A 72,089-nucleotide genomic window follows, 5' to 3' on the forward strand; every position below is an offset into this window, starting at 1 on the left:
CTGCGAACACGTCTATTGGGTTCCAAGATTGCTGCTTGTTGGCCAGCGTCAGAGTCCGACGAGTTATAATTGGCAACAACTCGATCTATAATAGATGGATCGAACTCGCCAAATTTGCGAACGTGCTACAAAGAAACACGTCTTGTCCGTTGCACAGCATGCTTGCATTGATTACAAGGACATAAGACCCTCGTTGAGAGATAGGTGTTTCGGTTGGACAGTCCCACATCCTCGTCACTACTCATAATGAGGATAAAAATCTTATAACCTGGACAACAAATTTAATATTCTATTGGCATTCTTCGTCTTATCTCTCTCTCTCTCTCTCTCTCTCTCTCTCTCTCTCTCTCTCTCTCTCTCTCTCTCTCTCTCTCTAGTCATGTCCAATCCCCGCACACCTCGGTCTAGAGGTGCACGGAGATCAGAACCACCGGGTTATAATCTCGTCTTTATTGGTCAATACCTATATTTGTGGGTACAAGAAATCTACAGACCCACATCTACATGATACTGCATGTAGTGGACAAAACCCCTTTGCCTCTTTTCTAGCTGTAGCACTTCACAGCATCTTAACATCTTTTCACAGTAGATCTTTTCACTGTTTGTCTAACTCTAAACCCTAAACCGTAAGTAATTCTTGCGTGGACTCGATCTAACGTAAATAAGTGTAAATCTAAATAAACGTAAATCTAACTAAAAGTAAACCTAAATCTAATTTAACATAAGTCTACATCTAACCTAATCTTTAACGTCTTTTGGGATAGTTCCTACGACGTTAAAACTCTCTTCTTCTTGTGTGTGTGTGTGCGTGTGGGTAAACCTAAATAAACCTAAGTCTAATCTAATATAACATAAATCTAAATCTAACGTAAATTATGTTATATTAAAAACAAAGAACTAAACTAACAGGGATTATAAGAACCTTAAAACTGATTTAACACATAATTTTTCACATAACTCGGCAAGAGTTGGCATTCTCATCACTAAAGATGTGAGAGTTAACTTCCGGCGGTGACGCTGCCTCATCTCCATCCACATCTGATGACAGCAATTGGCCCTTTGGACCGTTCTTGCTCTTGTTACTAACTTTGAAGTTGCTGTTGAATGACTAGAGGTTGTCTAGATGGTCATTGTCGGGGATGTAGTGACTCTTGCCGCCCTGAAGATCCACCTTCTTCCCTATCTTCTGAAGACATTTCACCAGCACTTTTGGATCGACAGAGCCCACCATGAGTGAAGGCAGCAATACCCTATATTCCATTGAGGGCTTTCTTCACCCACTTCATGCAGGCATCGCAGTCTATGGAGACCTAAATCTAATCTAATATAACGTAAATCTAAATCTAGCGTAAATAAACGTAAATCTAACTAAAAATAAACCTAAATGTAATCTAATTTAACTTAAATAAACCTAAATCTAATTTAACGTAAGTCTACATCTAACCTAATCTTTAACGTCTTTTAGGATAGTTTCCTACGACGTTATAACTCTCTTCTTCTTGTGTGTGTGCGCGTGTGTGGATGTGTGTGCCAATAAAAAGAGATAAATGGTATAACCTTTCTATCACCCATGCCAAGTATGATAGATTGGTTATGCCATTTCCCTCTTGAATAATAGGTCTTGAGTTCAACTCCTCGTCGGCTAGATCTTTAGGTCTTTTAATTTTAATTAGTTTCCTACGACGTTAAATTAGTTTCTCTCTCAATGTGTGTGCGTTTTTTTGTTTATGCATGTTTTCTCTCTCTTTTCCTCTCTCAATGTGTGCGTTTTTTGTTTATGCATGTTCTCTCTCTCTCTCTTTTCCTCTCTCAATGTGTGCGTTTTTTGTTTATGCATGCTCTCTCTCTCTCTTTTCCTCTCTCAATGTGTGTGTGAATTCTTTGTTTATGTATGTGTGTGTGCGTTTTTGTTTATGTTTGTACTCTTTCTCTCTCTCTCTCTCTCTCTCTCTCTCTATCTATCTATCTATCTCTCTCTCTCTCTCAAAAACACTATGTGTGTATGTGTGTGTGTGAGAGAGAGAGAGAGAGAGGGAGAGAGAAAGAGGGGAAGGGAACATGAGAGTGAGGAGAGGGAAGGATCATACCTAGCTCTCCTTCCTCTCCTCGTGTGTGTGTGTGTGTGTGTGTGTGTGTGTGTGTGTGTGGAGAAGAAAGAGAGAGAGAGAGAGAGAGAGAGAGAGAGAGGGAGAGCGTTACCTACTCCTTGCTTGAGGGCGCCGAAAAACTCAGATCTGAGATCTGAGTTTTTGGGTGCTCTCTGTTATTTTTTTTAGCCCAGCCGGCGTCGCTATGAGCGTCGCAAATTTACTTGTAAATTTGCGACGCTCATAGCGACGCCGGGATTTATTTTTTTGAGCGTCGCTGTGTGAGCGTCGCTAATATGAATAGCCTCTTGTAGTGGTATGCAGGCATCAAAGTGATCATTGCTACTCATGCCACATCACAAGCTCCACTTATTGGTCCACTGCTACTACGTACATTATGTCTTGCTCAGTGCGCCATGCAAAAGATATCTTTTTCATTGAGTTCCTCAATACAATAAGAGTCAGGCTCCCCACAAAGAAAGACATCCACGATGCGCTCGGTGACCGCATCATAACGCAGGATCAAATAGAGCAACACATGGATAGGAATATGACAATCATTTACACACACAAGAGTGACGCTTGATATTATAATAACCTTCTCTTGGAACGCTTCCATCGGCATAGTCACATCATCCAAATCCGCCTCAAGACAAATGCACACAACGTCCGTGAGCTCCAAGCATGGCTTGAAGATCCCGACTTCCACGCAATTGACAGAATAGCAGAAGGAAGAAAGGCGCTGATAACAGAGAACATAGACTTAACAATTGGAGCAGCCAATGGATCACTATGTCGCGTAGACGAAATCCTTCAAGATGAAGAAGGAGGCATCAAAGCAATCAAAGTCACACTCGACACATCCAAACAGGAACTTACACTTCGATGGTCAAAGCATAGTAGACGGACATTCTATGGGCACTGGTACCATAAATCCACATTCCCACTAGCTCTCGCCTACGCTATGACTGGACACAAATCCCAAGGCACAACAATCAACTCCAACATCTTGCTCATTGTAAAAGAAGTTTTCGCCCCTGGCCTTCTATACGTGATGCTATCACGCGTCACTGAGCGAACCCGGCTACATTTACTAGAGCTACCTACACCAGAGATGTTCACACCATCTAGATTTTTGAACTTCTAGTCGGGAATGTTTCCTACACCCTCTTCAGTATCCATTCCTCTTTCTATTAAACATATGAAATCGCCTTGTGACTGCCTTCTATATAAAGCAGGAATTTTTGTTTAATTGCTTGTCTTCTCTTCTGTGGACTTCTCATGTTCAATATGTTGCACTGCTGAGACACCTTCCCTATCACCCCTTCTCACTCTGATCCACCTTTTGTAAATTTACTTCTCTTCCCTTTCTCACTTCATTCATTTGTGTTTAAACGTTTGTCGGATCTTATGCTTCAGAAATACTGCAAGAGGTCATCAAAATAAATTTTTTTACGTGCAGAAAACTAAATCAAACAATGGATCACAACATGTTACATTTTGCACGCTTCTCTGATCTTGCATCTGCCTGTGTATACACATGCAAATCAATAACTCATCTTACTGTGCAACTCTTCAAGCAATACACGAACAACAAAAAGGAAACGCAACCAGCGATACAACCTAAGAGATTTTACCTCACGACTAAGCAGATGAGATTGGCAAACTCAGCAGGTGAGAAATTCCATGCGTATATTGAGGGGTTCTATACTTTTCAAGAGCGTTGTAACTTCATGAATAAGTGCGACGCAAGATATAAAGCTCTAGACCAAACGATGGCCACACCAAGCATAGACAGAATGACAACAGGTACTATTAGAAAAGAAAAATATAACGCCTTCTATTTGTCGTGCTAACGAGCTTGCTCCTACATCCTGCAGGTCTCATGAAGCAAATACTTGAAGAGCTTGACATCCAGTACGAGGATGATGAGAGTATGTTGCGTAATGTTGAAGCACAACAACTCCTCGACACAAAAACTGAAGGAGTTACACTGTACACGATGGAGCAGCTGCAGTTTGGTTACAACATTGATTTGGCTGAACTTTCGAAAGCTACTCAAGAAAACTGTGCCGCTATCTTGACAAATTTCATGACTTCGGCAAACCACACGTACGATGCAACTAACCCACCTATCACAATCCAAAAGGTAGCATGGCACTACAGTAAACACAAGGCACTAAATTATGGACAACCAGCCTCCCCATACGAGCCAGTTGCGACACACCAAGGCAAGTATGGATAACAAGTATCACCAGCTTCCATTCATTTCTCCGTAGCACCGTCATTTTTTTATTTACCTAACCAATCTGCATGGATTGCAGATTTAGACACTCATCAACAACCAGAGACAAGCATCAACCTTCCACCCCAGAAAAAGCTGCGTCGCGGCAAGAATACATAGTCTACAGTATACGTTGCACGAAAAACGATAGGAGATATATCGGAGTTACAAATAACGTCCATAAACGCGTTGGCCAGCACAAGCGCAATCCTCCGAGGAGAATGCAAGCGGACATGCAGGCACATAGTCCTTTCGAAGACAATTTTGAAATTACCACTTTAGCAACCAGTACCAATATACATAAAGCTAGAAACTTAGAACATTTCTATATTAAACAACACAAGACAACAACTGCATTCGGTTATAACGTTTGTTCTGGACATCCACCAAGGTTGAGAAAATATTATTTTTTGAAAAAAAACAAGAAGGTATAGCTGTGAACTTCTGCCATCTTCATTTCATTGTTTTGTTCACTGTCTTTGTCACATAACGTTGGTCATTGGCTACAACAATGTTTTTTTTTTTCATTCAAACTATGGCAGACATGACAACTTATCAACTTCTTTGATTGAAATGCTTTTTCTTTTCAGTTTAGAATGGGTAGGCCGATTCCAGTTGATCTGATTAAGCAGCAGTCAGAATTTCAGACTGCAATGTACATGTTGCAATACTGTCTTTACCCACTTTTGCAAGAGCGGGTGCTCAGACACTACATGCATAAATGGAGTGAGTTCATTCCATGGCCAGTTCAACCACCTACCCCATGGCATCCACATTACATCACTTGGAATACACTTGTTGGACGGGAGAGACTCACACACCCATGAAGTGCATGCAAACACTACCTAGATCAACATAATGTCAATCGAGGACACAGATGACACGATAGGCACACGGAGGAAATCTCTTTAGCTTGTCAAGCTGAGACCATCCTACACATACAACACTCTGGAAGGCCAACTAAACCACAATCAAGAACCTCACTGCTCTCAACTACACCACCTAGCCACATACACACATACGAAAGGTAACTCACCTAATCATGCCAGATTCGTACGAAACTTAAGGAACACCATCCCCTCACTAGGATACACCTGTCCCTAGGCTTCTATACTCAAAATCCTCACTCTAAACCCGTCTGTGGAAAACACGTAGGATGACAGATCAGAATTTTGAAAGTGCCCGAAACTGAAATTTATGAATACCTATGCGTAGCTTATGTCTTCACGATTCTATAGACTACTAGCACTCAGAAAACAGACATCGTTTGATACACTTACGGCCACAAATAGCTCGTAGATGCGTCGGCGTGTGCGCTTCGTCTCACGTGGAATGCTTGGCGTTGTCGCGTAGCTCTCCTCGAGCCTACAGCAATGGTGCAGTCGGATCTCCAATGCGTTGAGCGATCCGGGCGTAGCGAGAGGATGAAGCTCACGCTCACTCTCTTTCTCTCTCACACACAGTAGACGGTAGTGCTAAAGTTTGATTATGATAAAAGTCTTCTTTACAAAATGACCTAGGTACCTTATATACTAAGGCTACCTTAGGTTTAACCAAAAATGGGGTTGAAAGGGTCAAATGGCTTTGTATTTACAATCTGGAAGTGCCATTGCACCCCGGCTTGTGAAACTAGAATAACTACTCATTACAAATGACGTTTATATCCATAATCCGGAGCATTTCATAACTCGCAAAAGATAAGACTTTGGTACAAAACTTGAGTTATGTTGTGCTGTTGACCCAGCGGTCAACAACACTCGATTGACAAATCACCATCGACATCGCCGTGCTAGCTGGTTGCTCCACAAAACACCATTGTATGTTCGTTCAGATTGCGAACGTGCTCGGCCTACTCAAGACTATAGAATTAAAATACTCTAACGTGGTCCCTAGCCACCTTCAGTTAGCTAAACAATTCGTTTCACGCTATTTTTCTGTCAACCAGTTTCCCACACGCGCAACTCTGAAGATCATCTTACCGATATAGTCCTCCTCCTCTTCTCCACAGAAGATTTGTCCATTTCATTGTAAAGAAATCATTGCATGCTACATTCAAAGTTCCGTTCTTAATTCCTCAACTTTTTGGCATACTATTTTCATCAAATCGTTTCAGTCACTTACATTCACTTGGCGTAAGAAGATTTGTGCAATACAAATAATAAGCGCTCTCTCTCTCTCTCTCTCTCTCTCTCTCTCTCTCACCTTTCATTTCGACAATCTTCTTTACGGATCTATACTCTTGTTCAGTGCTTGCTCTCTCTAATTGCAATCGCCTTGAAGGCTTGTACATGTATACCAGTTTGTTATCCACTTCCGGTTATACAGGCTCACGAAGCACTCTAGTTATTGTACCTTTGGGGTGTATGGTGTATAGTTATCAGAGACCCAATCTCTCTCTCTCTCTCTCTCTCTCTCTCTCTCTCTCTCTCTCTCTCTGCTAGCATGGTTGGTGTGGGCACGCAAGTTTGACGGTTATAAAGGCCCGGAACTTCAGAGGAACTAGTTTTTGTCATTTAAGAGAGCAAATGTAGTGGTGGCGCAGCAAGGTAGGAGAGGAGGAGATTGGTGGCATTCTGAGAACCTAGTTGTTGATGCCAATGGCCATGGAGTCTAGGTGCTACCTGGGAGATGCCTTTGCCAAACAAAAGAAGAGACGAGGCTTTATAAAATCCTGTACAATCTATCCAATTGCAAATAAGGACCAGAGCTTTGATGACAGAGATTGTGCACAACTTCCAGCTCAGAAAGCCAGGAGTTTTGCAAAATACTTACAATTAAAAAGACTTTGGCAAGGGCTCACTAATTTTGTAGTCACTTTCCTTTCCACAGAACTAGATTCTTTGTTTATGGCTTCTGTTTTTTCTCTCTTTTTTGGCGTGCCCCAAAGAGGGAAGGCCTTAGTGATGGTTTTCCTTTTTGCTAATGAAAAAGAAAAAATTATTTTTAAAAAAATATAACATTTTATTTTAGATGTTTTTGACCGTCCAAAAGACTGAGGCCATAGTGATGTTCCCTTCTTTATAAAATGAAAGTTTAGAGATTTTTTGATTGATTGCTATATATATATATATACACATATATATATAGAGAGAGAGAGAGCACACTCGTTTTAACTTTTAAGGACTCAATAGTGTGGAGTTCGATTTTTCACATTAAATAAGTGATAAAGTCGAGAAACTGACCACTATGACCATGCAACCCTATAATATTCTGTCGTATTCAACAGTCTCTCTCTCTCTCTCTCTCTCTGCATCAGACTGGCGGCTACGTGCCCATTTCTATCTCTACCTAAGCACCGATGAACCTGCAGCAAGAGTTTTTCTTAACCATATCTAATGGCTGCAAAGCTCCATGGTTGCTTTCTACAATCGAGCTCCTGCAACCAGAGAAAGTTTGCGCTCTTGCAAGGACTTTCAAGCAGCCAAAGTCACTAGACTGAGTGGGAGTAGAAGCCAGCAAGGAGAGAGAGTCGAGCCTGAGCATGGTAGTGAAGAAAGGAATTGAGCGGGAATCGGAGAAGGTGGATGGAGGCTGGAGCAAACATGGCGAAGGAGGGAATGGGGGTTGAGGCGGACGAGCCCAGATAGGTGAGAGGGAACGAATAATTTACGACCTCTCTCTTACTTTACCAAACTCCCACACAATGCGCTCTCTCTCTCTCTGCCCTGCGGGCCTGCTCTGATCATGATGCCATAGCACCAACCTCCCACCCCATGAGCCACATGCCTTGAGTCTTGCTAGATTCCTTCTCACCCTTACTGCTATTCCGTGGTCTCGCTTGTTGTCAGCTGTCACGATCTGCATGCCTCTGTCTCTCTATCCAGTCCACCTCCAGTCTTGTCTCTTGCTGCGCCCGAATTCAACCAATAGCTTTGCGACCAACAGCTGGAAGCGAACCCCTAAAGCAGACACCCACTCTATCCCATTGCGTCTTCTCTTCCACTTTCTTGTGAGAAAATCTGCAAGCACGCAGACATCTCTAGCCCTTGCATTTTTCCTTGGAACTTACGTTTTGGGCAAGTGATCATCAACCCTTGCAAGGCACTATTTGGGCGTCTCTCTCGTGTTGCATCGCGAAGCCTCGGGCAGTGTGTGTGACAAGGAGACATGAGTCGCACGACAAGACGGCTATGAAGGTACAATTTGCATAGCAGGCCATCCAGGCGGTGAAGACAGAGGTAGGCGAACTCTCCATTCGACGAACAAAAGAAAAAATCTCATTCTATGCATGTATGTGGCAGGTATTTCTCTCCTCATGCATTCCAGCCCAGGTTGAGCAGGGTGACGACGTGAGCTCAAGAGGGTGTGAGTAGAAGCTTTGGATAGTTAAATGGGAACATTCACAACACATTCTCTCTCTCTCTCTCTCTCTCTCTCTCAAACACACACACACAACTATGTTCTATAATAGTTTCATGTACTTGACCTGTTTGTGATGATGAAGTAGGTCTTGAATACATTCAGGGTACTCTGAAGCACACAACCATGTTCTATAATAGTTTCATGTACTTGACCTGTTTGTGATGATGAAGCAGGTCTTGAATACATTCAGGGTACTCTGAAGCACAGGGGATCAGTAATATTGTAGATAACCTTTCTAGTTGGTCAATTCCAACAACATAATCTTCTACGTGTAAACTTCCATGCTTTGCTTGCAGTCACGTACTTGTTTGATTTGGCTCCAATCTTTCAAGCTCTACAAGAGCCAATGGGATGGAGAGTATGAGGTTGACATGCTAGATCAAACATGGCATGCTTTGCTCTCTTGTGTGTCATCAAATGCACGAAGCCATTGATTCATCGTCAATGGAGTTGCCCAATTGGTTAAAATAAAGAAGAATGCTGAATAGTTGATTCGGAGTTATAGAAGTTGTGTGACTAGTTGAGGTTGCCAAGGACATGGAGCACTTGATTCAGCATCACTATGGTTTTATAATTGAAAATTTTGCATTGTTGGGCCAATACTACTACTGATCGTTAGGCATTGGATTTGCAAGCATTTATGTAAAATTGTCACCATGCATCCACCATCATATGTATGCAACACACATACACCCATCATCATCATCATCATCAGCTTTATGAACACCTCAACCAGGCAAATCCTTATTGTTAAAATGACCCCAAAAGCCCAATTTCACAAAAAAATGCACCGTAGTGGCTCTCCATTTACATTTATCAATTACTTAGGCTGCTTTTTTCTCTTAACACCTCCTCCATGAAAGCCTATCCGTCTCTCTATAAAACTGTGTCTTGTTGAACCTGTTTGCTGCTTGGTTCCCACCATGCACAAAGCCCATGTCCTCTGCAGCAACCCCGGGAAATGCAAAGGGCGACATCGACTCTCTGCCAGAATTTCCCATGAGTTAAACGATTGTTATCACAACAACAACGATCCAAAACTTACGTGCAGCTAAGAAACATATTCCTGAACATCTACCATCCAGGCAAAAAAGCCACCACCAACCATCAAGAATACGAATCCCTATTACTTTCACCAATTGCAGAGAAGAAATGCGGTGGATCTCTGGGAACTTTCACCTAGCAAATAAAATAGAATCTTCACAAACCGATCCTAATATTTGATAACTATCATTATCTAGGCTGTTCTTTTGGCTTGATGCCTCCATCTTGCCCACCCTTCGCCCATGCAAGCGTATTGAACTCTTTCCTGTTAAGCCTGGTTGCCGCTTGGTTACCGCCATGCACAGAACCCTTGTCTTCACCCTCATAGATGCTTTGATCATGGGAATTCTGCGCCGCAACGATCCCATGAAACAGAGCAGGTAAGGCTGGTGCTCTGCCAGAATTCACCCCAATATATATTAGCTGATCGTCATGGAGAACAAAACTAAACTTCCATGCAACCAAGAGACATCGACCTCAACATCTATTAAGAGAAGCATAAGAGGAAATTAATAGGCTGACAACTGCTTAGAAGACACCAGTGAATGCCCAATTTACTCAATAGTTAGTACCTCTATGGTGATGCAGATCATGTGATACATAGGTTTCACGAATAGAATACTGGCAGGTTATATCACAAGGAACTTTGGACGCATTTCTATATAGCAAAAAAAATATAATTACTAGGCAACTTACTAGATTGAATACACATATCTAGTAAGAGTGCAAACTAGTAATAATGAGAATACTCCTATATGGTTGTAAGCATAATATTATAGCTATATGGGAGTTTTAAGTAACCATATAGCAATATTTCTTACTAGTTTGACTCGGATTCTCCTATATGGCTGTAGCCATAATATTATAGCTATATGGGAGTTTTAACTAACCATATAGTAAGAAATTCTTCTTTCATCTACATAGTTGTAACCACACAATGCTATCTATGTAGTTGTATTATAATAATCCACATAAATAATCAATTTAACATAACATATACAAAATAGCACATACTTTTTGACTAAAAAAGATAAAGATTAAATAGAAAACTAAAAATGATCACTTTCATATAGATGTCTCTCAAAAATTCTTACAAAGTCCATCATACAACCATTAGTCTTTATCATTAGCTACTTCTACATCCTTCAAAGAAAGAGAGCCAATCTTTTCAAGTCTTACAATCATCATGCTTTCTAATAAAAGCCAAGCTACCAAATCTTCACACATAGTAGAAGAGCTAGTTTCACACGTTTTTCTACAAAAAAAGGAGTTCGTTTTTTTTAAAGCCATGTAAGTAGGCTTCACAAATGGATACACTTCTTCCACTCTTCTAACCCCAAACCATTTCATCAGAATGGTTTCTTGATCTTCTCTAGTGAGTTTGCGTGCCTACACAATAAAGAGTTAAATTAGAGAATATGGTTGCAATCTTTTCGAGAGTAAGCATAAGATATATTTGTAAGATTGAAAACAAACCTGCACTTCCAAGGTAGCCTTCTCATTAAAAACAAAAACAATCTTTCTCAACATCCTAAAAAGAGAGACAAGACACATTACTTTAGATTTATTACCATAGTATAAGTGTTTAGAGCCATCAACAAAAAACAAAACAGCTACCTTTGACTTTTGAATCCTCTTAGCTTTTGACCCTTCTTTTTTTTTTTGAAGGAGTTCAGCAAGCTTAGTTGTAGCCTAAGACATAACCCAAGCTTACTTTAATGACATTTATTTAACAAGTTTACAATTAGCATTAGTTTAATAGTATAATTTGAATACCTTCCGTTTTCGAGTACTCTTTCTAGAATGCTCTTCATCGCACCCTTTAGATGCAATTTTTTCAACTTTATTTAACTTATCCGATATCTACCAACACAAAAAACACAACTTGATATTTTTTACATCTCTAAAAATGTTACACAATGGGAAAAAAACATGAACAAAATCTCACCGGCTTATCGATTGAAGTTTCATGAGACTTATCACCAGCAGACAAAGACATTGAATCCACATCTCCTAGTGCACTAGAAAAGATATTTTCTTTCATAAAATTTTGATACTCCTAAGCCAACATTTTCACATAAATAAATCATCATGTAAATATGAAATGAGAGAGAGCAAAAGAAGTAGCATGATCTTCATATACCTCATATGCAGCCATATGATTTTCATCATTGTCCCAAGATATTTCTGGAATGTATACATCAGGTTCTTTCTGAATACATAAGACATACACAAAACTTTAAAAAATCTTAAAAGATCGGCATTACACTTGTATAAAGAATAGTATATATCAATTACCAGTGTGGATTCTGAGATGTCTTTATCGCCCTCTACCACATCTACAAAGTTCTCATCATAACTTTGCTTGGAAGCATCCTCGTTCTAATAAAAATTACTCAATAAGAAACTTAATATCAAAACTCTTAAAAATCATTCTATACTATTACCTTTGATGATAATTCTGTCTCTTTCTCTACACCATCATTGTCAAGCTCTTGAACATCATGAGTATCCTTAAAAATGTAACATAACTCAAGAATAAGATAAACATCTACATAGCATATGATTTGAAAGCAAAATAAAAAGATAATACAAAAACTTATACCATTATAGCGCCTTTGCAAGCCTTTTGTTTGGTCCACTTTCTTTTGGACGCCAATGACTTTATACACCAATTGTAAATGTCGGACTCTTTCCACAAATATTCCACACCATATACTTTCACTGGCTTTAGCTCACCCATCTTCTCTCGGATGATACTCAAAACCATATCTTTACCCTTGCTATTATGTCTCAAATCTGCAATTGGCCCTACCTTTGCAAACCACCCTCGCACCATCCCATAATTTGCACACAACACTCTATACTGACCATGATTCTCTTTTTTAAGAAATTCTCTACCATACAACTTATTGTGCTCTCTATGTTTAGGAGGAGGAGCTCTAAAGACTTGATCATATATGATCGGATCATATGGAAGAGAACTAGTTGAGTTACCAACAACCCTTTTGTTACCCAAAGAGTGATGTTCCCTCCAAGCGTCGAGTAGTTTCACAGTCTCCTCATGAGGAAGTGAAACTAGTTGCTGAAAAATTGACTGTGGAAGATCCATGCGAGCCCTACAAGAGTAGTCGACATATGCAGATAAGATAGACTCCAAAAAGTTTCAATTTGTGCCACTTGAGATATAACTCGAACAATACAAAAAGTTAAGATGAAAATAAATCATAGAGAGAACAATGCTCAACCATATAATAAAATTCAAACCACAAAATCATTTAATTCTCTAATAGAAAAAGCCTTATGTGATCAAGTACTTTATGAATGTCTTTTTCTCATGTCCTTGACTTATGGACATCTCCATAAAATAGGGATCCATCGATCACTTTCTCCAAGATTTCTAACTTTTTTACGTTTTAGTACAATCCAATCTTTGATTAAAAGAACACAAGAATCCCAATCTCTCCATGTGTTTTCCTCCTCATGAACTTTCCATATATGAGGATCACTTGCATCAGATTTCAAAATAGCAAGCTTTGTGATTTTGCTGTCACATTGTACACATCTTACAACAGCATGCTTGAATTGTATTGTACCATTGTTTTCTAAACGGACTTTGACAATGTCATCATGCTCCAACCACAAGGGTACATTCCCACAATTGCCTTCCATTAGTAGCTTAGCCCTCTGCTTTAGGTCCTTAACTTCATATGCAATCAATCTTTGGCTCCTCGGTAATGGCAATGGGATAAATTTATGAAGCAAAGAATAGATAGGCCGCACACTATCCCAAGTAAATGGAAGCGGTGTTTTCTGAAGAATGCTCATTCCAGTCATTGTATCTATGACTAGTTCCTCTGAATAATTGTCTCCTGTAATACATTGTTTGTAGTAAGTTGCACCAAAAAACATCATTGCTTTCCCATCAAGCTGCATGGAGAAGAAAGAGGTTATGCAAGCTTTCCAATGACCTCTCTCCTCAAACAAGGTGTCTAACGCGTCCACCTTTACAACTACATCATTGCCAATCTTGAAAATTTCTCCTTTATAGAAGACTTTGTCATATGTTTGCACATCACCAAATGAAAAGATTTCATCATCGATGTTCCAAAAGCTCCTTAAGTAGGTAACCTCCTCAGATGTTGGAACCCTATAATTACCCCTCCTCTTTGATATTGCAATACCCTTCATAAGAATGTTATCAGTACAAGATGCTCTCTTGCCATACTTTAAGATGTCGTTCCACAACGATCTTGCCTTTCCAATAGAAGTAACGTTGAATAGTCCATCAAGATGTGAAGTGCAGCACTCAATGGAGGCCCCGATTGCACAATCAGCTGCAGTAGTTTGACCCAATACACTATGCAATTGTTGTAGGACTCTATCACAAGGTAGCAGGGCATCTTTATCATGTTGGATTGCTTGGAATACTTTTGTGAAAAACATTCTCAGATAGAATTGTACAAAAGATGCTTCATCATTTATGCTATTTGTTTTGATAGCACTGTACGCTTTCACTAAACGTTCGAACATATAGCACCAATATATGTCATGTAGTCCATGCCGCAAAATATCCTCAAGTAGTTCCCCACTTCCAGCTACATGCTCCAAGGGTGATGAGTTTGCTCCTGAGTATTCCTCCTTTCGGATTCTCCAAGATTGCATCAAGGATTTGATAACCTGAATGTCAGTAGCCGACATTCCATGTTCTCGACTGTAGCCATAAAAGCTATGTGCTATGTCCACCAACAAGATTCCTAAAGTTTGCATCTCATGCGGAATACCATCTACGACTCTTAGAATATATGGTAGACACCATTGCATAAACTTTTGATTCTCTTCCGCCTTGAAGGATTCATAATAGACACTTGGTGAGTTTGGCCACCGACCATAGCGAATAGATGCTGGTGCCAATTTTGTAACAGTCAAAGTGGCTTTATCAATATTTTTCTTCACTGAAGAATCTGCATTCTGGAATAAGTGTGCAATATACTTCTTGAAAACATTTAGAGACAAGGTGTGCATTACATCAAAAACCAAGTCAAGAGAGGGGTCAAATCCATATAAGTCAAAGAGTCTCCAAAGTATTGACTCCCATGATAAACCAGCTTTCTTCCAAATCTCATCCTTCTCAGCAAAAGTACAACACCTCTTTGCCTCAGCTATGGCATGAACCATCTCGTTTGTTGTTCTTGCAACTGGTGGGTATCTGACTTGTAAGCGATTTTCATTGTAAATATACCTCCCTTCTAGTCCAGGCCTATCTCTTGCAAGTGATGCATGTGGCTTATCTCTCTTGCAGAACTCTTGTCCCCCATTTTTGAACAAGCCAATCTTGCATTGGGCCGGATGGTCTCCGGTAACCATCATAACCATAATTCGTATCTTACAGAATTTAGATTCCACCCTCGTATCATCAAAGATGTTTTCTAGTGGATACTCATATAATACATCCACTCCATCAATATACAGTGATTCCAACTCATCCACTAATGGTTTCAGAAATGATCCGAAGACATCGCCGGAAGACTTAATAATCTTTTTGCAGCTTTCTGGAATAAACAAGACTGGCATGATATCCATAGAGTTTTGTTTTCCAGCATTGAGCACCATAATCTCCACAACCCCACAACTTTTTTGTGTGGTTCTTGAAGTTTGAAACCCGTCCCAATGCAACAAGAGAGCTATATTTCTAGGGTCACCCTGATTATGCACACCAACAATCAGAGTAAGTAAGGACATTCAGTGTATATTTTGCTAAGAAAAAGAGGAAGATAGACATCATTACCTTGCACAACCTTTTCTCACATTCGATTTCTTCCTTGCATTTGGAGCAGATAAAAGTGTACACTGCTCGATCAGCATCCCATGCATCTTCAAGTTTTTGAGAGCGTTTGTCAAAGGGAAAAGTCGTGTAAGACTTCTTACATCCAGGTGTAGAGCAAACAACTGGCAGCTCATATGTTGACAATGGGTCCCAAAAGTTCTTCACTCCTTGGAATTTTGTTCCATCCCAAAATTCCTTTATATGCCTTCCCGTAGAAAATGCATCTCCCTTACACCATTGATTTTTATGGCGCCACAAACTCAATAGCTCATGACAAAAGGTTCTAGTCCTTGTAAGAAGCTTCAGTTGAGGTCCTATTGGAATATAATCAAAAGAAAGCATTGACTTTCTTGGCTTTGTGTATACTCTGCACTTTTCACAGCAAGTAATACAGTCACGTTTAAGCTTTTTGGAGTTTGAAGCACCTGAACAGGCACACCTTAGAACCTCTCCTACAAAGTTGTCCTCTATACTTGGGTATAGAAGTTCTGGTGCGTGCTTTGCTCCATTACTTCCTGTACAAATACGATAACAAGAGGCAGTCACCATCCCCAAACCTTTCAACATTGTTTGTAATTGATCCCAGCACGCGGGTACTTGTACCCCTCCAAGCTCACCTTCCCATGTCTTTGGCAACTAAACCAACAATTTAGCTAGGCTTCTTTTCGAAGAGTAGTTCTTTACCCTAGCTCCACCAAGGTCACCAAACAGAAGACGTAGCATTTGATCTTGAACACCTATCGGCATTTTATGTGCATCCCATAAACTTTGAAGTTCTACTATTCTCTCTATTAGTTCAAAGAGAACAATAGATGTCCCTTCCTCATTTTCCTCCCTGCTATCTTGCACGCTAGCATCAGCCTGTAAATGGTCGTCACCATCTGCATGATGGTCACCGCCATTTGAATCTTCCATTTTCTCTTCCTCCACGTTGAGACCTTCACTCCAGGAAGGTGCTACATGTGGCACATCTAAACCAAAATGGAGCTTCAAGCTCCCAAATCTCTTTGAAAGAATTTGGTGTCGATAAAGGGTTGAAGTATGCACAAACCTCCTGCCATAGCAATAGAAAGAACAGTTGCAGAAAGCCTTCCTTCCATCACTAGTGGACTCTTCAGTTCTTTCTACATGTCGATCTTCTGTTCGTTCTGTGATGTTATGTGTGACATCCAAATAAATGTCACTTTGTACCCTTCTACGCTTGGTCACAGAAGGATGTAGCTTTCCTAATGAGTCTTGATTTTGATGAAAATAAAAGGTCCGTTTTGACACCAACTCCCAACCGTTAATAGAGTGTGAACACTTATAATTACACGCGCACTTCCAAGAAGTTATTGTGCCCATGACTGCAGACCAAATATAAATATACGTGTGAAATTTTGTACAAATCAAAGAACGTACAACATAAACACCTTTAAATGAGTACATTAGTGATCAAATATTATTAAGAGATGCTGAAATAGTCATCCATTTTGCAAGGAGAGTACATAGTAAACTTAATAAGGTGGTTGTGCAGTGGGATATGGTGGAGGCAGTCGATACAAAATAATTTTTCTTCTAGGAATAATATGTCCTATCACTTTCGCTCTGTCCATCAAGGTGACCATAGACATGGTATCCTTGTTTGAGCGGTACACTACCTTGTAGCGGTCAACAAGTCCTAGCTTCCTCTTGAGAGTCAAAAGCTTTACATTTACATCCCATGCCATTACATCGTCAATGAAAATGGTTAAAACATTCCATTTTCTCCCAGACCTTCCAAACAATAGATATTGGTCTTCTGGCCAAGCACTATCCTGCCCAAACTCATGAAATAAGATTTGTGACTGCAAGTCTACAAATTCTCTGCGTTTCTCTATAGGATATTCTCGCACTTCACTTATACTTTCACTATCAATGTCATCACATAGTGTTTGCTCACTTTGACCAGCCATCTGTTGTGGATACCACAAGCAACAATGGCTAGTCAGAGTGACACCCCTTTCAACTTGAAAGCTTAATCTTACCCCTCGCAATTTACAATTCACATTGAATAATTCACATCAAGCTATATTCTCAAGACCTAATGTAAGCTAAATACAGCTAGACATGAATACTACTACAAACCTACAAAGCAGAGGCTTAAAATAATCAAAGAAGTACAATGTAAAATGAATATATTTTTGTAGAAAATACAACTCTTTAGGGTCGTTAGGGAAGACCCTTTAGGGTCTCGCGCTACAAACAAGAGTACAAACAAAGACTCTAGAGTGCAATGTTAAATTGAATTGATGAATTTATACCATTCCCAACTATGGCACCAACCACCATTTCCAAATGAACTTTCAATACCAATAGCATTTACATTCCAATTCTAATTTCAATACCAGCAGCATTTACATTCCCTCAATACAATCGTAAATGCAAATAAAAGGTGCACACTTTGTAGAATATTGTGATAAAGGCTTCATTTTTTTGACATAAAAACCGACATGATTTGATGCTTGAAATTACCAATTTGTGCCATTCCTCTGTTTGGCTAAGAAATGTATTTTCTTTGGTGGAAATTTACAAAGCTCGAAAAAAACCTAGGTTTAGTGTAATCCCACCTACCAATTTGGAGATTTACCTCTAAATTTTATATTTGAAAGTGAGAAAACCTACAAAATTTGGAAAAATTTACTGTAATTTGGTATAAAAACCTTCAAATTGTGTTGTTTCACATATGTAGGTTTGGCAAGTTTTTGAAAAAATGTTTTTTTCGAGCATTGGTAAAAAATTGGAAATAAATACCTGGCTGGTAATGGAAACTTGTTAAGGCGGCACTAATCCAAAGACGATGCTTAGCTTCCAATTCGGTCCGCCACCAATTGCGCCGCACAACGAACCGAAGACGCGCACGTCCGAAGGCTTGCAATAGGAATTCGTTCAGCTAGCTACTGCAAAAGGCGGTCATAGCTGATGTTTTAGGGCGGCAAACCACCGTATAACTCTTTGCAACTTCGCGCGGACAAGATAACGAGCTGTACGGCCTTCTTTGATTTGATGTCGCAGTAATAACCTCCTACAGACGATTTATATTGCAGTCGAATGCAGTATCCAGCTAATTAGCTAGCAAGAGCTTACAGCAGGTGGGCACGCAGCTTTATATTATGCAGCTCATATGATCATGAGTCGGGCCCTGTGCAGCGGCGCGCAGCTGGCTTTTGGACGCTCAGCTGTTGCTGGCAGAGGGCGCTCTTAGCAGATGTTTCAAAGAAGCGAACCACTATACTCTTTGCAGCTTCGCACGGACCACCTGACGATTACGGCCTTCTTTGATTTGACGTTGCGGGAATAACCTTGTAGAGAGGAGATAATATATTGCAGTTCAATATAGATAAATAGCTAGGAAGTGAATATTAAAAGGCAGCTTATTAATACAACATGTAGTGGGCACGCAAGTCGGGCTGCACTGTAGCGCTAGCTAGCGGTTTGATTGAGCGAGAAGCAGCACGCGATCTTAGCAAAGGAAGTAGGAGGAGCTGCGAAATGGGGGTCCTCGAAGATGGTGTGGAGAGTGCACGTGGGCTTCCAAGAGCGGCAAGGGGTGCCAACCTTTGGGGCCAATATGGTGTCATTGTTTACAGGTTTTCTCAAGTGCAGTAAGAGTAAAGAAATACCACAAGAGGTGCCAACATTTGGAGCCAACAGGGTGTCATTGTTTACTTGACACAAGCGAGGGTGATGTAAAGGCTTACAAGAAAGGAGTGACAGCCAACACAACAGACGGCAGGTGCTACGAGCAACAAAGGGAAGGCAGGGCAGGGGCACTCAAGGCTGTGTCGGTCAGACAATGCTAGCTGGCCAGGATGGGGTAGCAACAGGTTGAGCAGCTTGTATAAAGCTGAACAAATATGCCTGCCTTCACATAGTGTCTCTCTCATGAGTCCGTCCTATTTTAGTAGCCACTTCTCTTCTTTTGCGTTTTTCTCTCTTTGTTGCCCTCCTCTTGGTGTCATATTTCCTTATTGCACTCCACACTTTGACACAAAAATATTTGGCAAGTTGCACACAATTCCATAGTGTGGACCATTTTATTTGTGGACGGTGGTCTAAACCTGTCTGAGCCAGAGTCCATGACACATGGAGAACACGTGCTTTCTATTAGGATGGATAAGCTAACGTTTTTGGATTTATGTTCTAGCCAATTGTGTCATATTGTAGCTTTGCAACAAGCACACAAGCTTTACAATTAGAAGGATACTGATCTGATGCAGCATTTGCTCAGAGTAATGTAGAACCTATTGACATGCATGAATGCAAGAAAAAAATGACTTGAAAAACAGACTCTGTAGAAAATACTCTCTCTCTCTCTCTCTCTCTCTCTCTCTCTCTCTCTCTCTCTCTCTCTCTCTCTCTCTCTCTCTCTCTCTCTCTCTCTCTCTCGGAGTGAGTGAGAGTGACTATGTGTCAAAAAACTTACTGCTAGAAATTTGTTGCAGATCGAGTGGGGACGACGTGGGCTTGCAGAACTTCGCTTTTGGGATTCTTTTATGTGGTGAACCTATGTTGGCGTAATCATCTTCCAGTGGATGTACTCGTTATTGCTGCACAAAGAAAACAACATTAGCCTGTTTTACTTGGTCACGTCCTGAGAACTCAGACAAGTCTAGTTTTGCAAACTCGAACTGGTCTGATCATATATAGGTCCTGGCAGCAGAAAGCTTCTAGGTGTGGTGTTCAAGTGATCAGCCCTGCCGACGTTCTGGATATGCACTTGGAGACTGCAACGAGGCAATCACAGAAACACAGCCATGTGTTTCCATGGACAATGGAAGTAGTTATTGCTTAACAACATACACTGTGTGTCAGACCTTGCGAAGATGGTGTATTTGCGAAGAACTTGCGAATTTGCAGCTCGTGGACGTCGGCTGGGAGGGCAGCGAATGAGAAGGGAGCTTGAGCAGCAGCTCGCACGGCTAGCTGTCGATTGGCGCGGTGCAGCTCGACTGCTAAATGCAGGGCGCCATGGATGCAGCTAGCTTCGCAAGTTGCAATTAGCAAAGCGGTGAGGTTTCTCGCGTGCAGAAAGATGTGCTGGCGATAGCGATAGGGTAGAGAGAGAGAGAGAGAGAGAGAGAGAGAGAGAGAGAGAGAGAGAGAGAGAGAGAGAGAGAGAGAGAGAGAGAGAGAGAGAGAGAGAGAGAGAGAGAGAGAGAGAGAATGAATGAAATGAAATAAAATGTTAATACAACTGGCCTCTTCAAAAGGTCCTTTTTTTAATATTGATGGATCTAATCCAATGCCTTGGTATAAAAAAAACTGACATAAAGTGAGACTAAAATCATCATCATCAATGCCCAAGGACACCGGCATCGGGTCAATGTCCGCCAATGCAAATAGTCGTACTGAGCGTCTCCCATATATGTCGTTCTAGAATTGTCATGATCCTCTATGGAGCCTCCATTGATGTTGTGGTCTCCCTCGTAGACATAGGCATCGAGCTCTCTAAGCTCAATGGCTCAATCAACTAATATACCTCTGGTATAAGTTGGCTCTGAAGTGCTCTAAAGGAATCAGTGATCTCCCTCTATTCAAGATGTAAACTACCACTCAATTCAGGTGTGAACGTGGGCCTTCTCCTACGAATGGGTGCATTCACCTCTTCGAGCTGTGATCTTACACTTTGGGGCTTGTCAGAGTTGGGTAACTATGGTACACAATTGTGATCTTGGATACAACCCACACATGAGCTAGGCACGAAGATGGATTTCTATATAGCGCGTCTTCTCCAGCTTGCGAAGGACGACGTTGTGACAAGACACCAGCTTTGATACAACGGAGTACCAACAGAGGCTAGGACACGTCCCGTTAACTATAAGATATGAGGCCGCTTCCATTGCTTGTTCAGAGAGGGATTTGGACCACTCTCTAGAGTCATGGGGAATGAGGACCAGAGATAATAATCGATGCCTGGGATTTTTTTTTGCTCGAGCTGCGCACGCAAAGAAAGAGCCTAACAAGAGGAGAAGCTAGTGAGTGTCAAGGCGGATCACAGACTTCTTTAGAGCGGGCACTAAACCATCGGAGCAGCTACTACCACAGTAGATCCCACATTCTCCTCACACCAGAGGCACATTGATCAACCAAGCGACAGAGCTAGGATTAAGATCCAGACGCCCACGACTGGCAGAGGACTACACAGCATCGAGGGAGGCCGCATCAAAGAATCAAGATCACTATGGCTCGACATGCACAACGCCCGATCATACTATTGACCATGGAGGAGGTTGATGAGATATCTGAGTGAAATATTTGAGCTTTGGGAGTGCTATCATGTCGGCAAGCATTTGAAGTACTGTCCAGCTTGATGATCTATGAAATATAACCACGGTTTGAAAGATCTTTGATACTCCTTTCTGGGTCTGTCCGGCTTGCTGCTACGCGGGCATACTACGTGGAATGAAAATGGTGTGAATCTTGAGAATTAGGCATGGGACCTGTTGTATATCATTTCCATGAACATTGAAGGATGGTCGAGGGCACAGGGTTGTTGAATCTCCATGTGCTATACTTGGAGCGGCATAATGCTGGTCATAACTAGTTGCACTTGCAGAAACAAGCTGAGTAAGGTAGTTGAAGTTGGACATACTATTCATCTAGCCACTGGGTCTTGTTGCACACAAAGCTGCTATGATTGCTACACGGGGAAGGCACAGAGGCTTCACTGCAAAAGAAAGTCGATGCCAATATGCCGATGAGGCAAACAGAGACATTGTCGACCTTCTATTGCTAGAATGAATAGGGAGGAGCTTTGGCCTAGAGACTCTATGCTACTGAAGAATGCGCTCACCATGTCAACGAGGTAGTCTTTTCTTCATGGCTCTTTGCTTTCATGTGAACATGTATAAGGTGCCAGTACAATAGCTAGTTGGGCACATGCAACAATTAATGCATTCCAAGAGGTGACACTCCAAGCACTTTTTGTGCTTTCTCAAGCGCACCACATTAAGCATACATGTCGACCAAGACGGTGCAAGGCACGACATCTTTTATCTTGCAAAGAGCCACATGCCTTCAAGATGCATGCGTAGGTGATTGCATCGAAACATAGGCCCTCGCTTCGCATCTGCTGACATTGTGAACAGAACACCTGATAGGGAGCATGATAGATTTGAAAGTCGTCAACGCCTGTGATCGATGTGTGATTAAAAAATCTTGCAACATGTGATGCTTGTGTAGGTGATTGCATCTATGCATGCATAGGTGATTGCAACATGAGAGAGGCCCTCACCTTGCATCTAAATTTTGACTGCAACGATTAGAAAAGCGCGACAGAGCCACATGCCTTCTAGATGCCTGTGCGTAGGTGATTGCAGCTGGAGAGAGGCCCTCACTTTGCATTTGGATTTTGACTTCCAGGCCATAGCAGCTAATTAATCTCCTAATAAGTTGCTTAAGCGTAGGGTAAATGCACACTATTTTGGAGCACAGAAGAAAAGCATAGAAAGAGAAGGCTAATCTGTAGACCCACATCCAGCAATGCTTGTTACTTCCTTTAGCTAGTACTAGCTAGAAAAAAGTCACAGCCTCTTGTAGCAATTACTCCTGTGAATATGTGTGTGGAAATTATAACGTGCTGTGATGATGGCTTTGGTTGAAAGGAGGAGCGTCAAAAAGATGTTACTCGCTTTATAGCCTTCTCTCTCTCTCTCTCTCTCTCTCTCTCTCTCTCTCTCTCTCTCTCTCTCTCTCTCTCTCTCTCTCTCTCTCTCTCAAACAGTGGCCAGAGACAAACCTGCAAACAAAGCTCCGAGCTAACAAAGTAATGAAGCTTTTGAATAATGCTTAGATCTTAATTTGAGCGTGACACAAAAAAGAACTAATGGTTTAGTCCCCACATTTTTAAAGAGTAGCCACGTGGGTTAATGAGAGCGCAGTGCTGTGATTTTACCTTGTACGCTAACAAAGTAATGAATCTTTTGAATAATGCTCTAGATCTTAATTTGAGCGTGACACAAAAATGAACTAATGGTTTAGTCCCCACATTTGTAGACGAGGTCTAGATGAGTAGCTTGAAGTTTGCATGTACAATGGAGACTTGAGGTAGATCTACTTGTGCATCACATTGATGGAAAGAACCTCTAAAATATAATGTGGATGTGTGGAATAGCATGTCGAAAAGTGAAAGGATTTTTCAATGAACAAGAGAAACCTCATGAGCCACAATAACATCACAAACAGCTTATTAAGGAGCCACAAACACAACACTAAGGTTGCTAGACCCAATAAAAAGGTGAAGTTGACCACATGCTATCGAAGTGTCTATTTGGTCAATAGAGAGTATCATCACAAGCTAGCAAGATGGAACAAATCATACCCATATGGAGAAACCTCTTTCTCATTGTAGAAAATATTTAGTTAAATTCATCAACGTCCTTGTGATCGTTTATGTACTCTCTCTTTCACCCTCAGTTTGATATAGAACAGAGCTTGTTACGCTTACCATACTAATGTGTTGAAGCCTATGTACTTCTTGTGATAAAAGAAGGGATAAAGTTTGCAAAGTGTAACTCCAAATATTAGTAAGGATGTCTGGTATCTTGCATTTAGTAAATGAATAAAATGCTTTTGTGAATCCCTAACAAAGGGTTCAAATAACTAGCAATGACATTCGAATAGAAAACATGACAGTTCATGTTTTTGTAATAGAAAAAATCAGCACTTGATAAGATCTTCTAGAGTCATAGCATTAAAATAATCCACTGTTTTTTTGCATGAATTATTTAAGATATGTACTTGAAAAGGTGCAAATTATCTTGATGTTTTCTTTATGATTAATGGTGGTTTTTTTGTGTGTTTAGATAGTTTAACGTGTCAAATAAGAGTTACCTTGCAGGGACCCTTTTGAAAATGAAACCTAAATCGGTGTTCTAGTAACAATTTGGTGTTATTCAAAGGGTATGAGTATTCAAAGTAAGCCAATAAAAGCTCAAAGCTCATGTCATAATAATCAATATCTAATTCTCCTAAATGATTTTCTCATATTAAACTGATCATTTAATGTAAGGAAGGCCAGGGGAGAAAAAGCTAGAATATTGGTTAAGCTGGCAGACCGGCCACAGTAGGGATCCAAAGGAGGGAAAATAGGGATCCAAAGGGGGGGCCATCTGCAAAAGAGCCATGTGCAACAATGGGCTGAAAAGACCCTAAGGTTCAGCCCATTAAGACTTCCAAAATTCTAAGGTTCCAAAATTCAAAGGTTGTGTCCAAAGGTCAACCCTAGGGAAAATTGGATGCTTTGTGTGTGCCCTAAAAGTCTTTGCACATCCCTACATGGGAGGGGGCAAGCCCTAAAGGTAGGGGATGAGAGAGAAAGCCACACACACACACACACACACAGGCTCCCTTTACACAAAGGGAATGAGGGACACATGTCAGCTCCCTAGGCCAGATGCCCACAAGGTGTGCCCAATTTCTATTGGATGACCCTTGAAGTGGACCAATGAGAATTAAGCTAGAGTAAATCTAGTTTAATTAATTTAAAAACATTTAATAAAAGAAACCAATGAGAATTAAGTCTCCTAGAAGACTATTGGGCAGCCTCCCAAGGGGTCCAATGAGCATTCAGGAGCCCCATGGCTTGCCTGATTCCTATTGGCCAGGAGGCAAAGTGGTCCAATGAGAGTTTAGTTTAATTATTTAATTACCTAAAGCTCTCACAAAAGGGGAAAGGGGGACACATGTCAGAAGGCTATCACTTATGCTGCTTAATTGTAATTGGCTTGACTTGGGGAGGGCCAATGAGGCTTCATCAAGAGCAATTAGCAAGAGGGCTCGCCCAAGAGAGAGAGAGGGGGCTGATTTTTGCAAGGCATTATCACACACACACTCACACAAGCTCATGTGTGAAGAAAGAGAAGACTATCTCTTCCCAAGCTTTAATGGAGAACTCATCACCTACTCCAAGCTTGTGAGATAGAAGCCTACATCAACACTCTCTTGGCATGTGGATGCAAATCCAACCAAGAGCCAAGCTTCAATGCATGCTCATCTCCTCTACCAAGCTAATTACTAAGCTAAGCTATGCTACATATGAGTGATTATGTGAGGAGACGTATATCTTTCTCGTAAGATACTTCTTCTTCCTCTCAATCTACTCTCATACCCTGCTAGCTCTCACCATCTTTGAAGGTGTGTGAGGTCTTGGGTCTGAAACGGGGATAATTCAAGTTGTGTTTGTTAAGTGTTTTGCTTAGTGCATGAAGTTTCCATCTTCATTGCACTAGCTAGTCTTGAAGGAACACAAAGAATTGTATTGTACAATGTCTCTCTTGATGGGAGAAACCATAATACAAAGCCTTTTGGAGGGGGGACCGGCTCCATGAAAATCCGGTCCTCAACTGTTGTCAATAGCTTAATTTCTCTCTCTTTTGAAAGTATTGTCGATGCTATCTAACTAGGTGTTATGCTTTTTGTTGCTCTCTCCACCCAAGCACTCTTGTAATTCTCATTAGGAATCTATTCTAATGAAATGCCCCCTATGTTCATGCTAATTTCCGCTACACATAAGTTATTAGGCCATTAAATGTTACAGCTCAACTCTCATTTTTAAAAATGGGACTTGAATAAGTCCCAAAATTCCTAAATTGGTGTTATCAACTAAGCTTGTTGAAAACTTTGAAGAAATCTAGGTTTTAAATATACCTCCACATTGATATTTTGACCTTGTATTCTAGCATAATCTGGAAGATGTAAATATTTTGATTTAATAAATTTATAACTTGATGCTAGTGGCCCAAGCTTGTGAAGAAGTTAATGAGACTTTTGAATAATCAACACAACGTGGACTGTACTTGTAGGGTATCCAACTTACATTTGAATTGGATGTTTTTTTCGTATAGATTGTGATCTAGTTTGTGTTAAGAATTGTATCATTAATATTATTTGGATGAATATAACATAAATTATTCAAAAAATTTACAATAATCTCCATCATTCTGTAATATCTTTTCCTCTCTAAGGACAATGTGTGCAGTTGTGGTACTTGCATATCAATGATAGAGTGTGTGAGATGTAAAATGTTTTGATCCCTTTCCTTTTATAGCTTCGTCTACAACTATGAGACTTTATTTTGTTTTCTTATTTGTATTAGTAACAAATATATCAATTAAGAAACTTATTGATATCGAACGAGTAACCATGATATTTCTCAATAATTAGTTGTTTAACTATGCTTAATGAATTTTTACTAAAATGAAATTAGGGCAGACAAACTTACTACAATTACTTGATCCATTGTAAGTGATAAATAACTAGATGAAACACCCTTTTCTATATAGGAGTTTATAAACTACCAGATGAGGATGCCAAAGAGCTGGCTACTATATAGGAGTTCATAACTTACTAGATAAGGACGTCCAAGAATAGGTTTCTATATAGGAGTTTATGACTTACTATATGAACTTACTAGATCAACATGTCCAAGAGCAAGTTGCTATATAGGAGTTTGTGATTTGCTAGATGAATTAAAAAATTGCTAGCTTCGTTGCTAGATTAAATGTGAAAACTCCTACTTGTAACTAGGAATTATTGAGCATGTACTCTAACTTGCTATCTAGAAACACGTCCAAAGCTCCTTGTGTTAGCACAGCTTGCATTCATTGTGGGTAATTTGAGATCACACTTCCATTACATTATGTGAAAATTTGATTCGATCCCATGTTAAATGGACGTGCCCCTTACTCAAGATGCACTCTAGAAGTCTGATGTAAGACCCATGAGGTAGATGTGACATCATTCGAGAGCTCCTCGGGGCCGGAAATTGCTCCTGCCACGTAGACCGTTCCCTCCGTGCATGTCGTCGGCAGACATGAGTCAAGCTGAGGTAGCTTGGGTTGATTGAAATGCTGCAGAAAACCCAGAGAATCATCACAAACTTGATACACATCATGAGCAACAGCACCTTGGTTGTTGCAGACAGCCATAACTGATGCAGGTTCTGGCATATTTAATGATGGGATTTCATCAAGGAGCAAAGGAAAATTGAAGCTCTCCTGCCGCTCAAGAACCGACATGTCGCCATCCAATCCTTTGCAAACTGTACTGGGGGAATGCCCAGTCCAAATGTCATGAAGAGGAAGGGGGCTTATAACTGGGGTAATGATGAAGCCGGTGAATGACGGCGGGCATGAAGTACAGGCAGCCAACCCATAATGCTGGAGGATGGAGTCGAGGCTGCTGGGTCTAGTAAGCCATGAGCGAAACTGTCATTGTCGGGGAGAAGCTCGACATGGTCACCACTGCTGCACGCAGGAGAGGTGAGGCGAGCATGACAATCTGCGCCTGTGCCAAACGGATAGGAAGCAGCTGGGGGGCCTGCCATGCAGAGGGAGAAGCGAGCTTAATCTGAGGGAATGGGATTAAGGAGGAATTGAGGCAGGAGAAAAGAGGTAGGGACTCGAGAGTCGAGAGTGTAGCTAGCTATGCAGATCGAGGGCGTTGCCAAGCGGGAAAAGAACCATGGCCACTGACCACGTCTGGTATAAGGGAAGTATGTGCCACTTCCCCTAACTTGCCAGCCCCGTTTTCAAGTGATTACTTGCGTCCCTTGTATTCGGCACTTTCTTATGATATTGATCATTCGTTCGCGTCCCTTACTTTCGTGTCCCTCTTGCGTTCAGTTTTCAAGTTGCGTTCTTGTACATGCGTTTGCTTGCCTGCAGGTCCCGTTCGCATCCCAGGTGAGCCGGTGCGGCCCCTTTTCCGCGACGCCCCGAACGAGGGCGTCACACTTGGTATCAGAGCTTTTGCTCGAGTCCCCGCCGACCCGACGTCGGCCCGTGACCCGTGGTTGTCACCACGTTTTCGGCCCGTCTGCCTCGTTTTTCCACGTTTTCTCCGCGTTCTCGGCCCGTGTTGCCCCGTTTTGCTCCGTTTCACCACGTCCCTTGCGTGATTGCCCCGTTTTGCCCCGTTCCTTGCGTTTTCTCCACGTTCCCTATAGTTTTTCACCGTTTTGCCTCGTTTGACCCACGTTTCGCCCCGTTTTCACCGCGTTCTCCGCATTCTTGGCCCGTTTTGTCCCGTTTTGACACGATTCTCCACGTTCCCCATCGTTTTTCAGCGTTTTACCTCGTTTTACCCCGTCTTACACCATTTGGGACCGGTTTTCACCGTTTTTGAGCCGATTTTCGCGGTTTTTATCGTTTTGGACCCCGTTTTGCGCAGTTTCACAGTTTTTTCAACATTTTCAAGCCGTTTTTTTACAGTTTCCCAATTTTTCGACATTTTGAATTTCTCCCGGCTCCGGCCACAACAGCACCCGCACCCCAATGGCGGGAAATCAAGAAGATGAAGAAGGATACAGGACGGAACAGGAACTACATAGAGCCCCGAAGAAGAACAAAGAGAAGAAGCCACGACCAGACCACCAAGACTCAATGGAAGAAAGACTGGAGGCACGCATCATGGCCTCCGTAGAACACCAAATCAACGTGATGTCCGCCAATCTGAGCGACCTATTGCAAACACAGCTAGGCCAGCGATACGAAGACCGCCCGAGTCCTAGTAATGTCAACACGCGGCGTAACACACAAAGACGATCGCGACCCGAAGACGAAGATTATCAGGACGATCAAAGTGAAAGACGCTACTACAGCCCGGACAGACATCTAGAAGACGAAAACAGACTGAGAAAATTCAAACCCAATCCCCCAGAGAAATACAAAGGCAATTGCACCTCACTGGAACTCAACAAGTAGTTCAGCGAGGTAGAAGACTATATGCAGTGGAACAACATAGGCAGACGCAGATATGTGCAAGTGGCCAAAACCTTTCTGGCCGACGACGCCTATGTATGGTTCCTCACTGAACAGCAATCAAAGCGCTGGGAGGACTGGGAGGACCTACAAAGAGACATGCTCAGCTACTTTGTCCCAGAGAATGAGGGCAACAAAGTCAGGGATTCGTGGCGCGATCTACGCCAAGACGGCCACATATCAGACTACATTGTCAAATACCGGCAACTCATGCTCCAACTCCCATTGATGCACACAACAGACAGGCTACATGGGTTCCTGTACGGCCTTAAGCACTGGGCCCGTCGAGAGGTCGAAAAACAGAGTCCCAACACCTGGGAAGTGGCAGCCAATATGGCAGAAAAGCTACGCGACACACCCACACCAGGTTTGCCTCCAAATAACCCTCGCAACAACAATTTTGCCCCCAACCACCGGCCTAACCCACCCGCTGGGCAAGGCCGCGGATTTGTACAGAATAACAGAAGCAATGTTACCCGCCCCCCACCACCCAATTCCAACCCGGGATTAGGCCGCGGAAATGGCGCCTTAGTCCCACGCAGCGTTTTTGCGAGCAACTCCTACAACCCCACACCCAACAGTTTTGCCTCCCATACTTACAACGGCATTAATAACAACCCGCACCCTGACCGCGTCTGGTGCAGCGACTGCAGGATTGCTCACGGCCCCAACTACGCATGTGTCCGCAAGAGAAATCAGGCCTCAACATCATCTAGCAGGGCCAACACCATACAAATCGAAGAACCACCCTCCCCCCCCCCCAAAGAAGAAGCGAAGAAACGGATGACCCTATTGCTGACCAACAATTTCGGATTGGAGCGGTATCCCCCCACCCTCAATGCATGGCAGCAGTGATAACGGACATCCAGAACCTGTATGTCCAGGCAACAATCGGATCCCAGCCACAATGGATCATGGTAGATTCAGGCGCTACACACAACTTTCTATCCCCGCATTGCGCCGCTCGCCTGGGCCTACGCCTCACCACTGTCAATGAAACTACAGTTAAGTTTGCCCAAGGAAAGGATAGCAACGTAAAGGCAGCCCGACAAGTCAGGATCGAGATGGGTGAATTCACATGTCGCCTTGACTTCATCGTGGTCCCAATGGATGACTTTGAGACAATCATTGGTCTATCCTTCAACGATAAGTACCTCATTGCACTCCTAGGCATGAAGGTAGACCAGTTACTGCTGAATAATCAAGGCAAAGCAGTGACAGTCCAAGGTGCCAGACTCACAACGCAGCAAGATTTCACCCGCCAGGCGCATCTTCAAACCAATCCCCCTCCCATCCACCGCCAAGACCCCGCTCAATTGGCAACGATGAAAGGCAAACAAAAGGTCCCAGAGACATCTTCCCCCAGGCTCAACCTCATGAGTGCAAAGCAAGCAGAGCGGGCCCTCAAGAAAGGAGCTCAAGTCCACCTCTGCATCATGCAGGCAAAGGAACAGCCCACAGCAAGGCTCAACTCCATCACCATCGAGTAGGTCAAAGTGGGTGACCCCTCTCTTACCCCCATCCTTCAGAAGTACAAGGATGTCATGCCTCCAGAACTCCCCCCCGGCCTACCCCCTCCACGTCAAATTCAACATGAAATTGACCTCCTCCCAGGAAGCACACCTCCAGCAAAGGCCCCCTACCGCATGAACGATACCGAGCTCAAAGAGCTCAAGAAACAACTTCAAGAATTAGAGGATCAAGGTTTCATCCGGCCCAGCAACTCTCCTTTTGGGGCCCCAGTCCTGTTTGTGAAGAAGAAAGACGGCTCGATGCGACTATGCGTGGATTATCGGGCCCTCAACAAGATAACTATCAAGAACAGGTACCCAGTTCCCCTCATGGAAGATCTTCTGGACAGACTACAGGGTGCCCAATACTCCACATGCATCGACCTCCGCTCAGGCTATCACCAAGTCCGCATCGCCTCGAAAGACATCCCGAAGAACGCTTTCCGCACACGCTACGGCTCTTGGGAATGGATGGTCCTGGGGTTCGGTCTCACCGGCGGCCCTGGCACCTTCTACAGAATAATCCATGACAGTTTCCGGGACATGATCGATGATTTTCTCATTACTTACATTGACGATCTACTCATCTACAGCAAGACTCTAGAAGAGCATCAGAAGCATGTCGCCGCAGTACTCCAGCGCCTCCGCGAACACCAACTTTATGCCAAGCTGGAGAAGTGTGAGTTTGCTGTCCAGAAAATCGAGTTCCTTGGCTTCATTGTCACGTCAGAAGGGATTATGGTGGACCCCAAGAAAGTCGACGCTGTCATCAAGTGGGCTCCCCCGACATCCATCAAAGAAGTCCGAGAGTTTGTGGGCTTCTGTCAGTACACACGGCGCTTCATCCGCGATTTCAGCAAGATTGCGGCCCCACTTACAGAGATAACCAAAGGCCACAAACCCTTTCAGTGGACCTCCATAGAAGAAGAGGCCTTTGAGAACCTGAAGATAGCCATGTGTAGTACCCCCGTCCTCCGACTACCCGACTTCACCAAACCCTTCGAAGTCCACACGGATGCCTCCGATGGTGCCATTGGCGGTGTCCTCATGCAAGAGAATCAACCCATCGCCTACGAGTCCCACAAGTTCACAGATGTGGAGACTAGATGGACCACCCATGAGAAGGAAATGCTCGTTGTCGTCCACTGCCTCCGAAAGTGGCGACACTATGTCCAAGACAAGCACACAAAGGTCTACACAGATAATATCTCCCTCAAGTACTTCCAGACACAACCAAAAATCACCCCCAAGCAAGCCAGGTGGCAAGATACACTGGTAGAATATGACATCGAGATCATCCACAAACCGGGCTCCACAAATGTTATGCTTGATGCACTCAGTCGAATGCCTACTCTCAATGCTATCTCCTCAGCAACCAGCACGCTACGCCAACGCATCCTCGAAGCTCAAAAAGTTGATCCTGCTGTCCTCCGCATGCTCAACGACCACATCTCTGGGAAAGCGGCAGTGGGTCTCTTTGAAGTCAGGGATAACCTCTTCTACGCGCATGGAAAAATCTACATCCCCAATGATCCAGAGCTAAAGAAAGACCTCATGTGGGAGGCTCATGACTGCAAGCTAGCTGGACATGGTGGCGAGAAGAGATCTTATGACAAACTACACCAACATTACATGTGGCCAAAAATGAAGGACGACGTAATCGACTACGTGCGCACCTGCCCAACCTGTCAACTGGTCAAAGCTCAAAGAGTCAAGCCTGCTGGCCTCCTCCACCCCATGCCAACACCCTCCCGACCTTGGGACATGGTAAGTATGGACTTCATCGTCGACCTTTCCCCCTCCCACGGCCACACTACCATCATGGTGGTCGTCGACTACTTCACCAAGCAAGCTCACTTCATACCTGCAAAGCCTCCCGTCACAGCCTACCAAGTAGCCAAACACTTCTTCGCCAAAGTCTTCAAATACCACGGCCTCCCCTTAGCCATAGTTTCTGATCGCGACACCCCCTTCCTCAACGACCTCTGGCGTGAGCTCTTCAAGCTGCTAGGCACCCAGCTCCGCTTCTCCTCCGCCTACCACCCAGAAACCGATGGCCAAACTGAAAGAGTCAACCAAGGCATTAAAGACTACATCCGCAGCTACGTCAAAGCAGATCAGAAGGACTGGTCCGAATACATGGACGTCCTGGAATTCCACTACAACAACTCCATCCATAGCAGCACTGGCTACACCCCCTTCGAGCTCTCCACAGGTAAAGAAGTCATCACACCTCTTGCACTGGCAACCGGCGATGTGCATGCCCAGGATCTTGAATGTGAAGAGTTTCTTCAACAATGGCAAACCCGCATGCAAAGGGCAAAGAAGAGTCTCGAGCAAAGCAAGGTACGCATCGCCAAGTACGCCAACCAAAAGCGAAGGCGTTCCGAACTCTTCCAAGAAGGTGACTTAGTCCTCGTTAGCTCCCAGAATATCACCCTTCCTCAAGGCCTCTCCCCGAAGTTCAACCACCGCTACTATGGGCCCTATAAAGTGCTCAAGTCCTACAACGATATCACCTACAAGCTGGATCTCCCATCACACATCAACATCCACAACGCTTTTCATGTAAGTCTGCTCAAAAGGTTTGTGCCGGATAACACCTATGGTAGAAGCCTCCCCGAATATGTAAAGGATGGCCCGCCACATGAGCCGGAGGCCATCCTAAAGTCGTGCTTTGGGCGCCGGGGACAACTTTTCTATGTCAAGTGGCGCAACCGCCCCATGACGGAATGCACTTGGGTACCTGAAGAAATCATGCTTCGACTCGGAAGGCCCCTGGTGCTACGCTTTTACAACATGCCCAGTGAAGAGGAGGACAACACCCTACATGACAACAACATAGAGTAGTCCTCCCTCCCACTTGTAACTAGCATCACCCTAGGTAGCTAGACATGTTGGTGGCAACATCTAACTCCCCTCCTCCCCTTGTAAATACCTGCCCCCAAAACCTCGGCATCAACTTTTGTATCGGCACCTCTCAAAACCCCGGCTTCACGTGGGCATCAAGCTCTCTCCAACCGGGGGTGTATATAAGGGAAGTATGTGCCACTTCCCCCAACTTGCCAGCCCCGTTTTCAAGTGATTACTTGCGTCCCTTGTATTCGGCACTTTCTTATGATATTGATCATTCATTCACGTCCCTCACTCTCGTGTCCCTCTTGCGTTCAGTTTTCAAGTTGTTCTTGTACATGCGTTTGCTTGCCTGCAGGTCCCGTTCGCATCGCATGTGAGCCGGCGCGGCCCCTTTTCCACGATGCCCCGAATGAGGGCGTCACATCTGGCCAGAGCGCAGGAAGGTTCAAGGAATGTTTACACACTCCGACGTCGCCCTCCCCTTTAAAGGTGAGGGTTGCCAACACCTGGAATCCACGCTTGGGCATTCTGAACTTCTGTCTGTATAAACCAGCCGCCGTAATGCGTTGTTAAGCTTCTATTGGATACCAAGTGGATCCATAGACCATGGCTTGAGTCCATGAGCCTAGAGGCACTTGGCGACCGCAGCCCACCCTCGTCACTAAATGACACCTCCTCAGGGAGGTGGGATCAATGGCCCACAGTAGGCGTCACGAGGCGGGTGCAATCCGGGCCGTTCGATCGACATTTAAACTAGGTGTGAACTAAGCGTGAACTCAGAGATATGTGCACCACACCAAATTTGGTGTGAACTGGAGAGGGCAAGCACACCACACAAAATTTGGTGCGAACTCGGTGTGAACTAGGTGTAAACCTATCCGCGACGCCGTGATCTATAAACTTATCCCCCACACACCTTTCAACGAGCGCGCGTTAGCCTAGTGGTTAGAGTCAATCCCGTGGGGGAGAGGGTAGTGGGTTCATGTCCCGGATCCGAGAAAGTGGGAATCTTTTACATTTTGTAGGCAATCCAACGGTCACGATCAACTGGTGATCGTGAGCCATAGATCCCACCTCCAAATGGAGGTGTCAATTAGTGACGAGGCCAGCCCACCCCTAGCGTTTAGTGTTGGAGAAATCCCAACTTTGCCAAAAATTACAGAGTTACAAGTTGATTTCCTCGTTTATCGGCAGCACATTGTAGGGCCCACCCTCGTTACTCCTTGGCATTCAACTTACCATCTCCATCCTGCCAGACCATGCGCCACCTCTCTCTCTCTCTCTCTCTCTCTCTCTCTCTCAGTGGCAAGCTGTTAAGTATGGAGCCTGATTTACCCTTGTAATTTTTTGTGGTAAAATCGCACATTTGTAAGGCCCCCATTATGAGGAGAAGCCATCGTGCGTGAAGGAAAATCACTCACCGGAAACCAAAATTTTCATGGACAAGAATCAAGGGCAACTTTAAAGGCCTCAGGGGTGGAGGCCCCCGAGACTTTTTTTTTCGCCGGAATATTATGGCCGGCCGGCGGCCGGAAAGTGGTCAGAAAACAACCGATTGGTTGGCCGGTGGCCGGTAGTCAATGGCCGATGGCCGGTGGTCGGAAGTCAATGGCCGGTGGCCGGTGGCCGATTTCAATGGCCGGTGGCCGAATTCAAAAGCGGACTTGTCTTCTCAAGGGCGGCCACACATGGGCGGATTGGAGGGTCCGATTTGGACTTATTCGCACAAGGGCGGCTACACATGGCTGTCTCTCATAAGAGAGGGCAGCCCTTTTGGCCTATAAAAGGAGGCCATTTCTACACACATTTCATAGTGTGAAGTTGATGCAACAAGGTAAGTGTGAGGTGGTGAGAGTGAAGCAAGGCGGGAGCTCCATCAAGGGTATAATCCCTTTGTAAACTACTTCTTGTTTTGAAGTACTAAAGCCATTGAGTGGCTGCTTTCCCGTGGACGTACCCCACATTGGGTGAACCACGTATATCATGTGTACTCTCTCTCTCTACTCTATAATCTTGTGTATATAAATCTGTCTCTCTCCATTAAGTAATCTACTCAATTATCTATTTAGCTACGTCTTATTTCCTCACAACTGGTTTCAGAGCAAGGTTTGCTCGTAGCTAAATTATCTCAAGGAAAGGATTCCTTGAATTGAGTGGGAGTTATGGCGGAGGAAGGGAAGCTCAAGATTGAGAAGTTCAACGGCAAAAACTACCAACATTGGAAGATGCAGATTGAAGACTATCTCTACCAGAAGGACCTCTATTTGCCACTAGGCGGTCTTGCAAAGAAGCCCACAACAATGGCAGATGAAGCATGGATTGTCCTTGATTGAAAGGCACTGGGAACAATCCGGTTAAGCTTGGCGTCAACGGTGGCCTTCAATGTTTCGGAGATGAAGACCACGGAGGACTTGATGAAGTCACTTGACGACTTCTACGAGAAACCATCGACATCCAATAAGGTATTTCTTATGAAGCGTTTGTTCAATCTAAAGATGGCAGAGAATGGTTCAGTTGCAGAACACCTAAATGACTTTAACACAAACATAAGTCAACTTTGATCAGTGAAAATCAATTTCGATGACGAAGTGCGAGCTCTCCTTATACTATCATCTCTATCGGATAGTTGGGACAGCCTTGTGATGGCTGTAAGTAATTCTATCTCTTGCACAAATACTCTTAAGTTTGATGATGTTGTGGGTGTTCTCCTAAGAGAGGAAATGCGAAGGAGAAGCACCGGAGAATCATCAAGTGCTGCACTATCAGTGGAAACAAGAGGAAGGCCTAAGGAGAGGTTCAAAAACCAAAAGGGTCGTGATTGCTCAAGGCGGAGCAAGTCACGCACAAAGTCAGTTCTTGAATGTTGGAACTGTGGCAAGAAGGGCCACGTCAAGAAGGATTGCTGGTCCAAGAAGAAGAAGGAGACAGAGTCTCAAGACAACAAGCCAACATCGGAAGCCAATGTGGCAGGTAAAGTAGAGCAAGATGCTCTAATTCTCTCATTAGACAATGTGTCTAATTCCTGGATAGTAGATTCTGGGGCTTCATTCCATGCGACACCACACAAGCAACATTTCCAAGACTACACCAAAGGTAATTTTGGGTATGTATACTTGGGAGATGATGAAGCTTGTGAGATTGTCGGCAAAGGTACAGTTTCTGTCAAAACTGCTAACGGAAATGAATGGAAGCTTAAAGATGTTAGGCATGTTCCTTCTCTTTGCAAAAATTTGATCTCTACAGGACAATTGGACGATGAAGGTCACAACATTGCATTCGGAAACAAACGGTGGAAGATCTCAAAGGGATCTTTGGTGGTTGCCAAGGGTGAAAAAGTTGGTACACTTTACTTGTGTACTGTTAGCACGCAACCTTCAGCTTGTGCAGCAACTACAGAAGTTGACAGTGCGGTGTGGCACTACCGACTTGGGCATATGAGTGCCAAAGGAATGCAAATCCTTCAAACAAAGAAGCTTCTACCAGGTTTGAAAGAAGTGGACTTAGAGTTCTGTGAAGATTGTGTTTATGGTAAACAAAAGAGGGTAAAATTTCAAAAATCAGGAAATGAAAGAAAAAATAAAAAACTTGAGTTGGTTCATTCTGATGTTTGTGGTCCTGCAAGTACACCATCACTTGGTGGCTCATTGTACTATGTAACATTCATAGACGATGCGACTAGAAAAACATGGGTTTATGTCATGAAGAATAAATCCGATGTATTTTCCATATTTCAAAGGTGGAAAGCCTTTGTGGAGAATGAAATAGGTACCAAGGTTAAATGCCTCAGATCCGACAATGGAGGCGAATATTGCAACCAAGCTTTTGAAAGCTTTTGTGCTAGCAATGGCATTCGGAGGCAAAGGACAACCCCAAGGACACCTCAACCGTAAATGGGATTTCGGAAAGGATGAATAGGACAATCATGGAACGAGCATGAAGCATGCGGCTACATGCAGGCCTACCGCTTGAGCTTTGGGCGGAAGCTGTAAGTACGTCTGTGTACTTAATCAATCGGTCACCCTCAACGGCATTGGATGGGGGAGTTCCAGAAGAGGCATGGACAGGTAAACCGGTGAATTATGCATTTCTCAAAGTGTTTGGGTGTGAAGCTTTCATGCACATAGATAGAAGCCTAAGATCAAAGTTAGATGCAAAGTCCAAAAAGTGTTTCTTCATTGGCTATGGAGAAGGAGACTTTGGGTATCGCCTATGGAATCCTGAAGATGGTAAAATCTTAAGGAGTAGGGTTGTAATTTTTAACGAACAAAATATGTACAAAGATTACTTGGAAAGAAAACAAACAAAAGAAACAGGTGATGAGTACATGGAGCTTGAGGACGGTGAAGACTCAAGGACTGCAAACGGTGACAATGTGCAACAACGTCAACCAAATGAGGAGCCTCAACCTATTCCCCGAAGATCTACAAGAGCAAGTAGACCTCCAGAAAGGTTTGTTCCTTTCTTCAACCATCTCTTGATCTCAGATTCTGGAGAGCCGGAATCATATGAAGAAGCTATGCAACATGAATCCAAAGAAGAATGGACGAAGAGCATGCAAGTGGAGATGGACTCACTACATCACAACCAAACATGGGAGTTCGTTGAGTTGCCTAAAGGTAAGTGGGCTCTTCAAAACAAATGGGTGTACAAGCTAAAGGAAGAAGAAGGTGGGAAGAAAAGGTACAAGTTTAGGCTTGTGGTAAAAGGTTTTTCTCAAAAGAAAGGTATTGAATTCAATGAAATATTTTCTCCTGTTGTAAAACTGAACTCAATTAGGCTTGTCTTAAGCCTTGTGGCTGCTCATGATCTAAATCTCGAGCAAATGGATGTAAATACGGCATTCCCTCACGGTGACTTAGAGGAGGGTCCGATTTGGACTTATTCTCGCAAGGGCGGCTACACATGGTTGTCTCTCATAAGAGAGGGCAGCCCTTTTGGCCTATAAAAGGAGGCCATTTCTACACACATTTCATAGTGTGAAGTTGATGCAACAAGGTGAGTGTGAGGTGGTGAGAGTGAAGCAAGGCAGGAGCTCCATTAAGGGTATAATCCCTTTGTAAACTACGTCTTGTTTTGAAGTACTAAAGCCATTGAGTGGCTGCTTTCCAGTGGACGTAGCCCACATTGGGTGAACCACGTATATCGTGTGTACTCTCTCTCTCTCTCTCTCTCTCTCTCTACTCTATAATCTTGTGTATATAAATCTGTCTCTCTCCATTAAGTAATCTACTCAATTATCTATTTAGCTACATCTTATTTCCTCACACAAGCAACCCCAACCCTAATACTAAGCTAATCTAATCTAATCTCTGTGTCTCCCCCTGGGCGAGGGGGCCCTGTGGGGGGGCGTTAATGTGCAAGCCATGCCCATTGCCCGAGTTCCATTCCTATTGCCTCCTCTTTGTGCGAACTTCTCGTCTAGTGCAGGAGCTACCCGCCAGGTGTGCAGCCCTTGCGCTATCTGAGGCACATGAGGACCTGCTGATCTGTTGACCCGCCAACCCTTCAACCCGAGACACAACCCCAGGGGATTCACTGTATTTTTCCGTACGGTACCACGTGATTGTATAATAGGGGGGGTTTTGGATTTTGTACATAAGCGTATACAATAGGGGTAGCCCCTCATGATTTCATACTCACACCGTATTCATAAGGGAGGGAGGGAAGGGGGGGTTTACATTGGGGCTACATTCAACTACCTGAGCCACTTTAAATACATTAGTAAACCCCTCTCTCTCTCTCTCTCTCTCTCTCTCTCTCCATTGATGGGTACTTTCATGGCTTGGTGAAAATAAGGGCAAACTTGAAATTCTCTCTTTTTTTGGTCAAACTAAAACTTATGTAAATTTTCTCGTTTTCTTAAAGCCAAGCTCAAACCCTCTAACTTGTCAAAATTCTCGAAATACTCTTCAAAATTTTTAAAATTCCCATGTTGTCGCTTGATACATGTATTTTCCTCGAAATGTGTTTGACTTAGGTCGTCAGTTTGTCATAATCATTAATGTGCAATACAAAGCGACTATTGGATCACTAGGCTAAATGAACAAAGGTAGATATATAATGATTTCATAGTATAAGCTGTAAGTGAAGTCTTCTTTCTTTGTGTCCTATGTAGATATCAATCATAGGATAGCAGTTCAAATAGTGTATCTTGAACTTTTGTCGAAATATATGGGGACATTTACTATTTAAAGCATTGACTTAGTATAACCATGTTTTTTTTGAGAAAAAGTCTATGTCAAGGGTTCATATTTCCTTCATTGTCATTCTATGTGGCACTCCTACACTAACTCAATGATATTTTTTGACGCCCTTTGCCCTTCAAAGGGCTGTCAACCTTGCGTAGGAAGGGTTGACTAGTGAAGAACCCTACTTTTGAAGGGATCAAATAAAAGTTGCCCTTTAATTGTGAAGGAAGAAAATTTGTCCGATCCGTCATTAGAAGGGATGGCCATCCAATTGCCCTTCAAAAACCAATTCAAAGTTTACTTGAGGTTTAGTGAGGGTTCATAGTTTCATTATATTTTTAGAAAAAATCACCAAAATATCCCTCTAATTTGTGGAAATTTCCTAAATATCCCTCCAATTACAAAAATTCCCAAGATATCCTCAAAATTTTGTCATAAATTATCAAAATGCCCTTCAAATTTTCCAAAATTCCCAAAATACCCCTAGTTCCGAGATTAAATTTCTCCAACGATGATAAATTTTTTTGTAGCTTTTCATAAGCAGAGTGATTGTCTATCAATACAAGATATTAAAACTAGAATTTGAGTTGGTTATGTGGGCTTAGGAGATGAATTGCTCTCTTATTTTTTGACATAATTTCCTTTTTTGCAAGGTAATATGTGACAAATTACACGCTAAGCATTAAAACAAAGATCTCGATTTTCAAAAAGAAATAAAGATTAGAAAATCTTGAGCAATCCAACCAAAATAGATGCAAGGGTATTTTTGGAATTTTTGAAAATCCCACAAATAAGGGGAGTATTTTGTAATTTTTTCTTATTTCTATTTGCTTATCGACCTTGAAGTTTAGGATTTGTCCATGACGGTGTGAACGCATACCCCTAAAAACGTTTTCTCGCTCAAGACTCAAACTCCAGATCTGTCCATGGCGGTGTGAACGCATACTCAAAAACGTTATCTCAAATGAAGTAGTGGGCCATGACATTCCGTACGAAATCCGTGTGAGGGGGGATGGATCATTGCAAGAAAGTCCATATCTTTCCGTATGTAGGGGGGTGGGTTAACATGTAAGATACCCTACATATATAGGGGGGTTTCCCTAATTTTGATGCACATAGGTGACATCCTTCCATTATTAATAGTGTATCCCCCGGGGACACAACGGATTTCGACTTGTGGGCCCGTCGACCCTTGGACCCGCCAGCACAGAGCCGAGCTTAATTAAGACATCTCACCACACTCTTAGCTCGACACAATTGCAACAAAAGGCATCACTAGACCCATTTGTGGGAAGGATGTCGTCCTTTAGTACTCCCATTGCACGCACGAGTTTTCTTGTGGTGGCAGCGGCATCAAGGAAGGACCCCGCCACCTGCCAAGAAGCAAAGGATCATAGCCCTCGAAGGTCAGATTCAAGACCTCATCGGGGAGAAGGAGAGACAAGCTTGAAGATGCGAGGAAAGTAGGGAGCCAAGCCATGCTTGCAAATGCACACAAAGTTAAAGCCTCAGTCACCGAGACTGTCATGGTAGTGAAAAAAGAATCACATGAAGCAACACATAAGAAGATTGACACAAAGATACATGCGGCCCTACATGAATGCCGATTACAAGAATCTCCTGGCCTCAAGGTTAGGATTGGAGGGCTCCACTCATCGTGGTGTACCAGTGTAGACACAATCGAGGAAGCAATCACCAAGCTTAATGACATTCTTCAACCTGTCTACATCAAGCCCGAAACTATTTCTTGGATCAATGACACACAGAGGCATGTGCCACATGAGCATTGCATACTCACTTTCAAGGACAAAGATGAGCGTATGAAGCTGCTACGCCAATCTCGACTTCTCAAGGGAAAAAATCTCTCGATTGCTGAAGAATTGACAATGAATCAACTCAAGAGTAAGGCAACTGAGCTCAAGAAGACGTATGAAGCACGGAAGCAAGGCAAATGGGCAGTCTACCGAAGTGGCAAAGCAATCATCCAGGAGTTACAAAATTCCAAACTAGCTATCTCCTCAGCTGACCCCGCTTGGATTTTGTTTAATCCTTTTCTTTACTCTACCCTCCTGATATCAGCCCTCATTGAGATGGAACTTTGTAATGTTATGTTTTGGTCCCATGGGTGATATACAACCTTCGTGGATGATGATTCAATCTCTCTCTCTCTCTCTCTCTCTCTCTCTCTCTCTCTCTCTCTCACACACACACACACACACACACACACGCACACACGCACACACATACACCCTTCGCCCATGTAAGCGTATCGAACTCTTTCTTGTTAAGCCTAGTTGTTGCCGCTTGATTTCCGCCATGCATAGATCCCTTGTCTTCACCCTCATAGATGTAATGGAAATGGCCTATGTACTTTGAGAGTAGCGGAATTAGGAAACTTAGAAAAAGCATTTTTGTGAGATTACTTTGAGAGCATCAAGGGTGAACTTAATTGATGGTAGCAACATAATCATAGTACTTAACTAACTTGGCATGAACACTACTTTTGCAAGAGAGAGAGTTTAGAGAACTTGACAACAGTTGACGACCAGATGTACGTGAAGCCTGTCCTCCCTCCAATAGGCATTTGTATTATATTCTCCCATCAAGAGAGACTTGGTACAATACAATCTTTGTGTTCCTTGTGACCTAGATGATGCAATGAAGATGGAAAGCTTCATGCATCACAACCATAACATAAACTTTGCAAAAAGCATTAACTATCCCAAAGCCTCAAACGCCTTCAAAGGTGGAGAGAGCTAGCGGGGAATGAGGGTAGGGAAGAGGAAGAAGAAACATTCCATAGGAGAAAGAAATAGTTCCTCACTTATCATCACTTTTCTTGCTAGCATACATAATAGCATAGTAATGAAGATGGAGAAGATGGCAAGCTTAAGCATTGACGCTTGGCTCTTGGACTTGGCTGATGATCTCTCTCTCTCTCTCTCTCTCTCTCTGTGAGTGGCAAGCAACCCCACCCCTAACCCTAAGCTAATCTAATCTAATCTCTCTGTCTACCTCTGGGCGAGGGCGGCCCTGTGCGGGGGGCCGTTAATGTGCAAGCCCTGCCCATTGCCCGAGTTCCATTCCTATTGCCTCCTCTTTGTGCGAACTTCTCGCCTAGTGCAGGAGCTACCCGCCAGGTGTGCAGCCCTTGCGCTATCTGAGGCACATGAGGACCTGCCGATCTGTTGACCCGCCAACCCTTCAACCCGAGACACAATCCCAGGGGATTCACTGTGTTTTTCCGTACGGTACCACGTGAGTGTATAATAGGGGGGTTTTGGATTTTGTACATAAGCGTATACAATAGGGGTAGCCCCTCATGATTTCATACTCACACCGTATTCATAAGGGAGGGAGGGGAGGGGGTTTACATTGGGGCTACATTCAACTACCTGAGCCACTTTAAATACATTAGTAAACCCCTCTCTCTCTCTCTCTCTCTCCCCCCATTGATGAGTACTTTCATGGCTTGGTGAAAATAAGGGCAAACTTGAAATTCTCCCTTTTCTTGGTCAAACTTATAAGCTTTTGTCAGTAGTCACACTAAAACTTATGTAATTTTCCTCGTTTTCTTAAAGCCAAGCTCAAACCCCTCTAATTTGTCAAAATTCTCGAGAGTCGAGAGTGTAGCTAGCTGTGCAGATCGAGGGCGTTGCCAAGTGGGAAAAGGACCGTGGCCACTGACCACGTTTGGCCAGAGCGCAGGAAGGTTCAAGGAAGGTTTACACACTCCGACGTCGCCCTCCCCTTTAAAGGTGAGGGTCGCCAACACCTGGAATCCACGCTTGGGCGTTCTGAACTTCTCTCTGTATAAACCAGCCACCGGAATGCGTTGTTAAGCTTCTATTGGATACCAAGTGGCTCCATAGACCATGGCTTGAGTCCATGAGCCTAGAGGCACTTGGCGACCGCAGCCCACCTTCGTCACTAAATGACACCTCCCTAGGGAGGTGGGATCAATGGCCCACAGTAGGCGTCACGAGGCAGGTGCAATTCAGGCCGTTCGATCGACATTTAAACTAGGTGTGAATTAAGCGTGAAGTGGGAGATATGTGCACCACACCAAATTTGGTGTGAACTCGACGTGAACACGGTGTGAACTGGAGAGGGCATGCACACCACACCAAATTTGGTGTGAACTAGGTGTGAACTAGGTGTAAACCTGTCCGCGACTCCGTGATCTATAAACTTATCCCCCACACACCTTTCAACGAGCGCGCGTTAGCCTAGTGGTTAGAGTCAATCCCGTGGGGGAGAGGGTAGTGGGTTCAAGTCCCAGATCCGAGAAAGTGGGAATCTTTTACATTCCGTAGGCAATCCAACGGTCACGATCAACTGGTGATCATGAGCCATTGATCCCACCTCCAAATGGAGGTGTCAATTAGTGACGAGGCCAGCCCACCCCTAGCGTTTAGTGTTGGAGAAATCCCAACTTTGCCAAAAATTACCGGCAGCACGTTGTAGGGCCCACCCTCGTTACTCCTTGGCATTCAACTTACCATCTCCATCCTGCCAGACCATGCGCCACCTCTCTCTCTCTCTCTCTCTCTCTCTCTCTCTCTCTCTCTCTCTCTCTCTCTCTCTCTCTCTCAGTGGAAAGCAACCCCAACCCTAATACTAAGCTAATCTAATCTAATCTCTGTGTCTCCCCCTGGGCGAGGGGGCCCTGTGGGGGGGCGTTAATGTGCAAGCCATGCCCATTGCCCGAGTTCCATTCCTATTGCCTCCTCTTTGTGCGAAATTCTCGTATAGTGCAGGAGCTACCCGCCAGGTGTGCAGCCCTTGCGCTATCTGAGGCACATGAGGACCTGCCGATCTCTTGACCCGCCAACCCTTCAACCCGAGACACAACCCCAGGGGATTCACTGTGTTTTTTTGTACGGTACCACGTGAGTGTATAATAGGGGGGGTTTTGGATTTTGTACATAAGCGTATACAATAGAGGTAGCCCCTCATGATTTCATATTCACACCGTATTCATAAGGGAGGGAGGGGCGGGGTGTGACGCCCTCGTTCGGGGCGTCGCTGACACGAGGCCGCGCCGGCTCACCTGCGATGCAAACGGGACCTGCACGCAAGCAAACGCACATACAAGAACGCAACTTGAAAACTGAACGCAAGAGGGACACGAGAATGAGGGACGCGAACGAATGATCAATATCATAATAAAGTGCCGAATACAAGGGACGCGAGTAATCACTGGAAAACGGGGCTGGAAAGTTGGGGGAAGTGGCACATACTTCCCTTATATACTCCCCCGGGTTGAGAGAGCTTGACGCCAACGTCAAGCCGGGGTTTTGAGCCGTGCCGATACAAAATTTGTTGCCGAGGTTGAGGGGTTGATATTTTGGGAGCTTACCAGTACCAAGTCACCTTCTTGGAACAGCTCGGCCGGTCTTCTCTTTTGGTTGGCGTATTTGGCTATGCGTACCTTGCTTTGCTCGAGACTCTTCTTTGCGCGTTGCATGCGTGTTTGCCATTGCTGCAAAAACTCTTCACATTCCAGATCCTGGGCATGCACGTCGCCGGTTGCCAGTGCAAGCGGGGTGATGACTTCTTTACCTGTGGAGAGCTCGAAGGGGGTGTAGCCAGTGCTGCTATGGATGGAGTTGTTGTAGTGGAATTCCATGATGTCCATGTATTCGGACCAGTCCTTTTGATCTGCTTTGACGTAGTTGCGGATGTAGTCTTCAATGCCTTGGTTGACTCTTTCTGTTTGGCCATCGGTTTCTGGGTGGTAGGCGGAGGAGAAGCGGAGCTAGGTTCCTAGCAGCTTGAAGAGCTCGCGCCAGAGGTCGCTGAGGAAGCGGGTTTCGCGATCAGAAACTATGGCTAAGGAGAGGCCGTGGTATTTGAATACTTTGGCGAAGAAGTGTTTGGCTACTTGGTAGGCTGTGACGGGAGGCTTTGCAGGTATGAAGTGAGCTTGCTTGGTGAAGTAGTCGACAACCACGATGATGGTGGTGTGGCCGTGGGAGGGGGGGAGGTCGACGATGAAGTCCATACTTACCATGTCCCAAGGCCGGGAGGGTGTTGGCATTGGGTGGAGGAGGCCAGCAGGTTTGACTCTTTGAGCTTTGACCAGTTGGCAGGTTGGGCAGGTACGCACGTAGTCGATTACGCCGTCCTTCATTTTTGGCCGCATGTAGTGTTGATGGAGTTTGTCATAAGACCTCTTCTGGCCCCCATGTCCAGCTAGCTTGCAGTCATGAGCCTCCCACATGAGGTCTTTCTTTAACTCTGGATCATTGGGGATGTAGATTTTTCCATGTGCGTAGAAGAGGTTATCTTTGACTTCAAAAAGACCCACTGCCGCTCTCCCAGAGATGTGGTCGTTGAGCATGCGGAGAACAGCAGGATCAGCTTTTTGGGCGTCGAGGATCCGTTGGCGTAAAGTGTTGGTTGCTGTGGATATAGCCGTGAGGGTGGGCATTCGGCTGAGAGCATCTGGCATGACATTTTTAGTACCTGGTTTGTGTATGATGTCGATGTCGTATTCTGCGAGAGTATCTTGCCATCTAGCTTGCTTGGGGGTGAGTTTGGGTTGTGTCTGGAAGTACTTGAGGGAGATGTTGTTAGTGTATACCTTCGTGTGTTTGTCTTGGACATAGTGTCGCCACTTTCGGAGGCAGTGGACGACAGCGAGCATTTCCCTCTCATGGGTGGTCCATCTGGTCTCCAGATCTGTGAACTTGTGGGACTCGTAGGCGATGGGTTGATGTTCTTGCATGAGGACACCGCCAATGGCACCATCGGAGGCATCGGTGTGGACTTCAAAGGGTTTGGTGAAGACGGGTAGTCGAAGGACAGGGGTACTGCACATGGCTATCTTCAGGTTCTCAAAGGCTTCTTCTTCTTTAGAGGTCCACTAAAAGGGTTTGTGGCCTTTGGTTATCTCTGTCAGTGGCGCCGCAATCTTGCTGAAGTCGCGGATGAAGCGGCGGGTGTACTGACAGAAACCCACGAACTCTCGGACTTCTTTGATGGATGTCGGTGGGGCCCACTTGATGACAGCGTCGACTTTCTTGGGGTCCACCATAATCCCTTCGGACGTGACAATGAAGCCAAGGAACTCGATCTTCTGAACAGCGAACTCACACTTCTCCAGCTTGGCATAAAGTTGTTGTTCCCGGAGGCGCTGGAGTACTGCCGCGACATGCTTCTGGTGCTCTTCTAAGGTTTTGCTGTAAATGAGCAGATCATCGATGTAAGTGATGAGGTAGTCGTCAATCATGTCGCGGAAACTGTCATGGATGATTCTGCTGAAAGTACTCGGACCGCCGGTGAGACCGAACCCCAGGACCATCCATTCCCAGGAGCCGTAGCGGGTGCGGAAGGCAGTCTTCGGGATGTCTTTAGAGGCGATGCGGACTTGGTGGTAGCCTGATCGGAGGTTGATGCGAGTAAAGTATTGGGCACCCTGTAGTCTGTCCATTAGATCTTCCATGAGGGGGACTGGGTACCTCTTCTTGATAGTGATCTTGTTCAGGGCTCAGTAATCCACGCAGAGTCGCATCGAACCGTCTTTCTTCTTGACGAACAAGACTGGGGCGCCAAAAGGGGATGTGCTTGGTCGGATGAACCCTTGGTCTTCTAACTCTTGGAGTTGCTTCTTGAGCTCTTTGAGCTCGGTGTCGTTCATGGGGTAGGGGGCCTTTGCCGGGGGTGTGCTTCCTGGGATGAGGTCAATTTCATGTTGAATTTGCCGAGGGGGGGGTAGGCCGGGGGGGAGTTCTGGGGCATGACATCCTTGTACTTCTGGAGGATGGGGGTAAGGGAGGGGTCGCCCACTTTGGCTTGCTCGATGGTGATGGAGTTGAGCCTTGCTGCGGGTTGCTCCTGTGCTTGCATGATGTAGAGATGAACCTGAGCTCCTTTCTTGAGAGCCCTCTCTGCTTGCTTTGCACTCATGAGGTTGAGTTTGGGGGACGAGTATTCTGGGAGTTTCTGTTTTCCTTTCATCGCTGCTAACTGTGTAGGGTCTTGGCGGTTGATGGGGGGGGCTTTGGTTTGCGTATGCGCCTGACGGGTGAATGCTTGATTCGTTGTGAGTTTGGCGCCTTGCACTGTCACTGCTTTGCCTTGATTATTCAGCAGTAATTGATCCACCTTCATGCCGAGGAGTGCAATGAGATACTTGTCGTTGAAGGACAGACCAATGATGGCCTCAAAGTCGTCCATTGGGACCACTATGAAGTCAAGGCGACATGTGAATTCACCCATCTCGACCCTGACTTGACGTGCTGCCTTTACGTTGCTATCCTTTCCTTGGGCAAATTTGACGGTGGTGAGGCGTAGGCCCAGGCGAGCGGCGCACTGAGGGGATAGGAAATTATGTGTAGCGCCTGAGTCTACCATGATCCATTGTTGCTGGGTCCCAATCGTTGTCTGGACATACAAGTTCTGAATGTCCGTGATTGCTGCTGCCATGCATTGAGGGTGGAGGGCTACGGCTCCAATCCGAAGTTGTTGGTCAGCACTAGTGTCAGCCGTTTCTTCGATTCTTCGTTGGGGGGGGGAGGGTGGTTCTTCGATTTGTATGGTGTTGGCTCTGCCATATGATGTTGAGGCGTAATTGCGCTTACGTACACAAGCGTAGTAGGGACCATGATCCTTCTTGCAGTCGTTGCACCACACGCGGTCAGGGAACAGGTTGTTATTATTGCCGTTGTAGTTCTGGGAGGCAAAACTGTTGGGTGTGGGATTGTAGGAGTTGCTTGCAAAAACGCTACGTGGGACTAAGGCGACATTTCCATGGCCTAGTCCCGGGTTGGGATTGGGCGGTGGGAGGCGGGTAACATTGCTTCTGTTATTCTGTACAAATCCGCGACCTTGCCCGACGGGTGGGTTAGGCCAGTGGTTGGGTGCAAAATTGTTGGGACGGTTGTTTGGAGGCAAACCTGGTGTGGTCTTTGTGTCACGGAGCTTTTCTGCCATGTTGGCGGCCACTTCCCAGGTGTTGGGACTCTGTTTCTCTACCTCTCGGCGGGCCCAATGCTTAAGGTCGTACAGGAAACCATGAAGCCTGTCTGCTGTGTGCATCAATGGGAGTTGGAGCATGAGTCACCGGTACTTGACAATGTAGTCTGATATGTGGCCATCTTGGTGTAGATCGCGCCACGAATCCCTGACTTTGTTGCCCTCATTTTCTGGGACAAAGTAGCTGAGCATGTCTTTTTGTAGATCCTCCCAGTCCTCCCAGTGCTTTGATTGCTGTTCAGTGAGGAACCAGACATAGGCGTCGTCGGCCAGAAAGGTTTTGGCCACTTGCACATATCTGCGTCTGCCTATGCTGTTCCACTGCATGTAGTCTTCTACCTCACTGAACCACTTGTTGAGTGCCAGTGAGGAGCGGTTGCCTTTGTATTTCTCTGGGGGACTGGGTTTGAATTTTCCCAGTCTGTTTTCGTCTTCTAGATGTCGGTCCGGGCTGTAGTAGCGTCTTTCACTTCGATCATCCTGATCATCTTCGTCTTCGGATCGTGGTCGTCTTTGGGTGTTATGCCGCGTGTTGACATTGCTGGGACCTGGTTGGTCTTCGTATCATTGGCCTAGCTGTGTTTGAATCAATTCACCCAGGTTAGCCGACATCAGGTTGATTTGTTGTTCCACGGAGGCCATGATGCGGGCCTCGAGTCTTCTTTCTATTGTGTCTTGTGCATCTTGTCGTGTCTTCGTTTCTTTCTTCTTCTTATTATTTAGATCAGGCTCGGTTCTGTATCCGTCATCATATTCTTGATCTCCAGCCATTCCTGTACTTTTGTGGCCGAAACCGAAAAGAAAAACTCAAAAATGTCGAAAACTGACAAACTATGCGAAAACGGCTTGAAAACGTTGAAAAACTATGAAACAGTGCGAAACTGGGTCCAAAACGATGAAAACTGCGAAAAACTGCTCAAAAACAGTGAAAACCGGTCCCAAACGGTGTAAGACGGGGCAAAACGAGGTAAAACGCTGAAAAACGGGGCAAAACGGGCCAAGAATGCGAAGAACGCGGTGAAAACGGGGCGAAACGTGGGTCAAACGAGGCAAAACGGTGAAAAACTGTGAGGAACGTGGAGAAAATGCGCGAAACGGGGCAAAACGAGGCAATCACACAAGGAACGTGGTGAAACGGGGCAAAACGAGGCCACACGGGCCGAGAACGCGGAGCAAACGTGGAAAAACGAGGCAGAATGGGCCGAAAACGTGGTGACAACCACGGGTCGTGGGCCGATGTCGGGTCGGCGGGGACTCGAGCCGAAGCTCTGATACCAAGTGTGACGCCCTCGTTCGGGGCGTTGCTGAAACGGGGCCGCGCCGGCTCACCTGCGATGCAAACGGGACCTACAGGCAAGCAAACGCACATACAAGAACGCAACTTGAAAACTGAACGCAAGAGGGACTCGAGAATGAGAGACGCGAACGAATGATCAATATCATAAGAAAGTGCCGAATACAAGGGACGCGAGTAATCACTGAAAAACAGGGCTGGAAAGTTGGGGAAAGTGGAACATACTTCTCTTATACGAGGATTTACATTGGGGTTACATTCAACTACCTGAGCCACTTTAAATACATTAGTAAACCCCCCTCTCTCTCTCTCTCTCTCCTCCCTCCCCCCCCCCCCCCCCCCGATGAGTACTTTCATGGCTTGGTGAAAATAAGGGCAAACTTAAAATTCTCTCTTTTTTTGGTCAAACTTAGAAGCTTTTGTCTTGTCTGTAGTCAAACTAAAACTTATGTAAATTTTCTCGTTTTCTTAAAGCCAAGCTCAAACCCCTCTAATTTGTCAAAATTCTTGAAATACCCTTCAAAATTTTTAAAATTCCCATGTTGTCGCTTGATACATGTATTTTCCTCGAAATGTGTTTGACTTAGGTCGTCAGTTTGTCATAATCATTAATGTGCAATACAAAGCGACTATTGGATCACCAGGCTAAATGAACAAAGGTAGATATATAATGATTTCATAGTATAAGCTGTAAGTGAAGTCTTCTTCCTTTGTGTCCTATGTACATATGAATCATAGGATAGCAGTTCAAATAGTGTATCTTGAACTTGTGTCGAAATATATGGGGACATTTACTATTTAAAGCATTGACTTAGTATAACCTTTTTTTTTATTTTAGAAAAAGCCTATGTCAAGGGTTCATATTTCCTTCATTGTCATTCTATGTGGCACTCCTACACTAACTTAGCGATATTTTTTGACGCCCTTTTGCCCTTCAAAGGGCTGTCAACTTTGCGTAGGAAGGGTTGACTAGTGAAGAACCCTGCTTTTGAAGGGATCAAATAAAAGTTGCCCTTTAATTGTAAAGGAAGAAAATTTGTTCGATCCGTCATTAGAAGGGCTGGCCATCCAATTGCCCTTCAAAAACCAATTCAAAGTTTACTTGAGGTTTAGTAAAGGTTCATAGTTTCATTATTATTTTTAGAAAAAATCACCAAAATATCCCTCTAATTTGTGGAAATTTCCTAAATATCCCTTAAATTACAAAAATTCCCAAGATATCCTCAAAATTTTGTCATAAATTATCTAAATGCCCTTCAAATTTTCCAAAATTCCCAAAATACCCCTAGTTCCGAGATTAAATTTCTCCAACGATAAAAAAATTTGTAGCTTTTCATAAGCAGACTGATTGTCTATCAATACAACATATTAAAACTAGAATTTGAGTTGGTTATGTGGGCTTAGGAAATGAATTGTTTTCTTATTTTTAGACATAATTGCCTTTTTTGCAAGGTAATTTGTGCCAAATTACATGCTAAGTACTAAAACAAAGATCTCGATTTTCAAAAAGAAATAAAGATTAGAAAATCTTGAGCAATCCAACCAAAATAGATGCAAGGGTATCTTTGGATTTTTTGAAAATCCCACGAATAAGGGGAGTATTTTGTAATTTTTTCTTATTTCTATTTGCTTATCGACCTTGAAGTTTAGGATTTGTCCATGACGGTGTGAACGCATACCCCTAAAAACGTTTTCTCGCTCAAGACTCAAACTCCAGATTTGTCCATGGCGGTGTGAACGCATACTTAAAAACGTTATCTCAAATGAAGTAGTGGGCCATGACATTCCGTACGAAATCCGTGTGAGGGGGGATGGATCATTGCAAGAACGTCCATCTCTTTCCGTATGTAGGGGGGTGGGTTAACATGTAGGATACCCTACATATATAGGGGGGTTTCCCTAATTTTGATGCACGCAGGTGAAATCCTTCCATTATTAATAGTGTATCCCCCGGGGACACAACGGATTTCGACTTGTGGGCCCGTCGACCCTTGGACCCGCCAGCACAGAGCCGAGCTTAATTAAGGCTTCCATTTATTTAAACCATAGTAAGCTTTTGATCTCACCACACTCTTAGCTCGACACAATTGCAACAAAAGGCATCACTAGACCCATTTGTGGCAAGTTTGTCGTCCTTTAGTACTCCCATTGCACGCAAGAGTTTTCTTGCGGTGGTAGTGGCATCAAGGAAGGACCCCGCCACCCGCCAAGGAGCAAAGGATCATAGCCCTCGAAGGTCAGATTCAAGAACTCATCGGGGAGAAGGAGAGACTCAAAGAACGTTTACGCAAGCTTGAAGATGCGAGGGAAGTAGAGATCCAAGCCCTGCTTGCAAATGCACAAAAAGTTGAAGCCTCACTCATCGAGACTGTCATGGTAGTGCCAAAAGAATCACATGAAGCAACACATAAGAAGATTGACACAAAGATACATGCGGCCCTACATGAATGCCGACTACAAGAATCTCTTGGCCTCAAGGTTAGGATTGGAGGGCTCCACTCATCGTGGTGTACCAGTGAGGACACAATCGAGGAAGCAATCACCAAGCTCAATGACATTCTTCAACCTGTCTACATCAAGCCCGAAACTATTTCTTGGATCAACGACACACATAGGCATGTGCCACCCGAGCATTGCATACTCACTTTCAAGGACAAAGATGAGCGTATGAAGCTGCTACGCCAATCTCTTCTCAAGGGAAAAAATCTCTCGATTGCTGAAGAATTGACAACGAATCAACTCAAGAGTAAGGAAACTGAGCTCAAGAAGATGTATGAAGCACGGAAGCAAGGCAAATGGGCAGTCTATCGAGGTGGCAAAGCAATCATCTAGGAGTTACAAAATTCCAAACTAGCTATCTCCTCAGCTGACCCCGCTTGGATTTTGTTCAATCCTTTTTCTTTACTCTACCCTCCTGATATCAGCCCTCATTGAGATGGAACTTTGTAATGTTATGCTTTGGTCCCATGGGTCATATACGACCTTCATGGATGATAACTCAATCTCTCTCTCTCTCTCTCTCTCTCTCTCTCACACACACACACACACACACACACACACACACACACACACACACACACACACACACACACTTCGCCCATGCAAGCGTATTGGACTCTTTCTTGTTAAGCCTCGTTGCCGCTTGATTTTTGCCATGCACAGATCCCTTGTCTTCACCCTCATAGATGTAATGGAAATGGCCTATGTACTTTGAGAGTAGCGGAATTAGGAAACTTAGAAAAAGCATTTTTGTGAGATTACTTTGAGAGCATGAAGGGTGAACTTAATTGATGGTAGCAACATAATCATAGTACTTAACTAACTTGGCATGAACACTACTTTTGCAAGAGAGAGTGTTTAGAGAACTTGACAACAGTTGACGACCAGATGTACGTGGAGCCTGTCCTCCCTCCAATAGGCATTTGTATTATATTCTCCCATCAAGAGAGACTTGGTACAATACAATCTTTGTGTTTCTTGTGACCTAGGTGATGCAATGAAGATGGAAAACTTCATGCATCACAAGCGTAACATAAACTTTGCAAAAAGCATTAATTATCCTAAGGCCTCAAACGCCTTCGGAGGTGGAGAGAGCTAGCGGGGAATGAGGGTAGGGAAGAGGAAGAAGAAACATTCCATAGGAGAAAGAAATAGTTCCTCACTTATCATCACTCTTCTTGCTAGCATACATAATAGCATAGTAATGAAGATGGAGAAGATGGCAAGCTTAAGTATTGACGCATGGCTCTTGGTTGGATTTGCATTTCATAGCCAAGAGTGTTGGTGTAGGCTCTCAACTTCTCTACTAGCTTGGAGAAGGAGATGGAGCTCTTGCACTTTGGACTTCACACAATGAGAGTGTGTGTGGGAGAGTATACCCCCCAAAGAAGCCCCCCTTCTTGCTTTGGTTGACCCCCCCTTGTAGCTCATGCTTGAAGCTCATTGGGCCCCTCTAGGCCTACCCAATCGCCTGCAAGAGGCATATCAAGCAACAAGGGTAGGCTTGGGACAGGTGTCCCCCTTACGCCTTTGAGATAGAGGACTTGATAAATGCAAAAATAATTATTTAAATCAACTAAATTATCATTGGACCCCTTGGGAGGCCAAACAATAGGATTTAGGCACACCATGAGGGCAACATGGGTAGGGGCTTGACAACTGCCTCTTGAGGCTTGGACTTACCTTTTGTGTGTGTGTGTGTGTGTGTGTGTGTGTGTGTGTGTGTGTGTGCATGTATGTGTGTGTTCTCTATCATCCCCCTAGCTTTAGGGCCCGCCCCCTCATGAGTAGGGAGGTTGTTGACTTTTGGAACACAAGCACCTTAGTCAGCAAGCACGACAAAGCACCTCAAGCTTCGGTAGTGTTCCCACAATCACCTCAAGCTCCCTAGTCGGCAAGTAGACAAGTTCCTCAAGAATCTTATAAGTCAGCAAGCACGACAAGCACCTCAAGCATCTTAGTCAACAAGCACGACAAACACCTCAAGCTTGGGCCGGGTTCCCACCTCAAGCACAACCCTAGCTTACCTAAGGTCAAAGGACTGTTAACACTAACCTTTGGAGGTGTTTAATGACGCTAACCCTAAGGTCTTTAAGCTCCATTAGTAGCTAACCTTGCTCTTTGACAGATCATCTCTCATTTGGGTCCCTTTACCATTGGCCCCGTGTCGAGATAGACCCGAAAGCACATGCCTATATTCTAACCCTTGTTCGCGTCTATTCTCCCATATTAAATGATTAGTTTAATATGAGAAAATCATTTGGGTTTGTTAGATATTAGATTTTCATAACATTACCTCTCTCTTGAAATCATAGTCATCCTCGATTATGAGGTAGACGAGGTGAAGCCTTAGTCATTCGTCAATCTTGCTTAGCAGGTAGAGGATCCCTCTTTACCCTACGACATCTTTCCAAGATGGATGACTAATCCATTTGGTGCTTGGGAGACATAGCTATCGCAAGAATGTCTGCTTTTTAGTCCACTTCATTCTCCCACGTAGAGTGAAAAATTCTACTTGGTGTTTGAGAGACGTCGTCATCACAAACATGATTCTAAGCAGGCATACTATTTGTGCACAACAAAAAGAGAAATAGTCTTATAAGACAAAAATATTGATCATTTGAAAGAAATTTTTATATTTTCTTACTCTAATGTAGCATTGTATGCATTGACAAGGTTCATACTATCTTTAAGTTTTATTCCTTGCATCCATCTAGCATCTTCAAAAGGATAAGTTTTGAACTTAGGATACCGTCAGATAATCTTACCATGTCGTAGTACCTTGTCATCATGCCGAAGGATAGCTTCGGGTTGTAGCACCTCTTCTTGGTCTTTGATTTCGGGAAGGTCTTCAATAAATGGTTCACTTGGTGGCTCTCCTTTGTAGGGCCTAAGCAAGCTCACATGAAAAGCATTGTATGAGCCAATGGTTGGGCAACTTGAGTTGATAAGCCATCTCATTGATGGGCTTCAAGATTTGGAAAGGACCATAGTATCTTTTTGCTAGTTTAACATAATATTTTTGATGGCCCATAGGATTTTTGCCCGTCGTTTGTCTCAATTGAGCCTTGGGAAACTTAAGTAAGACCCAATCATTTTCTTTGAAAGTTAAGTCCCTTCTATGCTTGTCTCAGCGACAGCTTTTTGCCTTTGTTGAGAGATGGATATAGCCTCCTTAATCTTTGAAAAGATTCTTGTAGGTCGCAACTATACTCATCGGCAACAAAGATCTTCCCATGTACCTTTAGTAGCAAGCGACTTTTAGGTCTTCCCTCAATGATTTTGAAAAGTGCTTTATCCGTAGAAGTATGTACAATATTATTGTACGCATACTCTACAAGAGGTAAGTACTTTTCCCATTGTGAGCGTCGATCTACTTCTGTAACATAAGTCTTTAGTAGATCGAGTATCATAAGATTGGCTATCTCACTTTGGCCATCCGTTGTGGATGATTGGCTGAAGAGAAATTCAATCTGGTACCTACATTTTCAAAGAGACCTTTCCAAAAATTACTGGTTTTTCTAGGATCTCTATCTGACACGATGGATGTTGGCAATCCATGGTGTTTGAAAATCTGAGATATGAAGAGAGTTTCCATTTGGTGTGCCTTAATAGTCTTTTTTGACAGGAATGAAGTATGCTTGCTTGCTAAACATGTCGAATATTGTCCATACTCCTGTATTCCCATAGATAGAATTGGGGTAATTCAAAGATGAAATCCATGGATATACTCTCCCATTGGTGAATTTGGGATAGGCAATGGCTGGAGTAATCCAGGTTGCTTCCCTCTATCATACTTAGTCTTTTGGCATACCACACATTTTGAAACATACTCTTGTATGTCCACTTTCATGGTAGGCCCAAAAAAATGCATCTCTACTCCTCAGAGAGTAGGTTGAATGCCTCTATGCCCCGCATAGGGAGGAGCATGGGATTCATACAGGACTTTCTCACGAAAAAAGTTGGTAACACATAGCCTATTTCCATGGAGAAGATAACCATCCTTCATGGTGAATGGTTCCTATTTACTCCCCAAAGCAAGGGTTGACATTATGTATCTAAAGTCAGGGTCATCAGCATACTCATCTATCGTAGAAGATAGATCATTGTGAATTTCTATAGACACCGCATTAACTTTTGGTCGCCGTGAAAGTGCACCATCCACTTGATTGTGCTTACGAGCAATGTGATCAATATGAAAATTAAATTGTGAAATAAAATTTTCCCACCTCATTTTTTTGTCAGAAAGCTTGGTTTGCGTCATGAAGTACTTGAGACTTCGGTGATCGATTCGTAGAATAAATGGAGTCCCCAATAAATAGTGCTTCCATGTGTCTAGGACATGTAGAACAGCTAAAAGATCTTTCTTATAAATTCCCAAGACTCGTTCATCCGTATTGAGCCTTCGGCTCTCATATGTTATGGCATGCCCTTCTTAAAGCAAGACTACTCCAAGGCAATCACCACAAGCATCACATTGGACCTCAAATGGCTTTGAGAGATTCGGAAACATGAGGACTGGTTGGGAGGTAAATTTCTCTTTGAGCTTGTCAAAAGCATTTTTCTCTTTAGCAGTCCATGAATACTTAATGTTTTTCTTGGTTATGTAATGGTCCTGCTATTTGAGAAAATTTGCTATGAAGCATCTATAGTATGCACACATACCAATAAATCTTCTTAGCTCATGTAGATTCCTGGGATTAGGCCATGCTTTTATTACCTCTAACTTTGATGGATCCATACGCATACCATCTTGAGAGATAATATGAACTAAGTATTCAATCTCTTGAAGGAAAAATTCACTTGTCTTTTGGTTGAGAAAAAGCTTGTTCTCCCTCAATGCTTGAAAAATCACATGGAGATGTTGCTTGCGTTTCTCCAAGGACTTGGAGTAGATGATGATATCATCAAAGAACACTCCAATGAATTTGCAGTAAGGTCTAAAAAATTTCTTCATTAATTGATTGAACGTGGCTGGTGCATTGGTCAAGACAAAATGCATGATTAGATATTCATAAAGACCAAACGTTATACAAAACGCGGTCTTTAGGATATCTTCATCCATTGGGATATCATCGATGAGCACATCTTGGAATCCTTTTAGAAAACTAGACATGTCTAACTCTTGTTGATTCCTATCATTTACATTTGATGAAACATTAGGACCTTTTAGGGACTCTTTGACAAAAATCTTGTACGCAAAAACTGAGGTTTTCATTGATTTATCAAAAGCAGGTGAAATTACAAGCGGTATAGTACAACCAGACTCACTAGCATCTATAAACGTGCTCTTCCCCCTTTAGGTGAAGTAGATTCTCCTTTTAGGGAACTTCATGTTTGCAGACATGTGGTTGAACCATGGTGCCCCTAGGATAGCATCCTCATGTTGGAGAGGAGAGACGAAAAATTCTTCTTTGTCGACATAGCTTTGGACATGAAGCCTCAACTTCCCAATCAAGGGAGTAACGGAGGCTTGTTGTCCCTTGAAAGTGGTGTTGGCCGTTACAGTATCTCCCATCTCAAAAGATTGAATGCCCAACTTGGTGACCAACTCCATTGATATGAATTTGTAAGTAGAGCTAGGTCAAACAAGATGAATGCATCATGCTCCCTTACCTTTCCCCAAGCATAGGAGAGAGGTGATAAGTGATCCTTTGCAATGAGCATCCTCTCTTGGAGCTTCGATGGTGGAAGCTCTAGGAGTCTCATTGCGAGTATTTCTCTTGGGGCAAGAACGATAGCCATGTCCTTGCTCCCCACACTTAAAACATTTATGGTCCTTGCGAAAAGCTTCAAGATCTTCAGGAGGAACTTAATTTTTACCTTTGTAAACTACCTTCTCCTTGGACCAATTGTTGTTGTTGTTGGAATTTCCTTGGGAAGAATTTTGGGCATTGGTCTTCCCCTTTGCATCACTTTTGTCTTTGTTTTTCATGGGCTTGACATTCCGTTGATGCGTGAAGCAACCATGGTGTGGTAGATTACTTCCGTGATAGAACCAGGCCGTTGGGAGTTGACATACTCGACATCTCTTCAGGTAATCCCACACAAAATTTTTGCTTTTGCACAACGAAGTCTATCTTTTGGAAGACAATAGCCTTGAGATGCAAATCCCAAAACTTTTCTACATATTTGTGGAAAGACTCATGAGATAGAAGCTTCAAACTGCATTGTTTGGTAAGCACTTTGTCATTATCATCGCTTGCAAGGAATTGCTTCTTGATGGAAACTTGTAAAGTTTTTCATGTCTTTGGGACTTCGTCGTTGCCACAAAGGCTAGCCCACCATTGAAGAGCTAATTTTTGGAAGTGCATAGCTACATGGTGCATCTTGGAGGTGTTGGATTCAAGCCCTGTACAGTTATCTATGCCAATGGTAAACTCCCCTTATAGCATGCAGAGGAAAGTATAGTCTAAGTGGAGCTTCGCATCGTTAAAAACTATATAGCTGTAAGGTTTTACACAAAATAACAAAACCAAAGAATAGCGTTATTTTCTTTGCAGTATCGACTCTCTCTCTCTCTCTCTCTCTCTCTCTCTCTGCACTTGCACCTCTCCATGGCCTGCCCACGCCATCACCCACCATAACCGGCGCCCAACACTGGTATCAGAGCCTCTTGGCGGCTTCGGCTTGAGTCGACTGGACGCAAGAGTAGCTGCTTGCAGAGGGGGAAGTGAGCTTGTCGACCTGCATCAAAGCGAGAAAACTCAGCGTCAAGATGGTCACCCTAGCATGCTGACACTACCTTGACCCTACAAGGCTTGCCAATTCCGCCTCTATAGGCTCCTCAGAAGCACAACTCCAACGAGCTTTTCGCTGCCAAACTCTGCTACAGAGAAGGCCCATTTTGCCTTTATGTTCACACTTTAATAAAGTGGCCGCCCATTTAATCTTTCAAGCAGGGCACTATTCCCACCCTCGGGTCGCAAGGGCTTCTTTCATGCTTACTTGTTACATGCTCGGTGCTCAATAGGCTTGCAATTTTGAAGGCGTTTTCACAAGCTCAAACATAGTAAATTGTTGTGATAAGTATCTCAATACACTCTCTAAGGTGCATGCATAGACTGTTGGAGACTAAGACAACCTCTCTGAAGGTTTCGGTGCAGTGATTAACACCACAATCTTATTATCAAGCTTCTGAAAGACTTCAACATGGCGTCAAAAATAGCAAGTTTAACGGATCCGACTTCCACACCTTGGCAAATCAAACTGAAGGGATATCTCATGTGTAAGAATTTGTGGAGCGTCATCAAGCCGCTATCAGCCGACAAATCAGGCACATCCGTTGCAGTTACCGGAGCATTATCTACCAAGCAACAACACAAGGACGAGCAAGCATTAGGTATTATTCTGACATCTCTTGAAGATGATTTTATTCATTATCTGGATGAGATGAAATCTGCCAACGCTGCCTGGATACAGCTAGAGAAGGTTTTTGGTGCTAAAGCTAAGTATTCAAAGATGAGTCTAAAGATGGAGTTGTACTCTCTTGCTGTGTGTGCTGATGAAAATATTACATCTTTAGTTAACCGCCTGAAGAGTATCAAAACTTAACTTGTTGAGAGTCAAAGACCCAGTGCCAGAAAAAGATCTCATAGCTGTTTTAGCAAATTTCATCAGACTGTTACTGTTTTAAAGGAAAAAAATCCGTTGCTGTAACATTTAATGGCCTAAAAACTTGTGTGTAGCGGAAATTAGCATGAACATAGTGGGCATTTCATTAGGATAGGTTCCTAATGAGAATTACAAGAGTCCTTGGGTGGAGAGAGCAACAAAAAGAATAACACCTAGTTAGATAGCATGAACAATACTTTCAAAAGAGAGAGAAATTAAGCTATTGACAACAGTTGAGGACTGGATTTACATGGAGCCGGTCCCCCCTCCAAAAGGCTTTGTATTATGGTTTCTCCCATCAAGAGAGACATTGTACAATACAATTCTTTGTGTTCCTTCAAGACTAGCTAGAAGATGAAAGCTTCATGCACCAAGCAAAACACTTATCAACCACAACATCAATTGTCTCCGGTCTCAGACCCAAGACCTCACACACCTTCGAAGATGGTGAGAGCTAGCGGGGTATGAGAGTAGATTGAGAGGAAGGAGTATTCTTACGAGAAAGATGTACATCTCCTCACATAATCACTCATATTAGCATAGCTTAGCTTAGTAATTAGCATGGTAGAGGAGATGAGCATGCATTGAAGCTTGGCTCTGGTTGGATTTGCATCACAAAGCCAAGAGTTGTTGGTGTAGGCCTCCCTTCTCACAAGCTTGGAGTAGGTGATAAGCTTTGCATTGAAGCTTGAGAAGGAGAGAGAGTCTTCTATACTTCACACATGAGATTGTGTGAGTGTGTGTGTGATAATGCCTTGCAAACATGAGCCCCCCTCTCTCTTGGTCAACCGCTCTTGCTATTTGCTCATGCTACCCTTTCATTGGACCTCCCTAGGGCTAGCCAATGACAATTAAGTAGCATAAGTGATAGCCTTCTGACATGTGTCCCCTTTTCCCCTTTTGTGAGAGCTTTAGGTAATTTAATAGTTCAACTAATCTCTCATTGGACCCCTTTGCCTCCTGGCCAATAGGAATCAGGCAAGCCATTGGGCTGGTGAATGCTCATTGGACCCCTTGGGAGACTGTCCAATAGTCTTCTAGAGGTCTTAATTCTCATTGGTTCTTTTATTGAGTGTTTTTAAATTAATTACACTAGATTTACTCTAGCCTAGTTCTCATTGGTCCACCTCCAAGGCCATCCAATAGGAATTGGGTACTCCTTGTGGGCATCTGGCCTAGGGAGCTGACATGTGTCCCTCATTCCCTTTGTGTAAAGGGAGCTTGTGTGTGTGTGTGTGTGTGTGTGTGTGTGTGTGTGAATTTCTCTCTCATCCCCTACAAGCAAGGCTCGCCCCCTCCTATGTAGGGATTTGTAAAGACTTTTGGGACACACACAAAGCATCCAATTCTCCCCATGGTTGACCTTTGGACACAACCTTTGAATTTTGGAACCTTAGCATTTTGGAAGTCTTAATGGGTTGAACCTTAGGGTCTTTTTAGCCCATTGTTGCATATGGCTCTTTTGCAGATGGCCCCCCCTTTGGATCCCTATTTTCCCTCCTTTGGATCCGTACTGTGGCCGATCCGCTAGCTTAACCAATATTCTAGCTTTTTCGCCCCTGGCACTTCCCCATATTAAATGATCAGTTTAACATGAGAAAATCATTTAGGAGAATTAGATATTGATTATTATGAAATTACCTCTCTCTTGAAATCATAGTCGTCCTCGACTATGGGGTAGAGAAGATAAACCATATTCATTAGTCCTTTTCTTAGCGGGTAGAGGATCCCTATGTTACTCTACGACATCATTCCACAATGGATGACTAGTCCATTTGGCGCTTGAGAGCCTGAGGCTACCGCAAGCATGTCTACACATTAGTCCTATCAATCTTCCTTAGTAGAGTGACAAGCTCTACTTGGTGTTTGGGAGACGTCGTCTCCGCAAACTTGATCTAAGCATACATACTACTTCATTTTTGTGCACAATAAAGAAAAAGAAAGTCTTTTAAGAAAAAATCTTTGTTCATTTTTAACATTTTGTACATTTGCTTACTCTTGGGAAGCATTGTAAGCATTGCCAAGGTTTAGGTTATCCTTTAATTGTATGCCTTGCATCCATCTAGCATCTTCAAAAGGATAATTCTTAAACTTAATAAGATATCATCGGATAGTCTTACCGCCTCTTAGTACCTTGTCTTCATGTTGGAGAATGGACTCGGGCTGCATCACCTCTTCTTTGTCCTCGATCTCCGGTTGGTCTTCAGTAGTTGGTTCTTGAGGTGGATCTCCTTTGTAAGGCTTTAATAGGCTCACATGGAAAGCATCGTGTATGAGCCAATGATTGGGAAACTTGAGCTGATAGGCCATCTCATTGATTGGCCTAAGAATCTAGAAGGGACCATAGTACCTTTTTGCTAGTTTAGCATAGTACTTTTGGTGTCCTGTTGGATTCTTGCCTGTCGTGTGCCTTAATCGAGCCTTGGGAAATTTTAATAAGACCCAATCATTTTCTTTAAAGGCTTGGGCTCTTCTATGCTTGTCAGCAGCAGCCTTTTGCCTTTGTTGTGAGATAGAGATAGCATCCTTAATCTTTTGAAAAGATTCCTATAGGTCTCGGCTATACTCATCTGCAGCGAAGATCTTCCCATGTACCTTAAGTAGCAAGGGAATTTTTGATCTTTCCTCAATTACCTCGAAAGTTGATTTTCCCGTGGAAGTATGTACAGTGTTATTGTAAGCATACTCCACTAAGGGTAAGTACTTCTCCCATTGGGATCTTTGATCTACTTCCGTTACATAGGCTTTTAGTAGATCGAGAATTGTTAGGTTATCTATTTCACTTTGGCCATCCATTTGTGGATGATAGGCCGAAGAGAAGTTTAGCCTTGTCCCTAAATTCTCAAAGAGACCCTTCCAGAAATTACTGGTCATTCTAGGATCTCTATCCGAAACTATGGACATTGGAAAGCCATGGTACTTGAAAATTTGTGAAATGAAGAGGGTTGCCATTTGATGGGCTTGGATAGTCCTTTTGACAGGTATAAAATGAGCTTGTTTATTGAACCTGTCAACTATCGTCCATATTCCTGTATTCCCATGGATAGACTTAGGAAATCCAAAGATAAAATCCATGGATATACTCTCCCATGGTGAATTAGGGATTGGCAAGGGTTGAAGCAATCCAGGTTGCTTCCCTCTATCAAATTTTGTCTTTTGGCATACCACACATTTAGTAACATACTCTTGTACGTTCACTTTCATGGTAGGCCAATAGAAATATGTTTCAATTCCCTTTAAGGTAGACTGAATCCCTCTATGCCCTGCATAAGGAGGAGCATGAGATTCATACATTACTTTCTCACGTAGTGAGTTAGTAACGCATAGTCTATTGCCATAGAGAGGATAACCATCTTGTAAAGTAAATGGTTCTTGTTTATTCCCTAATGAAAGGGCTAAAATCACATCTCTAAAATCGGGATCAATAGCATACTCATCTATCATTGAAGATAGATCATTGTGAGTTTCTATGGAAACCGCATTCACTCTCGGCCGTCTTGAGAGTGCATCAGCTACTTGATTATGCTTGCCAGCAATGTGAGCAATATGAAAATGAAATTGCGAAAGGAAATTTTCCCACCTCATTTGTTTGTCAGGGAGAGCTTGGTCTGCGTCATGAAGTACTTAAGACTTTGGTGATCTGTTCGCAGAATGAAAGGAGTCCCCCATAAATACTGCTTCCATGAGTCTAAGGCATGTAGAACTGCAAGGAGTTCCTTTTCATATATGCCTAGATCTTGCTCAACAGGGTCGAGCCTTCGACTTTCATAGCCTATGGCGTGCCCTTCTTGAAGCAAAACAGCTCCAAGGCAATCACCACAAGCATCACATTGGACCTCAAATGGTTTTGAGAGATCCGGTAGTGTAAGCACATGTTGAGAGATAAGTTTTTCTTTAAGCTTTTCAAAAGCATTGTTCTCCTTAGTAGACCATGTATACCTAACGCTTTTCTTTGTTAGGTCATGTAATGGTCCCGCAATTTGTGAGAACTTTTCTATGAAGCGTCTATAGTATGCACACATACCTATAAAGCTTCTTAGTTCATGAAGATTCTTTGGTTTAGGCCATCCTTTTATTACCTTAAACTTTGATCGATCCATTTGGATGCCATCTTGAGAGATAATGTGACCTAAATACTGAATCTCTTGCAAGAAAGATTCACTTTTCTTTCGATTAACATAAAGTTTATTCTTTCTTAAAACTTGAAATATTACCTGGAGGTGTTGCTTGTGTTCGTCTAATGAATTAGAGTAGATTATAATATCATCAAAGAACACTCCAGTGAAGGTTCGATGAGGCCTGAACAACTTCTCCATCAAGCGGTTGAATGTGGTTGGTGCATTGGTCAAGCCAAAAGGCATGACAATGTATTCGTAAAGACCAAATGTGGTGCAAAATGTGGTCTTTACAATGTCTTGATCAACTATCCTTATTTGCTCATCATGCCCTTCTCAACTAACTCATGCACTTGCTGCATAATCTCCTCTTGTTGAGCTTCAGAAACTCTATAAGGAGGTTTGTTAGGCGGTGAACTTCCTGGAAGAAGTTCAATTGCATGGTCATCATTACCTCGTTTAGGAGGTAGCTCACAAGGGATTTCGTCAATAAAAACATCTTGAAACCCCCTGAGAAAATTGGATAACTCTAATTCCTTTTGGTTGCTTTTATTTTCTTTTGCTAAAGCATTAGGTTCATTTTGAGAATCTTTAACAAAAATCATGTACACGGAAATAGAGCTCTTTATTGAATCGTTGAAAGCAGGTGTATGCACAATGGGGATAGTGTTACCCATTTACTTAGCATCTATATACATGTATTTTTCCCTGAGCTTAAAGGAGATTCTCCTTTCAGGGAATTTAACATTGGCAGCCAGACGGCCAAACCATGGTGCCCCTAGGATTACATCCTCATGCTTGAGAGGAGACATAAAGAAGTCCTCTTTGTCCACATAGCTTTTGACATGAAGCCTCAATTTCCCGATTAAGGGAGTGACTGAAGCTTCTTACCCCTTGAAAGCACTGTCTGCGGGTAGAACATCTCCCATCTCATAGGCTTGTATGCCTAGCTTGGTGGCCAACGCTATAGATATAAAATTGTGAGTAGAACCAGGGTCAAAGAGAATAAAAGCATCATGTTCTCTTACCTTTCCCCAAGCATGGCATAGAGGAGATCCTTTGTGGTGAGTTTGGTGAGTCTCCTCCTCTTGGATTTCAACCAAGGTAGCTCTAGGAGGATCTTGGCGGTTGTTCTTTTGGGGACAAGCGTGGTACGCATGCCCTTGTTCGCCGCACTTGAAACACCGGTTATCCTTGCGATAATGCTCGAGCTCTTCAGGAGAGAGTTTGTTTTTACCTTTGTAAACTCCCTTCTCTTTAGCTTTGTTGGAGTTGCCCTTATGAGACTTTTGGACATTGTCCTTCTCCTTAGGCTCGTTGGAACCCTTGTTTTCCATGGGCTTATTATTTCTTTTAGCCCCCGTTTGGAAATTGATTTGAGAGGCCACCATAGTATAATGTATTACCGTCGATATGGTACGTGGCCTTTGGGAGTTGACATACTCCGCCATTTCTTCGGTTAAGCCCGCACAAAATTGTTGCTTTTCTCTCCAAAATCCAACTTTTTGAAGACCGTGGCTTTGAGTTGTAGGTCCCAAAACTTGTCTACATATTTGTGGATGGATTCATAGGGAGAGAGCTTTAAGCTTCGCCATTCGGTGAGTACTTTGTCTTTGGCATCGGTGGCCAAAAACTGCTTCATAATGGAAGCTCTTGAAGCTTTCCATGTTCGTGAAGCTTCACCGTTGGCTCGTAGGCTTGGCTCGTAGGCTAGACCACCATTGCCTGACAGACTTTTGAAAGTGCATAGCTACATGGCGTAGCTTAGAGGACTCCGTGAACCCCTCATCTCCGAACTCCGCATCAAATTGTTGGATAAAGGCCAAGACTTTGTCCGTAGCACCAAAGGTTGCATCATAGGTAAGGAAAGAGATGATCTTCCCTCCCTCTTTGAACTTATTGAGCTTGGACAACCTCTTCCACGCGGCATAGGATTTCCTATGGCCTCTTCTTTTTGATGGTTCAAAGGTGGCACTATCACTTTCTTCAGAAGGTGAAGAATTTGAGGAAGTTGGAGAAGAGGGTGACCTCTTTCTCACCTTTTTCTTGTCTTGATCTTTGTCGTCTTCACCATCACTTTCATAAGAGGAAGAGGATGAAGAAGATGGAGAAGAGGGTGTCCTCTTTCTCACCTTTTTCTTCTCTTGCTTTTTATCATCCCTCTTTGAATTATGGTGTGGAGAAGGGTGCGATGGTCTTCTCCACTTTGGTGGTGATGGAGAGTGTTTAGCATGCCGTCTTCGTGGAGCCATCTCCGCCGAGGTGGCGGGAGACTCAATTCTTTCTCGTTCCTTTGGTGGAGGCTCTTGAGTTCTCCTTTGGGAAGGATATGCATCATCAAGAAGTAAATTCTTGAGCCCTTCATATGGATTCTCTTCTTCTTCCCGAATCGGAGAGAGACCTCTTTTGGAAGTCTCACAAGGAGGCTTCCTAGGTGTTCTCTCGTCATGGTGGTGAGCTTGGAGAATCGCATGAGCACGGAGCTGCCATTGATTCACTTTCGAGAGATGGATTGCCCATGGCTTGTTGAATCCTAGAAACAAGATAGTTAACAAGCATAGGGGCATCATTAGTAGCTTGCTCATTAGCAAAATCAAAGCTATCAACATTAATTTCACTCTCTTTACTATTGTCAGCCATTCTAACAACTTTTAGGTGTAAACTTTTTAGGTGTACTTTAGCACTTCAAGCCCTAGTTGCTACTCCTCTTTACCCCTTTAGAAAAAGAACTCAAGCTACTGTACGCGTGGCTCGAATACCATTAATTGCAAGGAATAGAAGAGAGGGTCGTTCAACACCAAAACAGCACCGGCTCCTGTCAAGCTTCTAATAACTCAATAGTGGTTAAGCCGTAGGCCCCGTAGGACTCCACTATTAAGACCATAGCTCTCAACAGTGATGCCCCGTTAACTACACAAAGGCAGGCGCACTGCAAGGCTGAAAAATCCCTATTCTACTTACTCATAGGCAATTAATAATACCAACCATTTATAGCTAGCTTGAGGACCTCCCTTCTTGAGTAAGAAAAGAGAAACCTTGTGCTCTGATACCAATGTAAAATTTAATGGCCTAAAAACTTGTGTGTAGCGGAAATTAGCATGAACATAGTGGGCATTTCATTAGAATAGATTCCTAATGAGAATTACAAGAGTGCTTGGGTGGAGAGAGCAACAAAAAGCATAGCACCTAGTTAGATAGCATGGACAATACTTTCAAAAGAGAGAGAAATTACGCTATTGACAATATTTGAGGACCGGATTTACATGGAGCCGGTCCCCCCTCCAAAAGGCTTTGTATTATGGTTTCTCCCATCAAGAGAGACATTGTACAATACAATTCTTTGTGTTCCTTCAAGAGTAGCTAGTGCAATGAAGATGAAAGCTTCATGCACCAAGCAAAACACTTATCAACCACAACATCAATTGTCTCCGGTCTTAGACCCAAGACCTCACACACCTTCGAAGATGGTGAGAGCTAGCGGGGTATGAGAGTAGATTGAGAGGAAGAAGGAGTATTCTTATGCGAAAGATGTACATCTCCTCACATAATCACTCATATTAGCATAGCTTAGCTTAGTAATTTGCATGGTAGAGGAGATGAGCATGCATTGAAGCTTGGCTCTTGGTTGGATTTGCATCACAAAGCCAAGAGTTGTTGGTGTAGGCCTCCCTTCTCACAAGCTTGGAGTAGGTGATAAGCTTTCCATCAAAGCTTGAGAAGGAGAGAGAGTCTTCTTTATTTCACACATGAGATTTTGTGAGTGTGTGTGTGATAATGCCTTGAAAAATCAGCCCCCCTCGCTCTCTTGGTCAACCCCTCTTGCTATTTGCTCATGCTACCCTTTCATTGGACCTCCCTAGGGCTAGCCAATGACAATTAAGTAGCATAAGTGATAGCCTTTTGACATGTGTCCCCCTTTCCCCTTTTGTGAGAGCTTTAGGTAATTTAATAATTCAACTAAACTCTCATTGGACGGTCTTTGCCTCCTGTCCAATAGGAATCAGGCAAGCCATTGGGTTGGTGAATGCTCATTGGACCCCTTGGGAGACTGTCCAATAGTCTTCTAGAGGTCTTAATTCTCATTGGTTCTTTTATTGAGTGTTTTTAAATTAATTACACTAGATTTACTCTAGCCTAATTCTCATTGGTCCACCTCCAAGGCCATCCAATAGGAATTGGGTACTCCTTGTGGTCATCTGGGCTAGGGAGCTGACATGTGTCCCTCATTCCCTTTGTGTAAAGGGAGCTTGTGTGTGTGTGACTTTCTCTCTCATCCCCTACAAGCAAGGCTCGCCCCTCCTATGTAGGGATTTGTAAAGACTTTTGGGACACACACAAAGCATCCAATTCCCCCCATGGTTGACCTTTGGACACAACCTTTAATTTTGGAACCTTAGCATTTTGGAAGTTTTAATGGGTTGAACCTTAGGGTCTTTTTAGCCCATTGTTGCACATGGATCTTTTGGAGATGACCCCCCCTTTGGATCCCTATTTCCCTTCTTTGGATCCCTACTGTGGCTGGTCTGCTAGCTTAACCAATATTCTAGCTTTTTCTCCCCTGGAACTTCCCCATATTAAATGATCAGTTTAACATGAGAAAATCATTTAGGAGAATTAAATATTGATTATTATGATAGCTGCCCTCCTTGGATGGTATTATCAATTCATTGCAGAAGGAAGAACAAAGGGTATCCCGTACCAATTCTCCTATTATTCCCAGTGCATATACAGTTTACAATGCAATATCCCCCATCACTTCTTATGATACTTCCAGTGCCTATGCAGTCACTAGTTGTGCTTCTTTCTCAACTTCATCTCGACCATCCGTTGGTACCAGATCTTGTGCCATTTGTAGGTGCAATAATCATCAGACAAAACGACTGTTTCAAGAAGAATCCTTGTGCTCACTGTGGTAAAACAAATCATTCTTCAAATAGATGCTTTCAAAAGGGTAAGAATCAAGTTCATGTGATTGAGGGAGACACCGAATCTCCAATACATTTTGTTGACAATGAAACTTTCTAGTTCAACTCTTTTCATGTTTGTTTTGGTCTAAATAAATTGTAATGGTTACAGACACTGCCACACATGAGTGGTAAGACCTCCCAAAAATACCAGTTTTTGTTCAAGTCCTATTTTGTTCTACTTATCATGAGGTTACTGGGTACACCTTAAACCCAAGGTTTTGAAGTGAACCAAAAACTCCATTTAGTGGTAGCTAATTTTTTGGACCTACACCCTATCTGTTCAAGGGGGGGGTCTGCTATCATAGCAGTAGGTTATGGATACACCAGAAATCCTTGGTTGTGAGAGAGCCTAAAACTCACAGTTTGACGAGTACACTGACAAACTCGAGGTGTCATTGGAGGGTCTGTCTAGTTCGGGCTTGAGGGGGGGATTGTTGGATTCAAGCCTTGTACGGTTATCTATGCCAATGAGAAACTCCACTTATAGCATGCAGAGGAAAGTACAGTCTAATTGGAGCTTTGCATGGTTAAAAACTATATAGCTGCTGTAAAGTTTCACACAAAATAAAAAAAACAAAAGCATAGCGTTATTTCTCTCTCTCTCTCTCTCTCTCTCTCTCTCTCTCTCTCTCTCTCTCTCTCTCTCTCTCGGTTTCTGCACCTGCACCTCGCCATGGCCTGCCCATGCCATCACCCACCATAACTAGCACCACCCAACAGGAGGACTCCGTCTCGGGGGGTTCACTATGTGTAAAACTACCATATCACGTGCGTTCAAGACATGTTTGTAAAACCCCTTATCTGTGAGTTTTGTTAAGGAAATAATGTACCCTTTTCTTTTAAAATCAGTAAGTTTTTTTCACATTTAAAAAAATAATGCCCTTCTATATATATATTTCTGTAAGTTTCAAGAACTTTAAATACCCTTCTGTTGAACTCACGCGATAGGTTACATTTTTATTAGGTGATCTACCCGGGGACTCCGTGAAGCCCTCGTCTCCAAAGGCCGCATCAAATTGTTGAGTGAAGGCCAATACTTTGTCAGTAGCACCAAAGGTGTCATCATAGGTGAGAAAAGAGATACTCTTTCCTCCCTCTTTGAACTTCTTGAGCTTTTGTGACCTTGGCCACGTAGGGTATGATTTGCGATGTCCTCCCCTCTTGTATTCTCTAGGAGAATAGCCATAGCTTTCGTCGGAAGAGGAGGAGGGTGAAGAGGAAGGAGAAGAAGGTGATCTCTTTCTTGCCATTTTCTTCCTTTTTTTCCTCTCTTTCCTTTCGGAGTGACAAGGAGAAGGACTGTGGATTGACCATTTCCTCTTGGGAGGAGTTGGAAATCATCTAGACTGCCTTCTTCATGGAGCCACATCTTCAGAGAAACTTAAAGATTCATTACTTTCTTGCTTTTTGGATTCCTCTCGTATGGGAGAGAGTGCTAGCAACAAGCTAACCCATGTAACATTTTTTGGGAGCTTTAATGTAAAAACACTTCTTCTTTTGATAAATTGGGAATATTGTAACTCCTATTTTCTAAGTGGATATTGCAATCGATGAGCCGAGCTATAAGCTTCCACATTGTATCAATTTATCCTTAGTTAGAGCTCCCAGTTGATTAGTTTTTGACCAAAGAAACCTTGGCTAAGGTATAAAAGCGAGTTTTTGTAAAGTTATTATTAAGGTTTTGGATAAGAACTGCACAATGTGAGCTAATGGCACTCACTTCTCTCCTTCTCATGCTTCCTACTCCCTTGTCGGTTGTCACATTGCAGTGCCGTCTGTTGCGTTGCAACCACAGGTAAGAGCTCTACGCATTGATGTAAACATATAATGGTAAATCGTAGCTCTACGCCTAATTTCACCATAAGTAGGAATTTAAGCTAGGAAATCACAAAGTAAGCATAGGTGGGGTATTGGGGCATCATTGCTAAGCATTTAAATACATTCGCGGTCAGAAACGATTATGTCAAAATCTCACTGTTGTTAAATCGTATTTTTTGCACTTCATAAAAAGTGAGATTTGAGACTATAAGCATGTGTGCTTAGGTCTTATATAGTTGTCCTAGAAGTTTCGTAACATTTGGATGTCGTTTGATGCTGTAACAATCATGTTTTGTTTGCCATTAGTGACTAGCTTTTGATGACTTAGGTCATTTGAGTGTAGCTTGTGTTAGATGCGGGTTTGTTGTTTTCCAAGAGATTGACACCCTCTTGTAGCCTCTATGCACTAGTCGACTTAGCTTCATTCCATGGATTGACAATTATGTTTGTGGTTCTCTCTATGTCTGCACCAATAAGATAAGAGTGAGGTTAGGAAACCCATCCACATTTGGCGCCGCTATCTGGCACGGATATACCTAAACTAGGGAAAAACAAGAGCATCTTGTGTAGTTGTCCTTTAACGTCCTCTAGGATCACCTAAAGTAAAACTTTCTCTTTAAAACCGCATAGGTTAAGAGTGTCGTCTTTTGTTGTGTTGAGGTAGCTTAGAAGTAGATTGTATTTGGTAAGTAACTTGTAGGATTGTAGGATTAGGTTAGGATTTTGAGAATGATTGATGGACACGACAAGTCTTAAGATCAATGCTCAAAAAACCATAAAAAATAAGAAAAGAAGTATTTGTGGACACTTTCCACAACCTAATTGCAGTAGAACCTAGGAGTAGGTTAAGTGGAATCCAA

The 72,089-nt window shown here is 43.4% G+C and overlaps 2 pseudogenes; both read right to left on the reverse strand.

The window, feature by feature from the left end:
- Nucleotides 1-9,575: 9,575 nt before the first annotated feature.
- Nucleotides 9,576-27,950, reverse strand: LOC147430669 (uncharacterized; annotated as a pseudogene).
- On the reverse strand, nt 10,986-15,390 carry LOC147430670 (uncharacterized; annotated as a pseudogene).
- Nucleotides 27,951-72,089: the final 44,139 nt, after the last annotated feature.

The sequence above is a fragment of the Adiantum capillus-veneris genome, chromosome 21 (genome assembly GCF_014529385.1).
Source record: "Adiantum capillus-veneris isolate H3 chromosome 21, ASM1452938v2, whole genome shotgun sequence".
Lineage (NCBI taxonomy): Eukaryota > Viridiplantae > Streptophyta > Polypodiopsida > Polypodiales > Pteridaceae > Adiantum > Adiantum capillus-veneris.